General features: G+C 33.6%; 6 protein-coding genes and 5 long non-coding RNA genes across 14 annotated transcripts; 6 read left to right on the top strand and 5 right to left on the bottom strand.

The window, feature by feature from the left end:
* The first annotated feature begins 2,321 nt into the window (after window positions 1–2,321).
* Window positions 2,322–4,016, top strand: LOC135144412 (uncharacterized). The gene is made up of 7 exons (XR_010283125.1): window positions 2,322–2,401; window positions 2,466–2,658; window positions 2,709–2,782; window positions 2,856–2,988; window positions 3,050–3,118; window positions 3,194–3,244; window positions 3,875–4,016. It is a non-coding gene; the product is annotated as an uncharacterized LOC135144412 (long non-coding RNA).
* Window positions 4,017–17,715: 13,699 nt separating this feature from the next.
* On the top strand, window positions 17,716–18,634 carry LOC135144438 (uncharacterized). The gene is made up of 6 exons (XR_010283134.1): window positions 17,716–17,889; window positions 17,958–18,011; window positions 18,073–18,154; window positions 18,208–18,317; window positions 18,457–18,520; window positions 18,578–18,634. It is a non-coding gene; the product is annotated as an uncharacterized LOC135144438 (long non-coding RNA).
* Window positions 18,635–19,000: 366 nt separating this feature from the next.
* LOC135144375 (ATP-dependent RNA helicase DDX42-like) lies at window positions 19,001–24,368 on the bottom strand. Its single transcript, XM_064076420.1, has 23 exons — window positions 24,281–24,368; window positions 24,065–24,157; window positions 23,911–24,005; window positions 23,428–23,580; window positions 23,261–23,373; window positions 23,102–23,172; window positions 23,004–23,042; window positions 22,839–22,930; window positions 22,686–22,779; window positions 22,539–22,606; window positions 22,363–22,481; window positions 22,266–22,300; window positions 22,120–22,217; window positions 21,657–21,750; window positions 21,521–21,601; window positions 21,368–21,469; window positions 21,209–21,310; window positions 21,077–21,154; window positions 20,972–21,018; window positions 20,871–20,916; window positions 20,689–20,813; window positions 20,389–20,641; window positions 19,001–19,054 (listed from the first exon to the last, which is right to left on the bottom strand). Exons 1-22 carry the CDS (start codon window positions 24,366–24,368, stop codon window positions 20,459–20,461), a joined length of 2,016 nt encoding a protein of 671 aa, XP_063932490.1. The 3' UTR covers window positions 19,001–19,054; window positions 20,389–20,458.
* A 1,449-nt stretch (window positions 24,369–25,817) lies between these two features.
* On the top strand, window positions 25,818–26,486 carry LOC135144364 (large ribosomal subunit protein uL14-like). Of its 2 annotated transcripts, none has more exons than XM_064076409.1 (4): window positions 25,818–25,901; window positions 25,957–26,125; window positions 26,199–26,272; window positions 26,356–26,486. In XM_064076409.1, the coding sequence occupies exons 1-4, from the start codon at window positions 25,859–25,861 to the stop codon at window positions 26,454–26,456; spliced, it is 387 nt and encodes a 128-aa protein (XP_063932479.1). In that variant the 5' UTR covers window positions 25,818–25,858; the 3' UTR covers window positions 26,457–26,486. The 2 variants fall into 2 exon arrangements, with proteins under 2 accessions (XP_063932479.1, XP_063932480.1); XM_064076410.1 differs by having other exon boundaries at window positions 26,199–26,286.
* Window positions 26,487–26,940: 454 nt separating this feature from the next.
* Window positions 26,941–29,188, bottom strand: LOC135144428 (CAAX prenyl protease 1 homolog). The gene is made up of 13 exons (XM_064076471.1): window positions 29,133–29,188; window positions 28,955–29,050; window positions 28,831–28,897; window positions 28,686–28,772; window positions 28,469–28,581; window positions 28,313–28,416; window positions 28,106–28,258; window positions 27,899–28,051; window positions 27,608–27,663; window positions 27,470–27,551; window positions 27,233–27,411; window positions 27,091–27,173; window positions 26,941–27,031 (listed from the first exon to the last, which is right to left on the bottom strand). Exons 3-13 carry the CDS (start codon window positions 28,831–28,833, stop codon window positions 26,953–26,955), a joined length of 1,092 nt encoding a protein of 363 aa, XP_063932541.1. The 5' UTR covers window positions 28,834–28,897; window positions 28,955–29,050; window positions 29,133–29,188; the 3' UTR covers window positions 26,941–26,952.
* Window positions 29,189–36,656: 7,468 nt separating this feature from the next.
* Window positions 36,657–37,392, top strand: LOC135144361 (uncharacterized). Its single transcript, XR_010283112.1, has 4 exons — window positions 36,657–36,736; window positions 36,837–36,945; window positions 37,116–37,268; window positions 37,324–37,392. It is a non-coding gene; the product is annotated as an uncharacterized LOC135144361 (long non-coding RNA).
* A 7,610-nt stretch (window positions 37,393–45,002) lies between these two features.
* LOC135144410 (uncharacterized) lies at window positions 45,003–48,739 on the bottom strand. Of its 3 annotated transcripts, XM_064076453.1 has the most exons (17): window positions 48,683–48,739; window positions 48,460–48,594; window positions 48,290–48,403; window positions 48,110–48,240; window positions 47,750–47,852; window positions 47,605–47,689; window positions 47,271–47,553; window positions 47,114–47,216; window positions 46,858–46,935; window positions 46,700–46,790; window positions 46,547–46,633; window positions 46,331–46,493; window positions 46,108–46,270; window positions 45,784–45,915; window positions 45,659–45,715; window positions 45,202–45,592; window positions 45,003–45,070 (listed from the first exon to the last, which is right to left on the bottom strand). In XM_064076453.1, the coding sequence occupies exons 1-12, from the start codon at window positions 48,689–48,691 to the stop codon at window positions 46,360–46,362; spliced, it is 1,353 nt and encodes a 450-aa protein (XP_063932523.1). In that variant the 5' UTR covers window positions 48,692–48,739; the 3' UTR covers window positions 45,003–45,070; window positions 45,202–45,592; window positions 45,659–45,715; window positions 45,784–45,915; window positions 46,108–46,270; window positions 46,331–46,359. The 3 variants fall into 3 exon arrangements, with proteins under 3 accessions (XP_063932523.1, XP_063932521.1, XP_063932522.1); XM_064076451.1 differs by having other exon boundaries at window positions 46,547–46,790; XM_064076452.1 differs by having other exon boundaries at window positions 46,547–46,790; window positions 46,876–46,935.
* A 1,868-nt stretch (window positions 48,740–50,607) lies between these two features.
* On the top strand, window positions 50,608–52,580 carry LOC135144374 (uncharacterized). The gene is made up of 16 exons (XM_064076419.1): window positions 50,608–50,655; window positions 50,705–50,817; window positions 50,882–51,002; window positions 51,087–51,153; window positions 51,203–51,263; window positions 51,322–51,390; window positions 51,452–51,515; window positions 51,572–51,599; window positions 51,753–51,801; window positions 51,861–51,910; window positions 51,961–52,007; window positions 52,074–52,143; window positions 52,200–52,237; window positions 52,291–52,333; window positions 52,403–52,443; window positions 52,511–52,580. The coding sequence occupies exons 1-16, from the start codon at window positions 50,608–50,610 to the stop codon at window positions 52,550–52,552; spliced, it is 951 nt and encodes a 316-aa protein (XP_063932489.1). The 3' UTR covers window positions 52,553–52,580.
* Window positions 52,581–52,627: 47 nt separating this feature from the next.
* On the bottom strand, window positions 52,628–59,338 carry LOC135144373 (cleavage and polyadenylation specificity factor subunit 1-like). Its single transcript, XM_064076417.1, has 43 exons — window positions 59,281–59,338; window positions 59,071–59,220; window positions 58,873–59,009; window positions 58,734–58,814; window positions 58,539–58,675; window positions 58,225–58,472; window positions 58,064–58,162; window positions 57,947–58,009; window positions 57,742–57,883; window positions 57,587–57,674; window positions 57,417–57,536; window positions 57,246–57,356; window positions 57,119–57,193; window positions 56,942–57,067; window positions 56,778–56,879; window positions 56,581–56,725; window positions 56,368–56,525; window positions 56,252–56,313; window positions 56,151–56,193; window positions 55,999–56,091; window positions 55,889–55,945; window positions 55,757–55,833; window positions 55,579–55,702; window positions 55,360–55,514; window positions 55,201–55,297; window positions 55,077–55,153; window positions 54,903–55,023; window positions 54,734–54,850; window positions 54,585–54,678; window positions 54,450–54,528; window positions 54,331–54,395; window positions 54,195–54,271; window positions 54,046–54,139; window positions 53,896–53,991; window positions 53,729–53,835; window positions 53,578–53,676; window positions 53,476–53,524; window positions 53,326–53,409; window positions 53,200–53,268; window positions 53,064–53,134; window positions 52,896–53,004; window positions 52,784–52,842; window positions 52,628–52,734 (listed from the first exon to the last, which is right to left on the bottom strand). The coding sequence occupies exons 1-43, from the start codon at window positions 59,336–59,338 to the stop codon at window positions 52,666–52,668; spliced, it is 4,284 nt and encodes a 1,427-aa protein (XP_063932487.1). The 3' UTR covers window positions 52,628–52,665.
* Window positions 59,339–63,082: 3,744 nt separating this feature from the next.
* LOC135144389 (uncharacterized) lies at window positions 63,083–63,713 on the top strand. Its single transcript, XR_010283119.1, has 4 exons — window positions 63,083–63,119; window positions 63,281–63,409; window positions 63,479–63,574; window positions 63,647–63,713. It is a non-coding gene; the product is annotated as an uncharacterized LOC135144389 (long non-coding RNA).
* Window positions 63,714–65,491: 1,778 nt separating this feature from the next.
* LOC135144366 (uncharacterized) lies at window positions 65,492–65,873 on the bottom strand. Its single transcript, XR_010283115.1, has 3 exons — window positions 65,740–65,873; window positions 65,595–65,662; window positions 65,492–65,527 (listed from the first exon to the last, which is right to left on the bottom strand). It is a non-coding gene; the product is annotated as an uncharacterized LOC135144366 (long non-coding RNA).
* Window positions 65,874–68,408: the final 2,535 nt, after the last annotated feature.

Raw genomic sequence — 68,408 nt, 5'->3', positions numbered from 1 at the left:
AGATACGGACTTGGAAAATCTGCAATTATGTTCAAACGAAAAAGCGGAAGAAATTAGATTGTTAAATGAAAAATTGCAACAGCGAGATGAAGACTTTCACAATCTGGCCATCTCTAGACAGTCAATAAAAAGTCAACTTCGTGATAAAGAAATTGAAGTAAATGAAATAAAACAATTAACTGAAAAATTTAGCGGATTAACTTCCAAGGTGAAAAAGGAACAATTAACTGAAAAAGAAAAAGATAATTTAATTAAAAAGGAAATAATTGATTTAGAAAAAGTTAGCTCTACTGTAACATCTGAAGTAGAGATATACTCCTTTGATAATAGTAGTAAAGATTTAGTAATAGATATTTTTAAGGACCAACAGTCGTCTTACGAGGTTACTACTAGTTTATGTAGTATACTAAACGCGCATAAAAATAACTTTTTCTAAATTTTTTTAGAAGCTAATTGATAAAGAAATTACTGTTAATTTTAATCTTGGTTCTGCTGTTGAGCAAAGAGATGATGTTGAGCTACTTGCTAACGAAATTCGAGAGATTAAAAAAATGTGTAAGGTAGCTATAGTTAAATATTTCTTTACCGGTATTGATATATTAATATAAAAATTGCACAGCTATTGGAACAGGAAAATGAAAGGCTAATTCGCGTTAACAAAAAAAATTACCAATTTAAGGCCGAGACTATCTCTACGGAAAAGGGCAAGTTTTTGTGTTATAAAGATGTAATTAATTAATTTATAATACAATTTTTTTTATTTATATGAACTACTTAATAAAAAAGATGAAAGTGTACTTGAAGGGATTTGCAAGGATGCTGTGCAATTTAATACTAGTACTTTAGAGAGTTTGAAACAGAAACCAACAGGAGCGAACTACCAACCTAAGGGAAATCAACTATACTCAAAAAATAATAAGGAAAATAGCGTTTCTTTAAAAAAAAAGAGCAAAGTGGAAAGGAATGGGGCTAACGATAACTCTAAAGAGGATTGCAACTTTTTGAAAGAAGTACAAAGGGAAAACAATAGAGGGAACTATAGAGAGAATCTTCAGCCCTTTTTAAGAAAAGAAAATTTAAATAATACTAATAATAACCACTTTAAAAAAATTGGCTCTAACAGAATTGACGTTTGTAAAATTGATCCGGACTTGGGCACTGTTTCAGAAGATGAAGCATATAGTAAAGGTAGTTATAGTTCTAAGACTGTTTCCTTTGATGGAAAGGATCCTAAAAAAGAAAATAATTTACAAAAAGGTACTTTATACTTGTAAAAGTGTTTTTTATTATGAAAACAAGAAAATTCTGTTTTTATATAAGTGACAGTAATCCGTACGAAAAGTAAAGTTACCCCTCCGAAACCACTGAGCGCTTTTACACAAAAAATTATGGAAGAATAATTTTTTTTTTTTTGTTAACAATAAAAATGGGAACCATATTTACATTTTATATCGTTCCTATTATAAAGGTTGATGTTCTCCTTTTACCCTTCCCCTTCCGGTATAAAGCCCACCTTCAAAATCTTTGTAGATTTATATTTTTGTTGTGAAGCAACGTCATAGTTTAAAACTTTCACTTCTTTAACTTTAGTAAGAGATCCAGAAGGTTTTATTTATAAACTAATAATAGCTTTGTACAAAGAGAACTGCCTTAACTATAAGGTTTTACAATATTGCTGTTAGGGCCCCTCAGAGAGTACTCTCTGAATAAAAATCAATCCATACTATTTTAAAAAAATTATTACTACTCTTACAAATTAAGTTACTCAATTTTTTGGAAACTAGTTTAAAAAGAGAAATTTAATGCTGATTTTATAAAGTCAGTGAACCCAACTCGTTAACAATTTGCCTACTAGTAACTAACAATGTGTTGCGTAGATCTTGAGAACGAAAGCGAAAAAGGAGTACAACGAAAAAGATGACATACAGAGACAGACTGTATTTATAACTTTAAGAACGATACTTCATTTTTCAGTGTTTGTATAGAAAAATAGTAAAATACTTTTTTCTCATTACTGTTATACATTCGCAGCGTTATTAATTTTAAAAACTAAAATTTATTGGTGTAGAACACTAAAGTTGCAGGTTTATAGGTTTTATATCTTGAAGCAAAAATTTTGTTAAAAAATTATTCTGTTCCGTTCGTAAGTTTGCGGGTCTGTTAAATAGATTTCGATTTAGTGTAATAGCCATTTTTCTAAACTTTGTAGTTTAATTTACTTTCTTGCTAAAGAAATCTTAGTAATGTTTAATGTTTACGTTGACAAATTATAGTTCACTTTAGTTTACTTTTGGATCGCTTATATATGAATGAATTCCTAATAAAAGTAAAGCCCCTCAAAGGGAAGTATTTTTTCCCTGGTGAATATTTTAGCAGTAATTTGGAATTATACAATTCTTCTGTAATTTACATATGTTATATACAGCTATTTTTAGCTTTAAAAAAAAAACTTTCCACTTAATTAGAACACTTCGGTTTTCGTAGAATGCGTCACTTGTTTTTTGGAAAGTAAAATGCTTTATAGTACAAAATATATATCAATCGAAAAAAAAAACCTGCGAGGTTGCCACGACGCCTATACTTAAAATAAGCTTGTTAACTTTAAAACTGACTAGAAGCTGCGACTGTTTTTGAAGCTCAGGGACTTTCTTCTTCTCAGTACGCTTTGGAACCAGCAGTAAAAGAGAGAATAATAAAATTATCTTTAGATTTTGAGCATTATGTGAAACAAATGTCTGTAAGCAAGTTGCAAAGTTTTTCTATCTTCCAATCCCCTTTACAGGTAACAAGTCTTTTTTCAAAACTTTATTTAATCTCTCTTATTTTACTGCTCATACCTTTTTTATTACTTTAAGATTTTCTTTAAAGCAGTTTTATTTAAACCGCTCGAGAAGAAAAGTTCAGTTATCAGGATTCCAATTCCTTTACACTGCCCCCCATTTATTCGCACCAACGCATTTACCTTTGTCTGCCAGCTTAAAATTTCAGGTTCAATACAAGTTTGAAATTGAAATTGAAATTTAATAATAATATACTTATTTTAAAAAAGTTTTTATTAGCAACGGACCAAAAATACCTACATATACAACTGTACCTTTACGGATCTATCCGTTGCTCGGTTTCCTACTCTGAAAATTTTTAAATTACAACTTTGTTATAATTTGTATAATAGCTTTAACAGTAAATTTTACAGATCTGTTCGAGGACAATAATCATTTTACTTTGAGAGAATCCTTAAGTTTTGGTAATAAAAAGATTTTATATAGTTCACAACAAGTTTACCACGTTTTATAAGTTATTTTATTTCAATACTTAATTTTTAAGATGGAAAGTAGATACTACTGAAAATTCACCTACTTTCTCTTTTAAATTATTTTAAAGTACGTTAAGAATGATATATAGGAAGTTAGTAGAAGCTATAAGCAGTAGTGTTTTTGCTATGTGCCTTAACTTAAAATTTAAATATAAACGCCTTAAGATTTTTTATCTCAAATTTCACTGGCATCACTTTTCTTTTAATATAAAATTGTAAATTCACTTTAGGCAGTTAGTTTGTAAAACACTCTTACTGAAGATTGATTTAAAAAAAATTTATAAAATCTCTTAAAATTCACTTGCTTTTCCTATAGTCGAGGCAAGGTTTATGTTATATTCATTAAGATTTAAAAGATGAGGGTTTTTCGTTTATGGAGGGCAATACTGCTATAATTCACTGGTAACAAAACAAAAATTAACTGCAACACCCGCTTGATAATGACGTCTCGAAAATTCATACAGTTTACGCAAGGCAGGCAGTTGACATAAGAGTTATACTAGCTTGCCCACTTTTTACTAGTAAATGTATAGTAACAAAATACTGGTATATACTGTTTAGGAAGGGAACACCCCTATTATCCGTACGCCCACGAAATCCTACTAAAGAAATTTTTTAACTTTTCTAATAATCTCGACGCTGGTTTTGAATATGAGCTGCCTTTTTTAAAGGAAAGTCCAGAACAGAGTCATTATTTCCCTTCTCAAAAGCATTCCTTTATTTATTTATATTAAAATAGATCCTAATTTTATTATATAGCCTTGTATAGTTGAAGAAAGATCTGCTAAACAAAATCAGGAAGTGAATGAAGACGACATATACGATGAGTTAACACAGAACGCTTATTTCAGGCTCCCAATATTATAAAAACTTTTCCTTTAGTTCTTTATTTAATATTTCTAAAGAACTAACAAACTGGAAGAACTTGCTACGAATTTGCAAGACAGTTATGATGACCATATCAGCCAATACCGTGAGAATGAAGACTGGTTTTATCCACTTATCTGCTCACATTCTTTTTAACCAATAAAAACGGTTTTCTATGTGATGTATTTTAAAACAGGATTCTAAGTGGCTTTTTAAGGGTAAGCGACCTTGAAAAGTATGGTTAGCGAACTATACTTTACTATAGTTATTAAATAATATTTATCCCATTTTCTATACTGTAGTAAAAGATCAACTGCTCTCTTACATTTCTCGCATCGCTTCTTTGCACGCTCTTTGCCATAAAAAGAGTATTTATTTAGGAGTAAATGCTGATATATCGTTTTAGTAACGTATTTTTGCTAGACTTATTTAAAATTAAAAGAGAAGGAGAACTTTTATGTTGCATTTTTTTTCCAAAAACTTTTTGGAGGTTTTCCTTTAATTTATTAATTAAGGCATTTTCTTACTTGTCTTGTAAACAAATTTTTTTAAAATTATTAACGCTTTAAAAGTTAAAACCCAATTAAATTTTTTAGTAAAAATTTAAATAAATTAGACTAGGTGAGGATATATACTTTGAAGTGAACTTCTCTGAAGCAGTTATAAAATGCTATCGAGTAAATACTCGTTATAATATTTATACGATTGAGGATTCATAAATAATATATTATCACAAGATCACCATTTATTTATGCTGCCAATCATCAGTCAAGCAAAATTGTAGAAAAGACCGCGTTGATTATGACTGGCTCTGCCAGCGTAAAGTAAAACATATATTAGTTTACTTTTTTAAAAAGTAACTCTAAAAATGGGTTGTTGCCGAGCACCACGAGTTTACAGTGAATACTTTGAAGACACATGTGCTGTTAAGAGTGCCATTGACTCATCCTCCCACCTTTAATCACGTGTTTGGTTTCTTTTAGATGAAAATTATTTATTGAATGTTACGTACTTTTGTTATATAGTAGAGCAAAAGTGGTGGATTTCCGCCGAGTTTTTATGCGATGCCAAAGGTCGAACAAACCCGGTGGTTAGTAGCGGTGTCTTAACTGCGAACAAATGTTTTGAGCTTCCAAATCCTGGGGAAATTCTCGCAGTGGAAAAGGAAGTAGTTGACGAGCTTATAAAAGGTTACATAGTTTATTTATGCTCAGTGTGGTCCATATTAGAAATATATTTCGTTTTTTTCAATACAAAAAAAGATATACAGTATCAAGCACCAGCTCGCTACGAAGTATCGGTGCTACAGTGGAAAAGACCTATAATAGTTGTTTCACCGAATCCCGCCTCCATCGAAAGGAAACCTGTCGAGTCTATTAAACTGACGATACCTTTGTAGAAATATCAAAGGGAGTATAAGTTTCTCGTCATGTAAACATAATAAATGTAATAACAAAGTAGAGTAGCTTTCTCTTTTGTAATTGGGGTTAAATATAAATAACACTTAATATTAAAACAAAACCACCACCAAAATATAATATTATAACAAAATATATACATAAGAACTTAAAATTTTTAAACTATTAATTTTCATAGTATACTAGCTTATACTAGAAATTCCCATTTTAATTTATGGAGAAATATCTTCATAATAATTTCTTTATACACATTAACATGTATTTAAAAACGGTATACAACTTTTGATAAAACAACTAATCAAAAAAAAATAAACTATGACTAATATACCGAAAATATTTTTATCATGCGCATGAACTTTAACAATATATCAGTAATGGATAATCTTAAATATCTGATGAAGGATTTAAAGTAATATTAAAAAAAATACAAATTTAGTTAAAATTACTTTAGCAAAAGTTTATAAATAAACTAATAGAATAGTGAAAAAAGTCAATTATAGCCGATTTTACTCTTTTTTCTTAGTGTTATTCGTTTCCTCTATACTTTTGCTCTTAAAGTTTAGCGTTTAACTCGCGAAGAATTGGTTCTTTTATATTTTATATATATAGTAAAGAGTTTTTAATCAGTAGCGTAAACAGCAAGCATACGACTGTGAAGCTTTACTGGCGTTGGCGATTTGGTTCAATTTTAAAAAAAAATTGCTGCTTTAAGGAGACCTCAAATACGAAAGCTAACTTATAAATTGAAAGAGAGTGTCGCTATAGACTGCGCTTGCTCTTATTGCAAGCTTAATTCACTGTAAAAATTTGTCTTTAGCTCGTTAATCATAAGATTTTCTCTACTGCCTAGTAAGAACAACTTCTTAACTGCTTACTTAAGACAAACACAAAAGACTAATAATCAGTACTTACACTTTCCCCACTTCTATACTTATTTTTGGGTTGTAATCATACAAGAAAAACGTATTATATTACTATTAAAATTATTTAATATTTTTAAAATTACGAAACTAAACTACCTATAACAGCTTATCTTTCAGGAGCCAATATTCTGTACACTAACTATATAGAGCGTGACTAAACAGGTAAAGGTATTAGCCTCCGGAGTACAAATTTCAAACACTTGATCTTTATATTATTAGAAGTTTATAATATACCTATATAAAAATTATAATTAATTTTATTAATATAATTTTTTTCCTGCAAAACCTTGAAGTTAATCTACATTTTTTAAATGCCGGCTATACTTCACTCACGCGATTTAATGCTGTACTACAGGGTGGTTAGTATAACTTAACGAGACGCCTATGAAGATAGCAAGCGCCACAATTCTACTCTTTGGAAGTAGGAAACTTAGGAGAGCTAGGCAAAGATGCTTATTATAAAAAAGGTAACAGAAGCCTATTTTTAAATGGTAAGCCTTATATATCTGTTTGAGTATTTAAAGCACTAAAATGATTGTGCCTGCAACTATAATTAGTTTGACCAAAGAAATAAAAGCTTGGTGATGCAAGCTAAACCATAGATTATAATAAACGAGGATTTCGGTATGATGGTCAGCTTTTGGCAAGAAGTCAGAGTTTTAAGGCACTGCAAGATCCCCTCTGCTTTTTCCTGGCCCTCGTAAGAGAGGACTCCGACACTCGTTATTAGTTTAGGTTCAACTAGTTGACCCTAAAAATAATGCCTCAATCTTTTTGGTCAATTAATTTACTTCCACTTTAAAGAAGTTTAACCCTTCAAGGTAAGTGCTGTTTAGAAGACTAAAATATTTAAGTAATAATTGCATCCATAATGAACGTAAGTGCACCCGTCTATAAGCCGTGTGCCCGATTAATACGTAATTTGAAGTGTTGAGATTTTCGGGAACTCTAACGAGAAATAGCTTTTTACCCTTTTCACGGATAAAATGTCAAGGATTATCTTTAGTAACCAAACTATTAACCTAGAAACTCCATAAACTTAACTTATCTGCCTTTACGAAGTAACCCATACCCTAACATTTTTCAGAGTTTTTAAACGTGTACCTTTTTTTCAAATAAATGAAGCCCATAATATAAGGGCCAACCTTTGTCGAGATTACTAAAAATTTAACTATTAGGATTTTGCGCTCTTCTATTCTAAAGTGAGCTCAGACCATAGTCTCTTTATCTTAAGTAAGGTTTTCTACGGCATTGCCCTGGTTAAATCTTGACTAATCAAAGTGTCTGAAATAGCTAATATAATAAGCTAGGATAAACACCCCTAACGTTGTGGAAATACTGCGATGGAAGTTTTATAGTTTAGTTCATTAAATGTTGGAGGAAAAGATATCAAACTAGTTCAATTCTAGTTAACATTAGTAATACTCTTGGTACTTCCTTTACGAAAAAGGAAGATAACTTAGAGACGCATCAAGATCTCACCAATAAACTAATCCTCCATGCACTTTAATTAGAACTAGATTACTACAAGACGGTAGGATAGTCTAGATTCGAAGGATGGTTATAAAATTTATAAACAAACCTTGTTAAAGCCGGCAAAGAGACAGAGAACGTAAAACTTCCTATCTAAAGGCTAAAGTCTACTTTGATAGAACTAAACTAACTAACTAACTAACTAGCGCCCAGAAATGCAACTTTAACATTCGTAAAATCACTGGAATCATCACAAATCCCTTGTTATAAATATGATTACCTTGCGAAATAAAAAATGCCATTCTTATTTTACTGACTGTCAGTACTGTTTTTATCAGGAAAAGTGGTATCTTGCATAAAACTGCTGAAACCCTCTTATAAGAGGGAGAAACTTTGTTTTCTTCTCTAGAGGTTCGCGCCTGTGCCGGCGCTATGAGCCTCATCTCTTAAGCGCTCCTATTTTAACCCCAATGCTCGTTTGCGCCAGGGCGTCCTTTGCTGGCCTATGACCCCAGCGACTAAGTCCTGTTTGGGGTACTTTCTTATCCAACCAGGCGACTGCGGCCTGTTGGGCTTTTAGTGGTAGCCTCAAACACGACCGTTAGCTTCAATTTTAAGGTCGGGGCACCAGCATTGTACACTCTTCATGGAAGTAAGGATTCCTGTTCCGTCCCCAGGTTCATCTTTCGTACAAGCGCACTAAAAAGGCCGTGCTCATATATAATATTCATGTCCGACTTGAACGTTAGTCCTCGCGGGCCCCCGATGGTTTCGATCTAGGGATCTCAAAAGGTTGCCGCCCATTGGTGGAATTCAACGTAAATATAACAATATCTATCTCGGGTCATGTCACCCCTACCGTTTGAAGAGACTTACTTTGATTTATAGCTAACGCAGCTTAAACAGATCACTGTAATGATTACAAAACCTTAAGACCGTGATTATGGTACCTTTTGGAGTTCAGCTCTGTTGTGGGGGTTGCGTGGTACTACGGGAAGCTCAAGGGCCTTGACTGGTCGTGTCGAAAGATACGCTTATAAAACCGGCAAAAAGTTCAAGTCGGATAAAGTCCTTTGGCAGGTGCAATCCCCCTGTAACACGATGCAAAACCCGAATGGTTAATAACATACCTTGGACTAGCTCCTTTGTGTTCATTAAAGAAACATGTTTGAACCTATTGTTGACTTTATTGCTTTGAAACCAAAAGGCTAAATAACCCTGCGAAAGTAAAATCGCCACGTTGAGGACCCGAATTACTTTTCGAAGCAGTTTTAAATCTAATATGCCTAGAAAGATCTATAGAACTCTTGCAGTTAATGAATGAATTCTGGGCAGTATATAGCTTAGATATGCTGTGCACTAAATCTATTAGAGTTAGTAAGGTTCTCCGAACACCATGGAAGCAAGAGCTGCATAATGAGTAATGTGATCTAAAACTTAGTTCTGTTTCCGGAACCACTGTAAAATCAAAGAATTAGCATAAAGATTAGCTAAGCGCACTTGACTATACAATGCTAGTAACATGTACCCATTCGGATGGCCTTTGGCCGTTCGGATCTGAGTATATGCGTCTAAAAGTTATTAGGTACAAGTACTATGTATATACTCGGGCTATATATAGTACTAGTACCTAATACCTATCCACCTAGCTAGTATCCAGCTCCGAATGGTCAGAGACCACCCGAATGAATACTAGTACAAAGCACTGTTACAACCATACACTTAACCAGAAGATTGAATGCTTCATATATCTTTAGTTGTACCAATGATCCCGAAACAGGACGGAAGTCTTAGGTTACATCACTTATCATGTGAACTTTCAGTCATGGCTTTCTTTCGCAATTACTTACTCTAACAGCAGTAGGATTCAATATAACTTAAGGAAGTTTCGCAAAGGTTTCAGCAAAGCGTCCCAGGCTCATCCTAGGCATATTACAAGGAACTTCTTCGGAAGGCAATACTAGTACTCAAAGCTAAGTATCGGTATGTTCACAATACTTTAAAGTCATCTTAGATTAATCTGTTTAGGATGAAGCCTCGTTAGTGAACAATGTGTACTAACATGATGTTTCAACCTAAGATACAGGGAATGTAACACCTGCAACTGGACTTTACCCAACTTGGAATTTTTCCCAGTTTTAAGAGCAGATCTTTTGGCCCTTACGTCTCTAGCATAATTTTTATTAATTTAGTTAGGTAGCTATTGCAACTTTAGAACTCTCCGGAGTATTGCAGACCTCTCAATTCAGAGGCTCTGATAAGAAATTTATTATAATTACGCAGCATTGAATTTAAGTGTCTAAACTGTATTAAAGTAGAAAAAGATTTAAATCAGTATACAGTGACTTCAAAGTAGCCTCCTTTGCAGAGTAGAGGGTAATACGCCCATTTCAAGTTAAGTTTATTTGTATACAGCATTCCACCTCTGGATGGGAACCCATTAAATAACCTAGATCGAAACCAGCGGAAACTCGTTGGGACTAACTCCTAAGTTGGGTCCTAATTTTACATATAGGTCTAGTCTTATTCGTGCGCTGCACGACATTAACCTGGAGGCAAAAAGCAACCGTCACTTTCATGCAGAATTACAGTATTATCGTGAAGGTTCACAAATTTCAAGTCAACAATCGTAAGCGCCAACCTGCGCGGTTAACATTAAAACTATTTCTTTAAAGGATCGCCATCACGTACCTCGCCGCGGTCGCAGCGGGGCAGCTGCTGGCAACGAGAAAAGAGAACGGCTCTCTTACCTAATACGGGGTTTTTGTAACCCTCAATTACCAAAAAATGACCATAAAAAGTGCTTTTACCCATAAAAATAAAGTAGACAAGGTTCAAACAAGCGCCTAACAGATAAAAGCACTTAAATATAAAATTAAAATAATAAAAGATAAAATATAACTCTATTAGAAGTAGGCATAAATTTAGACATATTCTCTACAAAGAAAAAGCTTCCTCAGTGAACTAAAATAAGGTTAGAGATCACTGTCTAGATCTATCAACCAATTGTTAATGCTCCCTAGATTACTACACGATGAGAGAGGCTAAGAAGTTAAGTACTTGATTACTAAAAATGAGAGTCTAGATTATAACTTTGGTGAAAATTTAGCAAACAAAGATTACTTCCTAGTTCAAAAAATCATGACTAGTTTCTACAGGTTTGTATGTTTCACTGATTTATTAACCCTAACACAGGGAACTAAAAGCCAATACAGAGGTATTAAAAATGTTATAAATATCGCTTACTAATTATAAGGTTTGTTAAAACTTAGAACTTAGGTGCACTAGCTTATAAAGAGATAGGAAGCTTCACTTAGAGGCCTTAGCTACTAAGTCAATTAGTCACCCAAGGGAGTAGAAAAGGTTAGAATTTAGATGCTTGTACCCTAGACAGCTATGCTTAAGAATAGAATCGAATCACTGACGTTACTGTGAAGGTATACAGTTTTACCACTTAACTACTTAAGGAATTTGCTAATTAAGTTCTACTTAGGTAGACTAAGCTAGTTATTTCTCGTTTCTAGAGCTGTAGTTAATTAGTTTATTCTACCAAGTATAACTCTATTAGCAAATTGCTTAAGTAGTTAAGCGGTAAAACTCTCCTTCACAGTAACGTCAGTGATTCGATTCCATTTTTAAGCATAGCTGCCTAAAGGACAGGAACTTGGCCCTACATTGGTCGGCAAGCTGTAATGGACCATTTCTCGGTTTATACTCTGGAGAATAATTGATCAAACCTTGCATCTAAGTATTGGATAATTCTAACCTGTGTTACTCCTTTGGTGGCTAATTTACTTTGTAGCTAAGGTTATAAGACTATGAGTAATGATTAGCTTAAGTTGATACATGATGAATTAGCATTAGAAAAAGCCACCGAAGCTTAAAGTAATAATTTTTAATACATTATACTTTATTATGAAAATAAATAAATAACCAAGGTTATCTTCCATAGTCTACGAAGGTTAACTGGATTAAGATAAATTTAAGGCTGCTTATAAATCATTTTGTTATCAACTGATTGTAGCATTTTTAGAAGTGCTTTATTATTATTATAAGTTAATTGTGGCCAATTGCTTAATTATTCTCTATAGGAAGACTTGTTAATTTTAAAGTAAAGGAAAAATAAGTAAAAATAAGTAAAAGTTAAGCGCTAGTTCCCCACTCCCTGAACCCTTTACAACTAGGTTTAGAACGCATAACTGGTCTAATTAACGTAACTCGACTAACTTGGTTTATTTAACCTAATTAAATAAGCACCTATAACCGTTCTGAAACCTTAAAAATAAACGGACTAAGTAGTTAAAAGAGATTTGAGTAATAAAGTTATTATTTAATAGCAATTAGTTGAGTCATTTGAAAACCATGAGTATCGGTTATAAGTCTCAAATAACTTTAATAACCTAAAAATAATAACGAAGTTAGCCAAGGTGACTTGCTCAACGAGGGGGTTACATTCTGTTTAAAAGGGAAAGAAGCAAGAAATTAAATAAATTTACTCATTCCTTCACTAGCTAAACTAAAATCCTTAAATAATCTTAGTAGACTTTTATCTACACAAACACTGTTTTAATGAAGCTAAATTAAATAGAAATAACCTAATTCTAGTCTGTCTTGTAATGTAACTTAATCTTGGAAGGTACCATATCACTTCAACCTTCTAATTTTATGTAAGATAACATAACATAACATTTAAACTTATACTTTTTTTGGAAGGTGGCATACTCCTAATATAATTTTACGAAATCTTCTTTTTCTTTACTTTTACTGGGTAATGATACTATTTATCCTCTTCAAAAAAAGGAGTCATTTTGCATAATTAACAACTTTAAAACCTTGTACAAGAGATAAGAGGCTCCTTCTCTTGTCTCATTGTTTGCGCATGTCCTGTGCATTCATTTATTTAAACATCTTTGTATCTCACTTCTAGAGCGGGATGTGTGCAGGAAATTTAAACTTAGCTGTGATCACAGCTGGTAAAACCTTGGTTTGGTTATAGTTTACGTGGCTTGGTCACTGCGTAGGTCGGCTACTTAGTGGGTTGACTTTGTCGAGCGGTTTGTCTTAGCTTTGACCGTTGGATCTAACCTTTTGATTCTTCGCTAAGTTTAGTACACTCTTGACTAAAGTAACGATTGCTTTCTCCCGCCGGGTTAACCTTTTAAAGCGGTCAAAAAACCCTATATATAAAATTCGCGTTCAGCCTTTACGTTAATCTCGGCGGCAGCCAGACGGTTCGATCTAGGGCAGACAATGGGTTGCCATCCGTTGGTGGAATGCAACGTGAATACAAAAGCAACTCTATCGGGTCTTACTCTCTACTTTCCAAAGAGGGTCTACATTGATGTTACAGTAAAATTAAACCAATAAAACTCGAACACAATTATGATACTAACAGTTAATTAACTGTGCAACTCACTGGAACGCGATTATGGTAACTTCCTGATTGAAGCTCTGTATTGAGAGTCACATTGTACTGCGGAGAGCCTCAAAGTTGCAAGAAGTAGCTAAAAATTATGCTAGTGACGCACGTATCAAAAGATATACTCTTAAAACTGGAGAAAATTAAAAGCTGAATAATGCCCTGTGGCAGTTAAAATCTTCTGTTTATCTTAAGTTGAAGCATTACGGTTATCATTGTGTTCGTTAACTAGATGTGATCCCTCAAAATTTATATCTAAGGTTTTATAGCGGAAACATAATAATAAAATACCAATAGCATCGACTATTTCCCTTCGGTGACCGCTTCTCGGTGAGTGCTACCATTGCTTTTCTAAGCGTCCTTTATGATTTTTCCCTAGAAAGAGCTGGCGCAATCAAACTTGATACTATAAACACGTTGATAAAACCAGCTAAGTTCTATAGAAAGCTATCGTCATCCAAGTAAGTAGTTGCAGACGGACGTCATGGTGAGAAGATCTATAGAATGAGTGATATAACCTAAAACTCACATTCCGTGCCCGAACTATTAGTGCAATTTAATACATGCAGCATTAGAAATCCATAGCTAAATGTACAGTTGCATTGTTGCTGCCTATTCATACTCATTCGGATGGTCTTTGGCTGTTTGGGTCTGGGTTGGGCTAGATGGAGAGTTGTTAGGCCTACCATCTTCAATGTAGAGCGAATCAAAAAAAAGCAGTTTTTTCTTAAAACATTTTTAAGCAATATAAGGAATATAGGCTCAGAAGTGAGTTTATGACTGTAAGTATTAGTAATCTTAGATTTATAAAGTATTTTCCTTTACATGGAGTACTGTCGCATGATATAAAAGCGCAGGGCTGTTGGCAATGCTGATCGGGTTCTAGCTTTCTAGGCAGGATGGCACGGTCATGATATCACAACTATTTGACCCCTTTAAGAAAAATAATACTGATCAAGTGCCAAATGTTCTTGGGGCTGGTCATAGTGGGTCAGTGAAAAAAAAAGTTGTCAAGGGGCACTTGCCTGTGTCCATTTTCTATTCTTTTTTTCAATATTTTCCATACTGGTCTCTTTGTTATTTTAGTCTTATTTTTTATTATTTACTTTTATTTATTCTTGATTTATCTTAATATTCATTATCCCTTTCTTTTTAAGACCTTCATGGGGCTATGATCTAGCTTGCGCCCCAAACTTTATTTTTCTGGTCGGATTTATTTGTTTTTAGCACGCAAACAGATGTTTAAGGCTTCCTATTCAGTACAAGGAGCTGGTTCTATATCTTTATAATAAAGTGCGTTCTCTTACTTCTTCTTCAGGTTTCCTTTTCTTCTACTGTTTTCAGTTTTTGTGCTCTATATCTCTTTAAAATTCTTAATCATTTATTCTATTCCCGATTGTGCGCGGCTTTATATTAGTTGTGTCTTAGCTCCATCTTGTTCTAAGAACTTAGTTGTGTCTTTAATTTGATTGTTTACTTTTAATTTGGTACTATATTATATACCTTTTGCTCTCAGAAGCTGCTTACTACCTTCGGAAAAATCTTAAGGCCTTAGGTTCGTAACACAAGACGTGATAACAATTACCAACGGACGCAATGTAAGCAACGGTGGAACGTAATTAAAAAAAATTAACAAAAACTGAGTTTTAAAAAAAAACTTTACACAAAGGAAACAAAATTATATTAGACTACCATCCAATTTTATAACTCTGATCGATCAAGCACCAAATAAATTTTTGCCTGTATATAATCCGCTCTGAAAGATTATTTTTAAATGTTTATGCCTTAAATAAAAAGAGCTTAACCCGTAACTGGTGAGTTAAGCTGTCTATAAGCTAACTGGCGACCCAATTTATAAAAAAAAATTTTTTTTAAACAAAAATAAAGGAACGTTTTTATATCTAATTTTTGTATAGGAACTCTTATGAATGCATATATAAGCATTAAAATACAAGATATGCTTATAAATGTAAATTAATGTTATAGGATGTACGAAACTGACATATGCGTTTATTTCAATAATAGAACAAACAAGCATAAGGAGCTAACGCTGTGTAAGTTATAACGACTGGAAAAAGGATCCTGACTATAAAACAAGATAGTATATTTTAATAACTATTTGGCAAAAATCTATTGAGTATAATCCACACAACGACTAACAGTGCAGCTGCTAGGTCGGTGTGCTACATTTAACGCGAATAAACCTTGTCTTTCTATCTTGGCCTCTTGGACATACCCCATATACATTGTCATTCCAGAGTTATGAGCGACGGGCTGGTAATAAACTTTTCGAGGATTTTGTGGGATGATCAGTGGTATTCACGAGGTAGGTGACTGTTCCAAGCAGCCTTCTGAGCAGATGAAGCTCTACAAGTTGTTTAGCAAAACTTTTGATACATTCAGTTCTCTTCTGCCCAGGACTTTCAAGAAAACTATAAAATAATACCTAAGCCTCCACGATGCAAATGTTTATAAGAGTAAAGAAAATAGCTTGAGGCCATCGGTTGGTTCGATGACCAATAGAACAAATGGTGTTTTTGCAGTTAAAGCTTCCACGCTTCCAATGGTGTTTCATTGTAAAACTGGATAATTTCTGGCTATCGAGGTGCACTGACGAAATTAGCAGTCAAAATTATTCTTTGGCACAAAAGACACTAAATTAAGGTCTTTAGTAAAACAGAAATGGGCGGACATTTCTTCTCTTCTTTTTGCAGGAAGAAATTCAAGAGGTACTTCTCTTTCTTCCTTTTCAAAGTCCTAACAATGTCATTTATTTCTTCTATAGTTCCAGTGCAAGAGGGATGAATGAGAACCAGTTATCAGCAGTAATGTTTCGGTTGGTTCCATGAGTGGAAGCCTAACGTAAACTGACTGTGCCTGTTTTCCCCATTTTTTAATTTTCATAAAAGGTAAGTCAGAATATATATAGGCGTTCGAGTAGAGGTGGGTTTTCGCAACGTTCAATACCATCATTTTTACACCGTACTTTCGAGGTTTACTTGGCATATACGTACGGAATACATGGCCCTCTAAATTCAACAATCATTTCCGTCTACGCAAGCGTATTTAATAAAGTAGCATGGTTGATAATTTTTACAACGGCCTCTAATACCCAAGAAAATTGCAGCAGTTGTAGCAGTTTTTATTTTTCTTTGCTTTATCAGAGGCATTATTAAAGCGAACGCATGCTAGAAAGACTAGTATCCATTTTAAAGAGATGACGCAACGAAGATACTCGCGACTGGTGCCATCTGTAGCAACTTGCTTTAAGATCATTATGATACAATTTAAGAGCTGAAGAATATCTCAAATTCTTCAGGAACTCTCAAAATCCTATGAGTTTTACATCTCTGTAACCGAATCTAACTTCTAAGGAAAGCCGCAGTCTAACTTGCGTCACCTTTTCGTTTATCCGTTGAATGTTTTTTTCAATATTTCATCTGAATAATAGCCCTCGGCAGAAAGCTGAGTACACATCCTTTCTGCTTTGCTGGACCAATAATGCCTCGGAGGTGTGTAGTTATGTTACACATCCTTGTTCGGACGTTAGACTATGGAGGTTCTGCAGACCGTACGAAATTGTTCTTTTCATAATATGCTTTGGAATTTTCCTTCTGCTTTTTTTCTGTAGTTGGCTTTTTGGGAATCACGGTCATGATCACTAACGAAGCCTGGGTCCTCTATGCCTCCTTCGTCACCACTAAATGTCTAACTCATTAAAAAAATTTGTTGCCTATCCCTCAAAACCGGAATCATCGGATTCACAAACGTCCTGAAACGGGGAGGTCATAACACAAATTGAGGAAATAAGAGCAACGTAGATAGAGAAGCGGGGTAGGATCTGCAGGGGTATAGTTCAAATTAAAATATTATTTCGCAGTGTGCGCTTACTACACCGGTAGAGAGCGAACTCATTGAAAGGTACAAAGACTGTTAATGACCCTACTACCTATAATCATGTAACAACACTTCTTAATTCAGCCTGGTTTGACAACCACCAATTACTGGTTAATTTAGTATAGGGGTAAAAAGTAAATTTAAATTCAATTTTGTAAACGTGCCCGGAATATGGTTGCGGTCTTAGATTAACGCAAAACTTAAAAACAAATATTTTTAGATTTCTGTAAAAATAACCAGAATAAAATCGCTATTTTCTTTGTCTTTTATTCTTTAAGTTAAGGGGCGTCCTTTCATCGGTAAAGACGCAAAACTTAGGGAAACTTTAATTTATTGTTTCAGTTAGAATTTTGAATAAAAGCCATTATCAACCCTGCTTTCACCTTATTAGCCAGATAGAGGACGATGGGACTTTTTTTCTCTTTTTATTATTGATTTTTTGTACAAATATTTGCCATGTCAGTATATTCATATCCATTTTTCAATTTTTAAAAAAAGGTTGTGCACTTACAATTAAAAGCACAGTTGGAAAATGTTACAGAAATTGTTTTTCCTCCGGATTATAGATACCATTTAAAAGTTTTTTAACAATAAATATTATAATTTTTTAAATATTTTTATAACGTATTTCTATTCGGCACTCAAAGGTTCGCTGCCGTTGTGGGGAAATATATAATAAGTGGATTTATGTCTGTGCTACGGTATCATGCTGTTCTAGTTATTATAAACTTAGTAAACTACATTTTTGAAATTTATTATAAGGAATTTTGCGAGATTCCCGAAAGTAGGGGGGCTGCTAATCTAGTGATGAAGTGCAAATTTTGTTCCTCAAATAACTCGATTAGTAATTTTCACTTTGCCTAGTATTATGCAGAATTTTTATAATAAACAATACAGGTGTTGTGCAAGGTTCTATTCGTGCCTATCTTTATGAAGATTCTGAGTCATGGAAAACCATTATTTCCTTTAATACTAGAGGGTGGACCCCTCAAGATTTTGAGTATAGAGTAATTTTTATTATACTTGGCTTCCACTTAATTATAATATAAAACAACTTCAACGGGCTTCAAATTATAGAAAACTTTTGCTTTATATAAAATTTCGCTTTTCTTAATTAGATTATTAATGTTATTCTTTTTACCCAAGTCTGGATTTTCCTGTAGAGCCCTCAGCTCTGCCACGACTTTTGATGAAGTTGAACTCACTGAAGGTACAGATTTTAAGTTCCGATCCTTTCTTAATATTACTTTAGAATTTATAAATAAAGGAGATTTTACCGAGTATGACGAGGCGGGAAAAGCACCACTTTCTATATTAAATGTTCAGTTTAAACTTGTCTGAAATATTTTTTTATAAAAAAAAAAAAATTAAAGTTTAATATTAAAAATTTTTTATGGTAAATATTCTTTACGCTGACTCGACCAATTTAACCCGCGTATTTACTGCTTTATTGAAAATTTTTATTAACGTTAAATATAGCTCGTGGACCGAAATTATTCATTATTGTCTTTCGTAAAACGTAGTCCCCAATAATTTTAAAAATATAATTGGAGAAAAATCTTGCGAGTTTTTTAAGATTTCTGTGATTAAAATACTCTAAATTAATTTTAATCCAAAGTGATCGTACCGTCGATCACCCAAACTAATCTTGAAATGAACTCCAGAGTACTTCCTGCCTTAGTTGTCGTACTTATTGTAACTTCATTCGCACAGAATTTCCAAATGACTCAAGGGGTAATTATGTCTAAAATCCATAAAAAGAATTGGAATATTCAGAGTTAAAAGAATTTTTTTTTAACAAAAGTTAGATGACTATACACAAATTTGTTTTATAAAGTATAGATAAAGTTAGAAAAGGCGTAAATCAGAAGATCTGCGAGCTATGACCACAATAAAAATGTGTTAACAATTGTAATTCTACTGATTTCAAAAAAAGTTTTGATTGGAAGAATCATGGTTTTACTTCCACGGTTTAGTGTAACTTAACAAAACATTATATAAGTACTATGGGTAGGCCAACAGCGATTACATTAGGTGTACATACAGTTATATATTACTCTTCATAAAAAGTTTAAAAAATATGTACATGCAAAAACCTAATGTTACAAAATCGAGAATTTTTTTTAAGTTTATTATTTATAGGGCTCTCATTATTAAAGAGAGGTCTCTTTAAAGTGCTCCATTTCTGGCTTTTCTCCTTTTAAGCAGGTCAGTTCTCTATTTTTAAAGTCCTAAATATCAAGAGGCCTCAGTAAAGCCATGGCTGGAAGTTTGTTTTCCGTTTAGAGCCATTACACAGGACTTTGATATAGGCAGAGTAGCGAGAAGTAAAACCTACTAAATTAGTTTTTTTTTACTACAATTTAAAAATCTGCTTGGGCTATAAAAACTATTATTAGAAAAGAAGACGCTCTCTTTCCCAGTTTGACTATATTTTGTTCTCCAAGTTATTTTATCTGCCTAACGGTGTTACGAACTATTTCTAACGACGTTCCCTTGGCTAGTTTCACTTTGTTAAAAAAAGTGAGCGAAGTAGGAGCGGTATTAAACAAAAAATAGAGCTAAAAAAAGAAGTTTAACCAAGTTATAATATAATCTACCCATAAAGTAAGCCTACCATGCAGTGCTCTCGCTTAAACGGAAGATATGAAAAATTATATTTCAGAAATGAAAAAGAACTACCACTAACTACACTGGCTAAGCCCTGAAACTTTTATTTATGTAGAATTCACTAACTTTTAACCAAAAATGATTTGCGCTCCACAGAATGTTAACTTCAGAAAGGAAAGTCTTTTTTGTTTTCTTCTTCGTTGTTTGAAAAAAAAATTAAAAATAGCTCGATATCCCTATTAATGCCTAAGTATTGCGTTCCTGGATTTTTAGTTAAAAACAATATATTTCCAATCTATAATTACTTTTATATACTTCTAATATATAAATATGTATGAATGTCCAAATAAATATTAAGTTAAACTAAGTATTTCTTTTATCACAATCCTTATAATTTGGATCTTAAATGCTGTGCACATATTTTTAAACAAAAACAATAGTGAAATTTTATTTATATACAAAAATTACCTCCAACGTTGTACGACAAAAAAAGTGAACGGTCTACACATTATTTTGCTGGGCATGACCCTTTAATTCACTAGTGAAATCTTCGCCTTTTGTAAGCAGAGTCTAGTTGTCTCTCTCCTTTTACTTTCCCATTTTCCTCTTCCTTCTTCGCTTTGCGTTGCCTCTCTTTCTCTTCGCACCTGGAAATCACTTCAGTGTCGATGTTGGTAAGGTGCGATCCCGAAACAAAAGTAGACTTGAACTGGGCCATTACCTAATAAAAAATAGTAGAAATAATAATATTAATATAAAAAAATATACTTGAGAGCGGGATGTCCCAAAGGAAACAAAATCTGCTTTTTTCTTCTTTTGTTTTTTGAGGACAACCTGATCCGTGTCCTTCATTCCTATCCCCAAATGGCTTCGGGCCCCGAATCTCCCTACGCCTGAAGAGACAATATAAAAACCTTCTTATAAAATTTAAATTTATGCAAAGGCATGACCTGACTTGTTTTTTCCATGCGACCGCGACTTCAAAAATCGAGGATTCTAGAAAACACAAATTCCACTTAAAAAATTATAACTAAGTCCAAAATAAAACGACTTTCTTTGCAAGTTCCAACAATTCGGTAGGTACAATCTGGTTTGCTCCTAAATCAGTGCGGGTAAGTAAAAACTACAACGTATTTAAAAAAAAGTGTAAAAAAGCCTTCAAGATTCCTAACTAAGTGCCCGGCAAACACTTCATCCTTAGGAGTTAGCAAAGTATGGGCGGTCCCCTTGGAGCCTAATGCACAAGTTTTATGACAAAATCTAAATCAAGAGATGCCGCAATGGTCACCTGCCCGGCCTGTCCGACCAATCCGGTGGGTGTGTGTGTCGATATCTCGAGCAACATCGTAGTTAACCACAATTTTAATAAGCGGAATGTCCAAGCCACGTGCTAAACGCAGTTTTTAATTAAGCAGAATAGACCAATGTGAGCTGCGTATGGTCTCACCCGCCACGTCTGTGGCCACTAGCAGAGGTATTTTGTTTTTTTTAAACTCGTTAAGTACTAAATTTCTATTAACTTGGTCCATATCTCCGTGAAGACAGCAAACTATTGAAATTTACAATAAGTAACTTGGAAGATGAAATAGTAAAAAGAAACCTTCATAACCGGAACTTTTTAAATTATTAGTAAGCTCTTCACAGTGGACTTTTTTATTAACAAAAATTAACACGCTTCCCTCTATAAGTTGTAATAAACGCACAATCCAAAAAAAAAAAAGAAATAAAAAATAGACCAGAAAGGAACGAGACGATGTTCTCTGTTAACCACGTCCACTTCAGCGCTGGCTCTTGAAATATATGGACATGCTGCGTAACATCTTCATTGGCCTTATGTATTATACACAATATATTATTTCTTACACCACAACCTTTTCTTACTATCAAGTTGTTCTTTTTATTTTATAATAATACTTAGTAAAATGAAATATATTAATATTAATACAATTACTTTCATACTTTGCAGTAAAAAATAAACCGTTTAAAATGTTATATCACGTTATAAAAATGCTTTTTCACAATATGTATTTCATTACTGTTACTATAAAAAATATTATGGTAATTCTTTTACTATATAATATCATATATTTATTACATATAATGTTACTAATTTATATAATAATACCTTTATGACTTTAATTATTTTTAAATTTTTAAATGTTACTATTTTAATTTTATAATTACTATTATTATTATTACCTCTCCAACGTCACCAATAACTATTCTTACTGGATCCGTCAAACACTCACGAGCCAGTTTCTCTACTTTTCCCTTAAAAGTTGCGCTAAAAAGCATGGCTTCCATATAATAAGCAAAAATATTATCATTAATAATAAAAAGGCTACTTTGCCTATCGGGACGCGTGTTTTGCACAATGGATCTATAAAATTAACCAAATAACGATATAATTTGCCGAGATTTATACAATGAGGGCGAAATTACTTAACTTGCGGCTCAAAGCCGAGATCAAACATCCGATCCGCCTCATCTAGAACCAAAAAGGTAACTCTAAAAAAACTAAAATTTTGCTTCAATGTTTTTGCGTGGTCAATTAAGCGTCCCTTCAGTAATAATAATACCAATTATAATAACGAATAAAAATCTATATAATAGGATACAGGAGTTGCTACTACAATTTCGGCACCGTCTTTCAGTGATTTAGTTTGCTCGTATTTGCTATCCCCACCTACGTAAAAATGCTATTAAATTCAACAGCATTTACTTGCCAAAATAAACTAACTTATGTTATTTAATTAAAACCATACCATAAACCGCTACAACACGAAATCCATAACACGAGGAAAAACGTTTAGCTTCAACAAAGATTTGTTGTGCGAGTTCTCTAGTTGGCGCACAAATCTTTCAGTAAATAATTTTTTTATAATTTTTAATATTTTCAGTCTAAAAGAGTATCCCACCAAACCAATAGGGCCTTCTTCCATAGGTAATTCAGGCTGATCATTAATGTGGACTAACATGGGCCATAAAAAAGAACATGTTTTTCCAGAGCCTTATTAAAATTTTATAATTACTAATAAATATATAAAAAATTTACAATTAAAAAAGTATAAGCAGCAAGATACCTGTTTTAGCAATGCCAATAACATCGCGGCCTGACAATGCTAAAGTTATTTATAATAAATGATTTATATATTACAAATAAATATAAATTGTATAAAACCGGCTGGTATGGCTTGTGCCTGTATAGCAGTAGGCTCAGTAAATCCCATCTTGATGATCTGTCGCATTAATCTATATACATAAATTATCAAAAACTTAATTAATTTATTTCTAACTTAAAACTTATTAGCTATATATATAGAATATTAAAATAATAAACCTATCGTCAAATCCAAAATGAGCAAAACTGCAAACGGGTCGAGGGGGGTCCAATCCAGAAACTCGCATTGACATTTTAGATCTAAACTGCTTTACTTCCTCGTTAGAAAGAGCCTAAAAACTAAATTTAACAAATCTACAACGTTTAATAAATAATTTCTGGGTGACCTTTATGGTCTCGTGCTCACAATAAAAATTTTTATTAAAATCCATATAGCTGATACTTTCATGATCCAGGGGAGGTAAAGGAAGTATTTCCCTGGTCACCACAATCGGATTGTCATCGCTGTCGTACTCAATCTCTGCTTCCATATCTTTAAGCTAACACAGAAAGTCAAATAGTAATTATATATGCCAATAAACATAAATATGGATATAAAGAAGAGTAAGAAAATAAAATTTAAATTATAAAATTCTTTAGTTATTAAAGGAACAATCACAATAATTAAAAAAAATTGTTTTATTAAGTTTATCACTTTCTATATTTTATAAGAAACTTTTAATATAAGCTATTTTTTAAAAAAAAATTCAAATTAAAATCTTTAAAAGTAAAACGAGTTTAATAAAATTATAAATAATTACAAACAACGAAAAAAATATAAATAATAATCCCCACAGTTTACTTTACAAAAAATTCCTAATAATTATTACCATAGAAACTTCTTCTACTTTTTTCTGCTGTAAAAATTTATACAATTCCTCGTGTTGATCTTCGGATTCATAATCCTCCCTTACAATCTTTGGCCCTTTCAATGTATTAGAATAATCAGACAAGGCTATTATAATAAAAAGTAAAGGTATATACCTTCCCTATTTTTTTGAGTTTCAACTTGTTTTTCTATACCGGCCATAAAAGCATCTAAGGCATCTTCAGAATCAGAATCATTACATGGTTTTTCTAAAATAAAATTAATAAACACTTTAATTAAAAAAAATCATTAAAAAGGTAACCAGTATTAAAATACATACACAAACTAACATTTAAAAAGCGAAAAAGCAGCTCAATATTACTAATTATTACCAGCTTCTGAAGCTGAATCGGAATCGGCTAAGGGATTAAAAACAGGAGTTTTTTCACGGCTTTTTAAACCAAAGCCAGTAAAACTCATAGAAAAGAGGATATAAGAAAAGCAAAAGTTTTTTTTTTAAACGTATTCAACCACAAGCCCTATTACAAAACCTGCTATCGTACGACCTGTGAGAAGGGGAGGAGAGAGGCGAGAGGGGTTTTGTTTTGCTTGTTCATTATGTTGAGTTTTTGTATTTGACAGTTTGGGTTATTCGTACTCTAATATTTAATGCTGGAAATTTATAAAGCATAATAAGTTTATTTTAAAAGTTCCAGTAATACTTTTTCTTTTATCTTCTGTACATAAGCTGCGCTTATCAACAGTAGCTTGTAGCTTCTAGTTAAAACCGGATTTAACAAAAAGCACCTAACTACAACTTTTAGTAGTACATATGATAATATCCTCTGGTTTCATGGCAAACTTGGTTATTTACGCATACCTGTAACAGAAGTAAAGTGACTCAAGAAGGGAAACTGTGTGAGAAAGTAAAATTAAAATCTAGTTACATTTGTCAATCTTAACGGTTTGAAAGAGCCTTCTTATGTTCGCAAGTGGAAGCTCTTCTTTAAGTAAAAAACCAAACTAATTTTATTATAATGCAAGGTAGCAAAATTGCATAGGAAGAATTTTTAAACTAAAAACTAAAAAGTCAGTACTCAAATTTTATTTTAGTTTAAGCAATACCTTTGTTAGTGTTTAATATATAGCATTTTCCTCTTGAACACGGTGATTGCTTCTCTTATAAAATTTAAAAAAAAAAAATTATTTAAAAACTAAGCAACCATAATCGGTGATTTGAGAAACTATATTAAAAATTTAGTGAACTGAAGCAAACCCTACAAAGGTAAGCTAACTGTATTACTTTTATTATACCTTACAACTTCACATAATGGTGGCTTATAAGATTTATATATATGGTTAACGTGCTTCTAAGTATTTTTGAATTTTTAAAATTTCAGAAATTAAAAATAGAAGTAATAGTTTTAAAACACAACGTCAACACATTGTGATGAACTTTTTGCATTACTCGCCTTTTAGACATTCACTTTTGAGTTTTGTTATGCGGAGGATTCACCGAAAAGAATATTATTTTAATTGAAACTTGGAGACAGTTTTTGGTGAACTAAGTTTATAAAGGTCTAAATATTTCCCTGCTATATACCCCTCTAAATTTTTTTTATTGTAATATATTTAGTTGGAAAAAACTTTTTTATTCCCCCCTTTTTATATATACTTCCTTGTGTACCTTTCTTTATAGCGGTCACGGCCTGCCTAAAAGTTCAAAACGATGAACTTTACATGCAGTGGGTCCTTATATACCGGTGAATAATAATCAGTTAGGCTTATGAGTTATTAATTTTTTTTATAATTTTTTTACAAAGTATCTATAAAGAGTTAAAATAATTTATATGTGTATATATTAATTCCATGTATAGCTAAACACGAGCCTCATTTCAACCCCCCTAAAGACTTTACAGCTAACGCTAAGCAACTCCGAATTTATTTGATAGTAGTTAAGCGCTCCGGCGATGTTGTATTTGAGAAGTCTGGTAAATGTAGCAGACAACTCAGGTTTTTTGTTACTGGTCACGAACGTTAACTAGATTGCTAATCCATTTCTTTCAAGGTGCTAAAATAGCGATGGTTATTAAAATTTTGGGTAAAAAAGCAGGCTCTCCTGGACATATTGGTGATCGTTGCGTGGTTGTGTGTAAAGAAGTACGAAAGAATATCGCTACAGGAAAGCAAAAAGTCGGTAAATCGGATATTAGACACGCCATTATCACAAGGACTAGGTTAACCGTTTTTTTAAAACCTTCAAAGAATAAAAATTATATAATTTACTTCCTTTATATCTCCTTTCGTTAGAAAAGGCGCTTCTTGTTTTGATGGAAGGCATATAAAATTTGGAGAAAATGCCGTCGTTCTTATAGATAAAAAAGGTTTCCACTTTAAAGTAGGACTTCTACTATATTAAACTCCTTTAAATTTTATTAAACTCCTTTAAATTTTTTATGTCCAATAGGAGCACCCATAGGCACAAGATTGCAGAAGCAAGGGATTATTGCCGAACTATTACAACGAAAAAATTTTCTCAAATTACAAGCATTAGCGCCTTTAATATAGAATTTCTTCCTTTTAAGAAAAAATTAATTTATACTACTTTTGAAGATAGCACCTCCTATAAAATTCAATTTTTTTCTTTAGTGTTAATAAATTTAAAACTATTTTTTATCGATAAACTTTTTATTTTAAGCTTTATTATTGGGATTATATAAATTTATCACTTTCTAGTAACAATTTTAAGTTTTTCGGAGCAATATTTACAAAAGTTTTTCTTTAATATATATTTAGCGACAAGAAATTTCCCACATTTATACTTCACTCTTTTACGAAATTGTTAGCAATAAAACAGTCTAAATTTATTTTCTTATTATGAATAATTAAATTTTATTTTATAATAGTTTTTGTATCTATAGCGCAAGCATACTCTTTAGATCTTAATTCTGACCGCAAGTAAACTTTATTTAAGCAAAAGTAAACTTAATTAAAATAAATTTCTGTAAATAATTATATATAAAATTTATTAATCAATAAAAATTTAAAAAATGTTTAATCAAAGCTAATCAATCTTTTCTTTATCGTTTAAAGCATTCAAGCGCTCTACAAGGGGAGGATGAGAATAATAAAATGCAGAATACCTGAAAGTAATGTAAAATTTAATTAATAAGTAAAAAGTAAAAAGAATTCTTAGAAGAACCAAGAATCGGGATTCAGATCCCCCAAATTTCCAAGACTAATTTTTATAAGTGCCGATCTTAATTTTTCCCCGTAACCAATTTTCTAAATAAATAATCGCGAATTAAAAAAAATCCCACGCCGCAAATAGATCCCAAAACAACTTTTGAAAAAGCATCCGCCTCAAACTCGTGTTTGCGGGAAAGTTTGATAGATGCGTACTTTAAAAGGGTGTTGAACGGTGCAAAAACGTATGTGAGGATGAACAAAAGGCCGATCAATAAAGGATTGCTGCTGGTAAAACCAAAATCGTTGTAAATTTTTTGATCGTGCATGAGAGTTCCTTTAGAAGGAAATTAAAATTCTCTTAATGAAAAATTTAATATAAAATTTTTTCAAACCAAAAAATAAAAAAGAAATGAAGATGTTCAACTGACTGAGAACAAAAAATTTAAGACTGTGAGATAGTTTCCAGTGACCCAACTATAGCAAAAAAGCAGATTATTAATTAAATTTTGTTAAAAAAATGATCAGCGGGCCTCGTGGGAAAGTATAGCCACAATTTCCTCCTCATTGAACTCCTCTCGCTTTTTTTCTGTTTTAATAAATATATTTTTATAAATACTATTTATTAAAAAAATATAATAAATTTCTAATAAAAAAAATAATTTATAAAAATTGCTATTGAAAATAATTTATAAACAAATAAAAATATATAAAAAATTAAAGAAATAGAATTTTTATATAATATAAAAAAGTTTTATAATAAATTTAGTTTAAAAGGATCGCGATTAAAAATAATCGCTACCGCTGATAGAAATTAAAAAAACCTTCTTTCTCATCCTTTTTCTTTGCAGGAAGTAACGTGTCGAAGAGCACGATCCTCTTGTTTTTCCAAAATCCATAAATATAGGCATTACTGTGCGATGAGCGGTTGGATGCATCGACAACAAAAATCTTAGTGAGTGGAAAATGCAAAGAATCTTTCAAAAAAAATTAGAAATTCCTTTATAAAAAATGCGGACAATAAAAAAAACCAGCGAGAGATTCAATACGGCGCTTTAGCTGGCCATCTTCCAGTGGGGTGTACTTATCGAAGATCGGAGCGATGTAGATGGGATACACCGTGAGAGCAAGCAGGCTAAAGGCAAGCACAAAAACCCAAGCGTACAAGTAAAAATGCGGGCCGCCTTGATAAAATTAATTACAAATTGAGAAAAACAGAATTATAAAAAGGCACACACCCCATTTTATAACTTTCAATAAAGGCGCTGTAAAGATGGTAGTAACAAATAATTGAAGAAAAAAGGATTTAATTTGATCTTTGATGTAAAATTTTAAAGTTTGTCTAAAAATAAAATAACAAAAAAGGATTTAAACAATAGTAAAAAGTATAGAACCTGTTAAATCCGTGGCGGGCTTCAATAACGAAAGTGTGGTAAACGTCCCAAGGAATTTCAATAACTAACTGGTAGCTTGATAGAACGTACAAAAATATAACGGACTGCAAAATCTGGTAAAGATACATTTTTGAATTAAAAATTGATGTATTTTAACGGGAGTCATGTAGAATTAAATATAACTAAAAATTTTACAGACTTGGAAAACTTTTATAACCTCGTAAGTAGAATCAAAGGAAAATCTGAATAAGAGATGTCCAGCGTAGTCCCAAAAAAAAGGGAAAAACCCGAAAAAAAGGGAGATCTGCAAAGTAAAATTATTAAATTCGAAGAGCATTTACAGGAAAACTAAAAAAAAATGCCATATTCTCGAGGAAATGAAAAGAAGAATAAAATAATCGAAACCAGCTTTTATCTTTGCCGTAGCATCTTATATGCAAATATAATGAATTTACTAATAAAAAATAGAAAAATAAGATTAAATACCTTGCCCTCCTGAAGGTGTTCACATCTACGACATTTTTTAAAGATGAAGGAATGGTTTCTACGTTGTAGGAAACGTGTTGACGAAGTTTCAAGTATCTATAACAGTAACAATTAAACACCTTATGAGTCATGATAAGCATATACAAAGTTAATAACTAAAAATTTGTCTAAAACTTACAGCTCCCAAAGAAAAAGAGCGTTGAGGAATATGACGCTCCCATAGAAATAGCCAAACATTCCCTTTAATAAAATAATATGTACAAAGAAATTATTAATAACAATTAAGCTCCTATAAGTGACGAACGTTATAAAAACATGTACCCAGGAGAGAAAAATATCGGTTTGCTCACGTTATCGCATTGGTGTGACTGATATAATTTTCAGGACTCAAGTATACTTTGACCCCGCCGCCTCTAACTACTGTTGCTATTGTTACTGATATAGAACTCAGGTTTAGGGTTTATTTTTATTACTAGTGGCAATTTTAAAAAGAACTCAGGTTACAAAAGGAGAGGCGTCAATATTCAACTGGGTTTTTGCGGGTACTGAACGGCATTCTATATATTAGGTAGGCTATATTTTTTTGTTCTCAAAATTATAATTAAAATATTTATGGTTAATCGTATAATAAAATTTTAAATTAAATACACCTGAAGACCGAGGAAGTCGAACTAGCGGACTTTTTACATCTAGTTCTCCATTGTAGCCTAGATGTCGCGCAAACTGGTGCCTGCTTCCCCTTTTGTTCTTCAGATTATTTATATCTATTTTGAGAACACACTCAATATTAGACTATTGTATATTAGTTCCTCTCCTTAAAACTCGGTATCTATCATATCTTAATGTAGGATTTTACTTATTAGCGTTTAATTACCATTTGTTAAGTTATCAAGCTCTCCCTTACCTTAATATATTAACAATTAACTTAGAAGTTCTAGAAAAAATCGTGTATAAAACAAAATATCAAAAAAAATTGAGGTATTGAAATATTTAGTTAATAATGTCGTTCGTCATTAATTACAAATTTTCTATCGTTTTGTAGAAAAGCAACTACTTACATATAAGTCGTTTGTCAGAAAAAATAAAATTTTTTCATAATAAAAACAACTTTATACAGTTAATTTTACAACAAATGACATACCCAGGTGGACTCGGACATTCTTGAATTCGCCTTCCCCCATGGTGGTTTTTAGCGGTTGGCGGGAGTCCGCGCCCGGTATTGTCCGCTTTTTCAGTCATGACAGTGCAAGACCCCTTTTTGGGTGGGCATTCATGCCAGTTTAGATCAGATTAAGCAGTATATTAGATCCTCGTATAGGGCCTGACTGTGGTATGTCAGTTAATAAAAATGAAGAAATAACTTCTATAAAGTTAAATTAATGTGATTAAAATAAATAACTTTATAAAACAAAAAAGTAAGAATATAAATAAATAATATAAAAAAAAATACTTCTTTACCGATCTTTGCAGTAAAAATGTTAACAGATTACATTTGCCGTCATATGCACTAATTTAAAAATTTGGTAAAGGCTTTATTGCCATTAATACAGGAATTATAATATATTCTTTTTCTCCGCTTCTTGATATACTTACATTCAGCGCTCGCCTTAATAAAAATATAACAATGCTTTTGTTCTTGAACATTTATTATTATTATTAAAAGACACAATTTACTAAAGAGAAAATGTGCTGTAAAATTATCTAGTTAACTTTGGTAGGCTAGGTGAAATATAAACCTCTTTAAAGTGCGTTCATCAATAAATCATATTAAACCATGCAATTAGCCTTGTAGGAAGAAGGCTGCGCGCCAACAGAAAAATAAAAAAAAAATGGTTTTACAAGTTTTGTGAAGTATATCACTAATAACTTCGCTCTAGCCAACATTAGAGAGATAATATTATTTAGAATAACTTTATTAAGATTTATTGTTAAAGTCAGGACAACTTTATTCAAGTTAGTTATTAGTTGAAGCTGACTAGATTTTTTAGAGTACTGCTTAACAATGGGATATGGATCGTCTAAAGTAGAAGGTACTTACTTAATTACTATAGCTTGGAAGCAAATATTAGCGGTGGTTTTATGAAAAGTAATCTTAAATTTGTAATAATGAGCTAACTAGAGTGTCTTTTTCTTTTAAGGAATAGCCTAAAATTTTCGATTTTATGCTTTTATTAAAAAACTTTAAAAAAAAGTGTGTATTTATTTACTGTTTTGACGTACTACAGTCGTTATATCTGCTGTTGAGGAAAAGATCCCAGTTCATGTTTTAACGCAAATTACCATTTTAGGAAATTTATTGATTATTCCATTGCTCAGTGGTTAGTATATAATGAAGGTTCAAGAAAAGTAAACCGGCAATCGTGTTAATTTTTTAGTGCTTTTTTTGTTTAAGTCACCGCTGCACATCTCTCTCTATATATACATTTGTTTACAATTAATTCTAAAAGACTTAAAGGTTTAGATACCGGTCAGTAATGGTTTAAATACCCGAACATCTGGTATAACTTAAACTACTAAAACAAAATTCCCTCATTACGGAGAAAGTTGAGGGAGATAGCCTTCTTTACAAAAGAAAGTCTCTCGGGTAATCCCTCAAAACATAAAGACAAAAGCGATGTCTTGGTGATTTAAGCGTTTACCCCCCCCCTCTGCTCCAAAAAAATTTATAAAGATAATTCAATATCCGGTTTCTGTAAACATTCTAAGGATGTTTTAAATCTTTGAAGTCTGTTTATGCAAAGTCGAAATAGTAAGACTATGAAAGAGATGTGTAACAAATAACTGATAATAGCTTTATATATAAGGAGTTTATTTCAAAATTCAAATGACTTCTTTTGCGAATGAGAGGGTATAAAGCAGAAAGCAGAAGGTTATATTCTTAATTTTTTTTAACTAGATAATATGAGGCTTCCTGTTAAATCTAGAGTCAATAATAGCGCCAAGGTATTTTACTAAATGCACCAAAGTAGAGATACTAACGAGAAAGCTAGAGCTCTAATTTTCCCTTTTTTTTCTTTTTCTTGAGATAGTCATCGAGTGGTATCTGGTAGGGTTTATCGTAATTTTCCACTTTGCAAACCATTTTTCAAATGTATAAAGAAAGTCTGCACGTAATTAATAGCTAACGCAGTGGATTTCGAACTACAATATATGGCAGTGTCGTCAGTTTATAGAGCTAGGGAAACTTTGTTGGTAGGGGGGTATATCGCATGTATTTAGAGAGGATATTAAAAGTGATAGTAGAGAGCTCTGAGGAACTCCAGTTTTAAGGGTCCTGGGGACGGACAATACTTCTCCTATTCGTATGATAAATGATCTATTGCTAAGAGCACATGCACAAGGTATTCTGGCTACAACTTGTATATAATTAATTTAAGTCCTTCATGCCAGACTCTACCAAAAGCTTCTTCAATTTCTAATACCGTAACTATTGATTTCTTGTAATTAAAGGCTTTGTATATGATTTTTAAAATTTTCTGTGTGGAGTGACCTTCCCGAAAGCCAAATTGGTGTGTGTGTGCAAGGTGGGGGGGGGGGGCAAGATTTGTAGTATATGCAAATTTTTTAATCTGGAGAGTATTGTGAACTCAGCAATTTTGCCAATACAGGAAAGTAAATTAATTGGTCTATAATCTTTAGCATAGTTGCTAGTATGGTTACTTTTTGGTATAAATAACTTCCGATTGTTTCCATCTTGTAGGAAAGTAACCCTGATAAAAAAAAGTGTGTATTATAAAGAAAGAGTTATTAAACTTTACACGTGCGACAGATAAGCCCAATCACTAGTTACTACAAATCACATGTTAAAAAGGAGAAAAACCCTGCTGATCTCTCCCTACAGCATACCAAATAATGCCAGTAGATTTTTACTTTATAAGTTTATATGCTTGATAAATCTGTGAAATTTGTGTTTAAAATGTACAAGGTTTATTATATAACGTAAACGTGGTTAAATATATTATCCCATTTCGCGAAGAGCGGCGTAGTGTAATTTTTTATCTCGTCACGGGATGTTTTATGACCTGGGCCTTGGTTTTTTTCGCTTGAGCTAATTATATATATATTTTTTGTATACCGAATGCAGATTCTAAAATATACAATATATTGTCACGTTTAATTCACTAAATATATTACTGTTAACCTTAGTACTCAAGCTAAATGCTTTTTGGCTAACTCACCGGATGCTTGGCTATAGTCTACAAACTAGCCAAATAAAGTAATTGCGAAAAACAAAAAACTTTGAAAAGACGAGACAATATGAACACTTTACTTGAAATGACATTTTATGCATCGTTAAGGGCGAAAAATTAGTCTAAAACTACAAACTTGATTTGTCCGTATACCTGCCCTAGATACTGAAGAGAGTCCTTATATAGATAACTGCTATCCGTTTTAAATGCCAGTGAAAACCTATAATACGTTAGACTATTTTGTGACGAACATAAAGTTGTTAAAAATAAAAAGTGTGGAGTACTTCCACGTATAAAGGACAATAAAGAAGACACTACAACAGAATGGGTGCTGCAAGGAATTTTTATTTTTAAAGAATCGCTTACTTTTCTGAATATATGATGATATTGAAAATTGAGGGATTTACTATAATTTAACGTACAAAGGAAAGCTGATAATATTAATTTGAGGTATATAAAGAAGTAAATTCTTCCTACAAGATAGTGAGAAGTTTCAAATGAATTAATTATAACGGCTTACTAACTAAATTTTATTTAGAGGTGGGGAGGTTGATTAAACTCTTTCTTAGTGGTGCAAAGATCTGCACATGGCTTGTCTAGGGAGCCTAAGGCTTCTCTGAACAATGCCTTAAAATAAGTTTATATATGTCGTTTTTAAAAAGTTTTTAAACGATCGTTTTAATACGAGTGTACATCTGGAATAGTCATACTCAGATTAAGGGGTATATATAATAATAATTTAGCTTAAAAATACTTGTAGGTAATAAAGGACTCGTAAATTTCTAGTCAACCTAAATACAGTTACATAACCCGCCCACATAGGGTTTTGAAGGGTTGTTAAGGAAACCCCGACAGCTTTGACGTTAGCTTTTAGTTAAAATTAATTAAGTAGGACCATTTTACCTTAAAGAAGAACGCCCATTAAGGTATATCGACAAGAGTTTTGGTGAATTTCAAAAGTGACTTACTTTTGCACTATTAATTATACCGGTATCGATGGCTTCAATATTTATAATCCGAAAACGAAGCGAATAGTGGAAACCGGAAGTCTAACGTTGTTATTAACGATAATAATAGCGTGCAAAATGAAAACAGCTATGAAGTAGTCTGGTAAGACCAACTTATACGTGTCCGAAATAGCACCAATTAGAAACTGATAAATTAAGTCAACTTAGGTTCCTCATAACGCCCCTAATAAGAGAAGGATAGAAAAGACGGTTGTCTGGCTTGGTGACAGTAATAAATATTGTAGCTGACAAGCTCTTTTTGTAATGTCTCTTTTGAAATGGTTAAGGACGAACTTTTGGCTATGGAGAAATACTAAAAGCGCAAATAGTTTCACCCCAAGTGGGAAGCCCCAACTTTGGGGCTTTCATACCATTACGAGGTAATTATTAAGAAAAACGCCTTAACAGCAAAAATTTAGCTGCCTTTTATGTCTTTACGGAGTTTATTTTTAATAAAAACGTATTTATCGCAAAGTATTGATTATTACCGAATTTTTTTAATTTTTGTCAATTATGTAAGTCGAATGGCAATATCGATAATAAAATCAAATAACGGAGATATTGAGGTCTGATAACCTTATAAACAATTTCGGGTGGGGCTGATATGAGCAATGCAACACTACTTTCGTTTATATACAGTATAACTGCAAGCCCTGCAGGGTCTCGACAAAAATTTTAGAATACTACTTTATTTGTAGTTAAAAAGCAGTGAACTTCTTGACTAGTAAAGATTGTTCTTTTTTTTTAATAGTTAGACATGTTGAGCTTATCTTGTACTAAAGTGCACCATAAAGCTTTAAGGCTACAACGACCTCCTTTTCCCCTATTAATAAGAATTAAAGTAGTTTAAGGCTAACAAGTTGACCTACAAACCTAATAACGTGATATGTTTTAATGTTAGAATCTATAACTTGAAACCAGTCATTTGGCAAAAATTGTTGTAGCTTTGTAGATATTCAACCTTTAAATTGCAGCTAATATCATTGTTAAAATTTAACATTTTGCTAACGATATTCAGTATGAATAAGTTTGTGATCAACGGAAAAAGATAGTTTTTAACCTCGAAGGAATGACTGTACTTTAACCAAATAAACCTCATTTGCACTAATAAAGTCGCTGCTGAATTTTATCAATGCATCTTGACGCTTATGGCATACTTCTTTTTCAGAGGCAATGCAGGGAATGGTTTAGAGGATTTAAAAGTGGTGCTCTTGACACGAGCGATAAAGACATTCCAGGTCAGCAAAGAAGGTTTAAATGATACAGAACTTCAGGCGGGTTAAGATTCATGGCAAAAGCAAAACTGGCTTGCAAAATCGTTTAATGTTACCAAAGCGGCCACATCCAAAAGTTTAAAAGCTTTGGAAAGGTAACCAAGGAAACAAAATTGTAACCACATGAACTAGAAGAGGTATTGAAAGAAAGAAACCACCTTCAAAATTCTGCGTGTCCGGCAAAAAAATTAAGAACTTTTACATCGGATTGTGACTGGCTAAGAAGACCAGTATCTATTTTGATAACCCTAAACTTCCGGAAAACTATTTGTAATGCAAGACAACCATCGAAAACCACGCCAAAACGCAATGTAGATGGGAAGAAAGCCATGCTCTGCATGGTAGGACTGAAAATACCCCGCTGGGGAGTACTACAACCCAATGCGGCCTATTTTTTCTATTATTATAAAGATTTTTCTCAACCTATTAAAAAAGAGAAAAAATTAGCTCTTAGTAAACCACAACTGAAAATTAAACCATCAGGTTGTTTTTTAGAAAGGGAGCCGAGGTTAATGAATTTAGCAAAGTAAAAAACAGGTCCGGCGGTAGCTTCTGTCAAAAGTACATAAGCAGCTATAAATTATGTTCCAGTAGAAGAAAACAAACTTCACCATCTGACCTTGAAGTTGACTTACTTGTTTTAGGAGTAAAGAGTATATAAAAAGCTATATGAAAGGAAGGTGCCAATTTTCCTTAACGGCACCCACCCTTCTGCCTTCTGCAAAAAAAATTTTAACGTTGTGACTGAAACCAAAAAATATAAACTAACCTACAAACAAGAGTCTATAATAATTTATTATATAGAAGTAAAGTATATTTAACTCTAAGCAGAAAGTATATACTAATATGGTCTTCTTTGTGGGTGTGATAGACAAAATTCTTTTTGTTGACCAGCAGCTTAAGGCCTTAACAATGCTGTTTATCTTTAAAAACCGTCTTTTAACGTGCGTGTATGAAAATTCGGATAGAAAGTTGTCGACGTAGCTCAGCCGTTAATTAACTTTACATCTAAACTTAAGGTGGTGTTTTAAAACCTCAAAACCGCAGCAATCTTTTTAGGAAACTTGTCTATAAAGTTTGACAGTCATTGCTTTGGCTAAAGTAGAAAGGGCCACTACTTGGAAGCTTCTGCCTCTTAGTCCAGTTTGACGCACGATATCAGGGAAATTTTGTAGTTAGACCAGTTAAGGGGTCCTTAATCGTCTCTTGGGTACTAGCCAACCTACCTTTGTCTAAAGGCTCGCATATTTCAAGTTTTTCTTGAGAAGGCAGCTTGCCTCCGTCAAAATTAGATGAGCTTGGCATGAAGATGTGCTATTCTTATTTTCACTTAGTTTAGCTCATAACTGATAGTATCAGAAAGTCAGACTTTTAATTTTTTGTTTTTTTTTTTAAATATATTTTTAAACAGTTTAGAAGAACAATTTAAATTGCTCACTAATTTTGAAGTTTTGGAATTTTTAAAAAGCTTTGAAGAAAAACCTGGCCGTAACAATAATTTTAATACTCTTAAATTTGAGGTGACTTACTTACCTCAAAATTTAGTATATCTTAAATAAAACTTCTGTCCTTGTTTTACTAATTTTAAGCTTTACTATACTACTGTAAAGGAATTTTTTATGGGCACAAATAATTTTGTTTTCCTTGACTTTTATGATTTTAAACTTTTCTTTTCTTTTTCTTTTTCCAGATTATCAAATACTTAGAAGAGAATGGGACGCAGCAGATAACTTCCTTGACTGTTACTGATGCTTGCAATTTTTTTAAACAATTTCAGTTGACTAAGGGTGAACAACTTCAGATTTTAAACAACCGACCGAAGAGTTTGGTCGAGTTGTTTACCGTAATAATTGTTGAGCATTGTTTGCCCTTTTGTTGAGCGCTTTTAATTTTTGCAGATAGTCGAGAGGTTGGGGGAAAGACCTTATTTACAGAAAGAAGAGGACTTGGAAAATTTTTTGCAGGGTATACTTGAAAAATTATCATAATTTCAGTGAAGTTTTAAAAAGAAAAACTTTATTTACTATTAAATACATTTGAACTTCTTTTTTTTGTTTTAAACTTTTTGTACATGCTTTTGATAAGGATTTTTTAGCTTTTACTCTAACATATTACGGGCTCACTAATAAAAACATACCTCTAGAGTTTTTATTGCTACTTGTTCATCTTTGCTGATTCAACAACAATTAGATTTTTAAAAAATGAAGGTTTATACAGAAAAGATCAGTATCAAGAATTGAATTTATTATTACAATAATGTACTCTCAGCATTTTATGTAGCCGTCTGTTTAAAAGTTGCATAGATTAAGAGGCCTATGAGATCAGCTTTTCTGTGGGCAAATTGTAATGCCCTGGTCTTTTTTCATTACATTTATAAGTCCATCCGGCCCAAATTCTTTTAACTTTGCTAAGCTCTATTTTTTATTTGTAAGATCCGCTAGAGAAAGTAAATAAATTTATACCTATACTAGCTGCAAATTCACTATTTGCGTTGTTAATTACCAGTGATTCCTTGTACTTGCTATTATCTAAAAAGCTAAATTTCTCATCTTGCACGCAACCGGTGAAATATGTTGCATCCGTTTCATTGCTCAAGTCGGGAATAAAAGGCGCTGCCTGTTTTTGCTATAATTCATTTTGCCTTTACTATTTTACTTTAGAGATTACTTGGTCCTGTAAAAAGTCCCACTCAAATCCCTTAAACCAACAATGTTTTTTTATTGCATCAATACAATCAATTCTCTTTTCTTTTTCAGTTATTAGCCTATATAAAAGACGAGGAAGACAAAAAAGTAACAAAAAAAGGCTGCAAAGAAGCCACTTTGTAATCAAATCCCACGCCTCATCCGACATGTTAAATTCAGCATCTTCGCCAGTATAATGGGGCCGCTCGAGTACTTCTCTCCAGTGATAACTGTTTTTTATTTTAATTAAGATTAACTAAAATTTCTTTGATTTTTCTTCCTTTACTTACACATTAACCCAAATTTCATCTATTGTGGGCGCCCCGAAAGGCGGAAAAGCCGTAAGGAATTCGTAAAATATACAACCTATCGACCAATAATCCACCAGTTTGTCATATCCCTGTTGTTCATCGCAAATGGTATTGTACAGGTAAAAAAAAAATTAGTGTTTTGCTAAAAAGTTTTATGAAATTTTAAAGTTTAATAATACTTAAGAAAAAAGTTTAAATGTTATTAAAAATGTTTCTGCAACAATGAAAATTTTCAGTTTAAACACTACATGCACACATCTGGAGAATATATAGAAACGGCTGAAAGCTCTCTTAAAAGAGATTTGAAAAACCGGTAGCAGTTTTTGAAAATACTAAGTCATGCAAAACATTTGCTTTTTAGTAATAAAAACTAGTGCTTGCAGCCCTTTTCTGCTATTTTACTACAGCCCCTACGCGTGTTTTTTCCTTTCTTAGATTAAGGAGAGCAGGACAAGAACTTAATAAAAAAAAAAAAAAAGGCATTTATATATGGATAGGGGCTATGTAACTGTCTGGGTAAGCATCTCCGGCGCCATATAATCAGGAGATCCCACAAGAGAGAAGGCCTAGTATTTTTTTCTTTTGTTGTAACTAAGGTAGAGACTCAACTGATAAAACACCCCCTTACAGTAGTTCTTTCATCTCTTAAAAGTGTTTCATAGTATATCCTTTTTTCTGCTGTAGCATATTTTCTAACAGATCCTTGCTTAGCTTTCACTAACTATGAAAATTTGTTAAGCAAACTGTGTTCGGTTTGAATGTCACTATAGGCCAGCTAAACCTGTACAAGTTCGATATAAAAGAGTTGTACAATAGCCCTAAACTTTTGTTAAACTCTCGCTAACTTTAAAAATATAATGCAAGTCATTTTAGCTAGGCCCCACTGCTAATCCCAAAGATTGAGAGGATAGAATAAAAAACCCTTTCTAGCATTTTTTCTCGAAATTCTGGGCATAGCACTCCTTTGGCCAATCCGAAATCTGTTAGTTTTAGGTGTCCGGAGGAACTAATCAGAAAGTTTTCCGGTTTCAAGTCTCTGGCAAGGAGAAAAGCGTTAACTTTATAATATATAACTTTTAGCGTTTTTTTTTAATAAGTCCAACAAAAGCGAAGCTTTTACCTATGATTAACTACGATATGGTTTATTGAGTTTCTGATGTTAAAAAACTATAATAAACTTAGTTTCATTCTATATAATATACTTGAAATTTTTTGTATAACATATTACTATACTCTTCTGTAAAGCTGAGATAATTTTTTGCACTTTTAGATAGGAGGATATGATAGTTAAGCTCCTGCATACCAAATAAGTAAAGTTTAACTTTAGCTAATTCAAGTGAGGAATTTATTCTTACAACTATCATAGGGCTCATGGGGTGGGCACTACATGCTTGTGACCCTTCCAATGTGCGACTAATCTAAACAATACTAACTTGTACTAATAAAAAATTTATTAGTTCTGAGTTATTTCATAACAAAAGTTACTTAGAAGTTGTATAACCATTTTAAAATTAATAAGCTTTCGACCTAAACAACGTAAGTTTCTTTAAACCATTAATCTTATAGTGCACTAACATTAACCACAGCTCTGCTGGGTACTATTCAATAAACAATAATTAAGCTGATGTACCCTTTCCGCTACACAGTGGGTTAAGCTTTTAACGAAAGGCTAAAATAAAAATTAAACCTGTGAATGAATCCTAACTCGTGCAAAGCATCAATCGCGCACGTCATTTCCGCAAGGTAAAATCTTGCATGTTTTTCATGCAGCACGCCACTGTTACTAAGCAATGTTCTCATATCTCCTCCGGGGACATATTCCTTGGGTTCAGTGATATAATTTATAAGTAAACATTTTTTTTATAACCGAAGGCTATAAAAACCATAGCGAGGTACACATGGGAACTATCCTGAAAAGAACATAACAGCTTAACCAGCCAAGGAGAATTTGCTGCAGATAACACATTTCTTTCGTTAAATATATGATGAATTTCATTTTGGGCAAGAAGAGCTTTTTTTCTCATTCTTTTCAATGCTACAATCTCGTTGGTATCCTTATTTCTGCTTAAGAACACGTCCCCGTAACCACCTTTTCCTATCTGTTTTAAATATAAGCCCACAGAAACGCGGTCTTTAATAAAACAACTAGAACAGAAACCTGAATAATAATTTCAAAGTCTTCAATTTTTTGCTTGGCACGTCTTCTTCTTAAGTAAGCGCTTTCTTTTTTACGGAATTTTTCCCATTCTTTGCTCTTATCTTCTTCATTCATCTTAACAAGAAGAAGTGTTATTAAAAATATTTACAAACAAGCAATTGAGTTTCCTATATTCTTCTATACTTTAACCTTTGCAACTTTTTCATCATATTCTTGTTTGCGTTTCCTTCGTTCCACTATGTATGTTAAGAGGTCCCAATAATAATCTAAAAAAACTTATTGGGAGTTAGTTCTCGCAAACTTGGTGTAACAGTGGTTTATGGTGGTAGTACACATTTCAGTTGCGACCGCTCTATCTGTTGAAGTCGGTGTTTTTAGCTTTCTTAGGGAAAGATGCTTTTTGGGGTTCTTATTTTCCTTCCTAAACATTTTCTGTTCTTATGCAATATATAAGTGGATGTAATAATTTTGGGTAAGAATTAAATAATTCTTACCAATTCTAAAGCCCTGCACTAGGAGAAAGTGGTTATATAATATAGAGTAAGTGTACAATAATTAACGGTTTTCATAAAGAATTAAATTCACTTAATGACTTCTTTTTCTGAGAAATATTAACTTGTTAATAATTTACTTCTTTTCAATTTGAAATTTTACTAATTGTTGAAATGCATACCTTATTTAATATTTTATTGAACAGTTAGTTTGACATTCTATTCTAAAAACGAGAGGCTGCTTAACACTTCTACACACCAATCAGACAGGTTATAGTGCGACAAAAATTTGGTGATTCAATAAAAAAGCAAAGTATTAGGTATAATCCTATAATAAGTAATGCTAGTACTTAATGATAAAAGTAGGCATATCGCCGTCCGCTTAGCTCAGTACAGTGCATTACATCTTCACATTAAATTAAGCCTGATTTCTAAATTAGTATATAAATTTTAAAAAAAATTAATGAATCTTGTGTTATTATTAATATGTTATCAGTTAAGCGGAAAAGGTTCGTAAAAATTAAACCATGGATTAAAATTCTTAAGTTAAACACAAAGTAAAAGTATATTTGCGCATTTTATGTCTCCTATTTACCACTACCTCCGTAGTGACAAGGTAATTGCACCAACACTTGAAGCCTTCTCATTTTAATATTTTAACATTAATTTCATTGACTATATAATTTACTTATTTAAAGCTCATAAAACCCAATTTACTCAATGTAAATTTTTTTTAATAAATTTAACAAGCAAGATGTTCATATATGAAAGCAAAAGAGTGTCGCAAAACAATATTATATTAAAAGTAGAAAAATTATAATTCGGAAAGAATTATTAGTACTATTTTTATACCTCGTTTTCTATACGTACAAACAAACTAATTTTTATTTAGTCCCCCCTACACGCTAGGGGGAGCGGGGGGTAAACTGGTATATGGCCGTTATCACTGGTGGGCCAAAGAGTTTGAAACTTTTTTATCTCATATGGTTAATATAGATTTGAGGTTTGCTAACTTTGTAAATTATATATAGTTTTTACTTCCATAAAAATTAGTTAAAAGATACTAACTGAGTATTGCGGTCATTTAAGCGCTACACTAACGATAATTTCGCCCTGTTTAGTTTAACTTGAGTTTTACCTATTGTTCATAGATAGGCAGTTAACAATAATAGGGGGTCACCAAAAACTTGTAAACTAAAATTTTTATGAGTTGAACATGATTTCCAAAAGATAGCAAATTTTTTAAAACAGTTTAAAGGCGGTTCTTTTTAGATTGGTCGATTATAGGGTGGAAGGGAACAAAAAAATTAGTGTAAATAGGCCCTCAGAATTTCGTTAAGTTAAAATGAGTAATAAGGTTTTCACGTTTGCCTCTAAAACAGCTTTCAATGTATTTTAACAAAGCAGTTGTTAAGTTAATTTTTTTATTTTGAGAACTCCGATAGTGCTCAATGCCCCAACAATTTCTTTTAACAAAAAAGATTGTGATTTTTTTTTATAAAATTGGAGGGATACTGTCCCCACTCATATAATTATTAGCATTACTCAACTTTTATAAGTGAATATTAAAAATTAGTAAGTTATATAATCACTTTTATTTTGCAGAGTTTAGTTTTAGTAGATGGGGTTTATAAATTTAGTTATTTGTTCTATTAAAAAATACATACTTAAGCACATATTAAGTCCATAACCGAATGTAACATGGGGGCGTTAAAGAACTTCTGAAACTAAGGTATAGTTGTAACTTGAATTAAAAAATTTACTTCATGCCACTCTGTTTTCTTTAGAATACTATATAAACTTGCAACAATACAGCTTCAATAATTCCAGACTTGTAATGGAAACAATAATCCAAAACGATTTGCTTTGCGACATTTTTAAAGAGTTAACCAGTAATAATACGTCTTACAAGTTATCTGAACCGTATTCCCCGGTCTTGACCTCTCAAAAATTTTCTGGTAATAAAATAACTAATTTCATCCTAGCACAATGTCTTGATGATTTATTGTCCTGTTTAAGCGTATATCTTTGCGCAATGTTCTAAGTATGGTTTCAGCAAAACTGTCAAATATACAGGTTTTCTTTCGTTAATCAAAGTATAAACTCGATACAAAATTTTGCAGCACTTCATCTATTTGAAACTTCCTTGACTCAGAAAATTAGTGAAACTCTACTTATCAATCGCTCCGAGTTGTTAGTTTACTTGTCTTTTTATTAAGCTTTTATCAATTTAATAAAAGTAGTGACTTAAAAAAGCAACAGAAAGAACTTCACCTCCAGATTAATAGTTGCATATTTATAAGTGCAAAGGTAGGCTCTAAAGCTACACTAACCAACACGCAGTATGCACTTATAAAAATCTGTTTTTGCAGTTTCTTCAACCCAAAAATAAAAATTTATTCAAGCTTTGTCAGTTGTTTGATTCCCTTGAATTAAAAAAGGTTAGCTTTGCCCTCCTTTATTTTTCTAACGCTAATTATGTCACAGTAAAGTTTTAAAGATCTTTAGACTAACCAATGCTTTCCTAAGAAAGGTATTTATATTATTTTTTTACTTTTATAATCTAACTATATTTTGTAGCTATTCTGTAGGAGATAGAGGCAGAAAAACTAATTTGTTAAAGTAAGGCGTATATGGAAGAGTAAAACTCTAACAATTCTTTATTTAGATTACAGATTTCTTAAAAAGATAGAGGTTATGTAAGTTAAAAAAAACTTCCTCCCAATTCTAACCCATCCATTCCAGCGCTTTTCTAGTTAATAAACTTTTTTAACACTTCCGAAAAGTGGTCACCTTAATAAGCTGAGACCAATAGCATCTAACTTTTTCGTTCTGCCTAGTTTTATTGATCCTATAGAACTTGGTAACCACTAAAGGCGCAACTGGTGGAAGGCGGTAAAGTTAGCTCGAACTGATTAGTTTTAAATTTAACAAGGGAAATCTCAACCACTAAAAAATATAAAAATCAGCGTTTAATTTATTTTAAAGCTTAGGCAAGAGAAGTAACCGAGTTTTATTGTCTTTAGTGTGAGTGCGCTATCCTCAAATACGTGAACTTTTCGATTCCGTTTTGGACAATTGGCACCTACGTCGATCTTACGTTTCTTCAAGCCATGTAAAAATACACCCTTAGTACAGCTTGTGTATAAGCCCGCTTAAAAAAGGAACAATGGAGACATAACAAAAAATTTTTTTAATAAACTTACCAGGGAGCATTCAAATTGGTCGAGCCAGCGAGATCTTTTTTTAAAAGTAACAGAATTAATAACCGAGCAGACTTTCAATTTTGATTTTAGCACAAAGTAATATATATAAACCCTTTTACCGGTCAACCAACGGAAATCCTTATCCCAGTTGTACCATTTATAAGCCAAAAAACAGAAAATAGAAAAAGAATGTGGATAGAGGCCATCGCAGTAGTGGGTTGCTCGTCGTATATATGTTTTCGGGAAAGAGAAGCAACGGATCTCTTTTTAGAAATCGGTAAAAATTAAAAACTTGTTACAAATCTTTAGGGAATTCTTGCACTGAAATTAACTTTTTTATGCATAAAACTTAACAGTCAGCTTGCGCTCTCAAATACCTTTAGAAGATGCAATTAACAGGAGTATAGAAATTATAAACCTTCTGGAAAGTTCTGGGCTTAGAATAAATAATTACAGTTAAACTATAATCCATCCGTTTTCTTGTGATTAAACCAGTTTTTAAAATAAAAAAGTAATAACTAAATAATTAAGAAGTGTTGTATATAACTGCAATTCATTAAAAACTGGTATCACTTTATGTATTAAGTTCTTAGGTTAATAAATAAGTGTTTGCAATGTTAGGAGAGCTTTTATAGATAATTAATAATATAGCACAAAATTTTATAAGCCTCAGGAACTTTTAAGTATGGTTTAAAGTGCGGGGGCTCCAAGAATAAAAATGCAAAATATCAAGAGACGGCCCGGTCTTCAAACCTTTAAACTTTTCTAGGTCTCTAGAACATAGCAAGGGGTAACCTTTAAAAGTTAGAGGCGAATAAGGATATAATAACTGTATTGCTGCGCATTTTTTATTATTGTTTTATTAATATGGATACAGAGTTATAATAATAAAAACTTTATTAAAGAAAATTTAAAATCCGCATTACGAATAGAAGGCTAACGTAGGACTTGCAACTGACCTCGCCATACCACTCCATACTATTAAAGCATTCGAGGGTTTTTATAACCACATATTATTTAGCTCGCATGTTTCTTCCACTTTATCGAGTATATCTTCAATAATTAACTTAGCAAGAGCTTCCACCGCGGCATCATTGACGGCTTTATAACATATAGGGACTGAGTCGGAAACTTGACAGTTGTCTCTATAGGTATAATCAAAAAGCTGAGGGATATAATAACAAGGCTCTAGCTTGTTAATGAAGGAGAAAGATTGCGCTTGCGATATATTATGCGAGTTTTTAAAATATTCCTCATGGGCTTCTTTATTCAAAAGGAATTTCCGCAATAATACGGGTTCGTAGGTAAACTGAGGTCCTAGAAATATCATTGAAAAACAGCGGAAAATGAATGTGATAATCGCAAAGGTGAAATGACAGTTACCAAAGTTGAGTTTGACACGTGCACCCATATATAAAGATATGGATGGGTAATATACTCCTTTTACAAATCAACAGTTGAAATGGAAGACTTTAACAAAATTAAAGCAAAACAAGCATTAACTATACCGGAATTGAGGTTTTCAAAAGCAATTCCTTGACAAACCCCGTTTTTAAAAAATAGTAGTTTACTCCCAAAGATTGGCTTTAGAGTAGAAAGAGCTTCTCGGGATCCATCAGGCACTTCTTCATACGTAAAACCTGTAAAAACAGATATAATAAAGCTTTATACTATTAATATAAAGGCAAACAAGGTAAAACAAAATTTTCAAGGAAATTATAATTGATTATAAGTCTGCTAATAGTAAAAAAATTTTAGTAATAAAATCGGTAATAATCACAATATACTTGACGAAGCTACACTCACTTTAATAAAAAATAGTTTTATTTGACCTTTATAATCTATAAGTTTAGGCTTTTTCCTGTGCGAAGGAGGTGCTCGATACTCACTCCGTGCATTTCGTTCCGTCCTTAAAAAGTTTTCTTTTATTTTTTTTAAGTCTTTCTTACTTAGCGTCTTTGTGAGCTCTTTAGAAAAGTAACAATGTTCAGTTACCTACAAATACATATTCAATTATTATTTTTTTCTTTGTAACAACGTAAAAGAGTTTCTCACCGCCTGTACAGCTCGAGTTGGGATGTGAATTAAACAGCCAATAACGTCCCCAGGAGCGTAGCCCATGCCATACGGGTGCCTATGCTTTTGTGGAATTTTGTACCGCTCACATCCCTATAAGAGTAACTGAATTCATCGTATCCTACAGGGGCCTGAACATTCGCTATCAATAAAATTGTATACAATGGAGCCACATATTATAAGAAGTGTCGCTACCATACTCCTGGGCCCATCCTATTCTTACGTGTCCAGCGCCACTCTCGCTTTTTTCAAAGAGAACTTCATAGTACCATGTTCCCTCACCTTCGCACACATACCATAATTTAAAACCACCACCGTTAAAGCAATCCAGCGGAACCACACACTTACCCACCGCATGGGTCGCCCGAGCTAAACAATAACCCTTGTGACCTTCTATGGTCAAGTAGTCAGACTGAATTTTCAGTTGAGGGGCACAGTCCTGATATTAAATAACATATAAATATATATAACTTCGTTGCAGTTTAAGAAAATATTAATGAAAAAACTTTAATAGATAGCAGCACATTGAGTTCGTCATACTGAGCTCGTCGAAAACAATCCACTTCCCTTGCAAAAGGATCTGGCTGCACTCACATAAAGTATTGAGATCAAATAATATTAGACTTCGTGAGTATAAAAAAACTAAAGTTTAAAATCCTTATAAAATTTAAAACTATTATACAAGAGTGGAGTAAAGAGCATAAAAAGTATAATATAAATCCTAAACGCTTTCATAATTATTTTTAACGTAGAGTTCATTACTTCCACATCGATGTATCTGTAGCCGTTGCGGTTGTAGACGTGCTCCTGATCGACGCGCGGCCTCCTTGCTGTTGTGCTGCAGGCGTAAGGAGCGCGAGCACAGCTGAAAGAAATGTAAAAAAAAATTCAAAAATATAAAAAAAGGCGCAGTTGCTACCCCACTGCTGTCTCTTCATTAAACTCTTCTTTAACCGAAACCGAATTGTTAACCCAAAGGCCACGAAGAGGAGACCCGTTGGAGCTTGCTTTTCCTCTGCAGCTTTTTTCTTGATTGGCAAGAATCTGCTTCTTTCCGTGGCGAATAATAGTCTTTTCTTTTTTTGCTCGCACGGGTTCTTCGGTAGTTTTTCCTGGCCGACATGAGGAGTTTTCTATGTTTCTACAGGAAAGTTCAGTTGAAAAAGGAACGTTGAAAAATTCTACAAGATCCGCTTTTGAAACTGAAAAAAAAGGAGTTAAAAAAAAATACAAATATATATTTAAAGTTCTACAATAGTCGGCTGTTATATTAACCGCATTAGGCTTCCAATCAAGGGGATTACCAACAAAGTAATAAAATTTTTTCCCTTCGTACAACTATAAAAGTAAGTTGCTTTTAAACAAAAGAAATAACAATAATTAAATTATAAACAGAACTCTATAAGGAAAAAGTTTATTATGTATGCTGAAAGCAGTGCATATAGAGGCAATTAAGTTGGCGTCGTTTCGAACGCGCCCATGACAAAGACGCTCCCAGTTTCTGTTTAAAACTATATTTAAGTATAACACGGGCTTAACTTTAAGTAAATATAATCAAAGAACTAATAAGAACGCGGCTTAGTTGAAATAAAGGTGATATATATATATATATAAATTATAGTTTAAAATTTCTGAGTACATATAATTTAATAACGTAATATACAAAACTTATTTGCAGCTGAAATGATCAAAGAAAATTTGGAAACTAGAAATTTTTATAGCCTTCAAAGTAGTGACAAAATACAATAATAAGCATACCTTGCAATAAAATGGCATTGATCCTTTATTACAAAGCCTTTCACTGAAGTAGTATCAGGAAACTGTTCACGCAGTTCAAGAAAAAGATTGTGAAAAGTGGTAAGCATAATGCAACGCCAAGAGGCTTTAGTCTGGTAAAAACCACTTATTTATTAATACAGAATATCAATATCATCATACGCGCGTCAAGATCTCTGTGTAATTATGAGTACTGCAGTTTAAGCAGTAAAATTTATAGTTTAAAGTAAACGGGAGCATATCCGCTAGTTCTATGGAGAGACATTCCTTATGAAACTACTTGCTAAAGTAAAATAGAATGTAAAACTATTAAAACTATAAATAATTTAAACCCAATTATTGCAAGTTTCACAATATAAGGATAGTTTAAACAAGGTTCGAGGCTTGCCACAGTAGCAATACTTTTCTTCTTCATTTTGTGTGTGGTAATCATTCCATTTTAATGAGGCGGGGTCATAACTTAAACTCTTTAAGACCAGAAATAAAGTAAGAATTCCATGAAAATAACGAAATGGAGATGAGATGAAAAAGCAAACTTAAGAGAATAGTAGAGACCGACTCCATATGGCTGTATATTAAATCACTACAGTAAGAAATTTTAGTGTAACAAGGCTCGGGCGCACTAGTTCTCAAATAAGCCTGACATTAATCGTTGAGGGCCAAATTTAATTATTTATTTACTTAAAAATGACTTCTTCTGATGCTCAATCGAGATAATAACTTCGAAAACTCGAACTTTCTCAGCGAGAAATAATAATCGCGAATCTTTTTCGTCATTCATAGTTTGCATACCCAAATTCTCCTAGATGATAGCGCAGTACGTGGTAACCTCCGTGTTCACCCACTCAATCTTAGTACTAACCAGGCCCTGTAACTTTGAAATCTCGGATCGGACGGGGTGAAATGTTTTTCGCTCGTGCGCTCTACCCGAGATTAGATAAGAATAATAAAGGGTATTTACAACCAGCGATAGTGTGTTCCAATAGTTATTATGGACTTTTTTACTCTGTTTGACAAGATCCCAGCCAGACTTCTCGACTACCTGCGCTCCGCCAGAAGATGCCTGCTTCATGCTTTCGCTTCTTTTTTGCACTAGTATACTACACTTAGACTTATAAGGGCTCTTGCACTTAAGGTATATTCCCTCTGCTTGCAGAAAATTTAAGGTGCTAATGGCACCAGTCTGGCTCATCAAAATTATGATACATACCGGTCCAGCTTCTTGACATAGGGTTCAGAGCGGAATAAATACGTTAAAAAAAGACATCTCTCTAATGGGTAGAGCCTCTGACCTGAATTAATATAATAATGTATGAATAACGTTTAAAAAGGATTGATAGCCCAGGAGTTATTATCGGTTGAGGCTTTGTACTACAACAAACTGAATCATTTAAAACTTGCTTTTAATTTAACAAGTGCTGAGCTCTTAGAAACTATCATTAAAAAAATTTTATTATATGCGTAAGGTACTGCAACTATTTTGAAGTTCCTGGTAAGAGTATGAAAGAATAAACTATAATATAAATGTAGTTTCATAAAAAGGATAAATTTAATCAATAAAAATTATGTCGGATATAAAGTAGAAATTTGAGAACAGTATCAAAGCTGCAGGGGCTTCTATCTATACATAGTAAACTATTATAAACTGGTGCCACCGACCAGCCTAGTCGCCTTAAAATAACATATTAGATAAAAATTCTGGGTAGATCCCAAAGCTTTACGCTGTCGGAATTAATTAAAATAAAAATGAAGGATCCTTAATTTTGGTTGCGCCATCTGTCATGACTGAAAGGTTTTTTAGGCCCTATAGATCTTTAAATTAATATGTCTCGGAGCTCCCCAAACGCCTGGTCTCGGTCACTAGCCAAATTTATATATCCAAATTTGTTAGCTTTCCCACCTAACCCTAAAAAATAATCCCTTTTTTGGAAGGCGCAAGAATACATTTTTTAAGGTATTTGAAAGTAACTTCTATCAAGGGAGACATTAGCTCTAGTATAGGAGGTTAAAGGATACGAGCTAATAGTCTGCAGGACAGTTATAATAAAAACACTTCAACATACAATTTTAATTTATAATTTTAGAAAAAATTAGTTAATTATAAATTAGATCTTTGGATGAAAAGGCGTTACTGACAATAAAATTTACAGGTCCCAACCTTAATGGAGCATATAGTTAAACATTTAAGTCTTAATCCAAGTCTTAAGGGTTGAACAAGTAACCCGATATATTCTGATATCGCAAATATTTTTTGTGAACTTATATAAAATTATAATTGCTAAGGAAAACTTTAAGTTTTTTGCTCTCTTTATATTGGAACAGTGTCCCTATCTATGAACAACACAATTAAAGTATGACTTATCTGCTAGTGGACCGTTGCGAGTGATGAGCTGTTCCTGTACGAGTTGGTCGGAGGAACTTTAATAATATAGACTTGCGCATATTATTTGTAAGTTACTTTACTTCTACAGTTCTATGCAATGACCGAGAGCGAAGACTCCTCGGCTAGGTGTCTCTCTATTATAGAGGTTAATAAATAAAACCATTAGATGACGTTAAATAGTTAATGAAACCTAGGACTTGTCAAAAGATTCGATGCGGTTGAAAAATATATCTAAAACTTATTTGAAGAAACTATCGAACTCAAGCTCCCCAGAGGAAAATATAAAATTGCTTCATAATGAATTAAAGTGGATTATTATAATTAATCACTTTCTGTTACTTTTCTTTTATATTTTTTAAACTTGTGATTAGATCTTCGATAGATAGCACTAGCCAGGCTTTTATAGAAATATTAGAGTGCTTTGGCAGCCTTTTATCCGAAAAAGAAAAAAAAGTTGAAATATTTGAGCGCAACTCTATGAATCTTATAAATGTTAGTATAAAGATACATCCATTTAAATATAACTCTAAAACGGGAGTAAATAATTAATAGCTTAAATAACTTGTTTGCCGATAGAATATAAAGGCCAGACAGATCTACCTAAAAGAAGTACCTCTGAGTAAATATTTAACTTCTCGTGAAGGTAATTTTAAAACTGCTAAATAATACCCAAAAAATAAATTCTTTAAAAGATTTAGGACATGCTCAACCCGCAACCAAGGAAGTTCGAGTTGAAAATTTGTCTAACTTGGAGTAAACCATCCACCTTATATAATAATTTTGTATTTACATTTCTCTTTGAATCTAATAGTTTTTCTCCCATTGATATAAAAGTTTTGAATAATATAAACCTTGAAAATTTCGATAAAACGCCAACCAAGTAATAAACAGAATTATGCGATACTTATACAAAGGTTGGTACGTCATTCTTCAATATGTAGTAAAAGACTTATAGTAGCAAACACACGCAAAACGCACGTTCCACTGGACTCCCTCAACTTCCGGGTTTTATAATTTTATAAATTTTTGATTCCTGTAATAAATTACTTTTCCGAGAAAAGGAAGAAAGAAAAGACGATAACAAAGAAGGTAAAACTGTACAGTAGTTGACGTTACGAAGCATACTTATTAATAAGTGGCAAACCTAAATAATGCACTACTTCATTTTAATTAGTGCACTTATCACATACTTGACTTAAAATTTAGCTCTTATTTTTTTTATCATAAATTACTTTATATAAGATGCAACTATTAACAAATGCCAATCTCGCTCGAAAACCGGCGACACAAAGTATTTCAATATAAACACTTTAATAAAACAAACACGCAGAATTTTAAAAAAATGTCTAGAAAAGGAGAAGCAGATCGAGACGACAACGAGATAGGCAGCTCAGCACGAGGTTGCCAGTATTATGAACTTAACTACATTACCAAATTTGTTTCTATGTAGCGCCCAGTGTTACTCCTTCCCCTTCGCTAGGAAGTATAGACATCCCGGTGAGCTTCAAGCCAATTCCGCTTTGATTTAATTTTTTTTGTTAAGTTTGCTTGCTGTACTTGCAGCCTCCCGACTTGGAAGCGATCAGCAGCTTCACGCTGGAAAGACTATCAATTGCCTCTGCCCCAAGCGAAGGTTGAGGTCACCATGTGACACACCATTGGCTATAAACGGTAAGGGCACTACCTTAGGCGAGCCGCCAGACGACGATGCCTTCGGGGAGCTACCGGTAGTGTACTGCATAGAAATAATGATGTGTACAAACTACCACGTGAACGATAGGCGCCTGAACTGGACTTCGAGGATCTTGTAGCGCTGACTGAAAGTAAGTTTCCATGTTAGGACACTTCACGTGTTATTGCATGTGAAAATGTATACTTTTTTTAACGCAAAGGTCTTAATTACCCGCACGCAATATTTAATGGGCCCGAGCCGGTATACTATGGCCCGACGTGGGCGTGCTGCTCATTGGATAAACTTATTTAACTTTTGGTCCAATCAGGACCTCAATGACCTTCCGCGCCCTGAAACAGATGACGACTGAAATATGTATAAATAAAACTAAAATCCACTTTCGTCTGCTGTTATTGTATAAGCCCCCGCGATGAAGGCAGTGCAGGCTTTATTATAAAAATGAATATAGTGAGTGTGGCTGCACTAAAACACTGCGACGGAGCGCTTAATTTCCTGGAGATCCTGAAGAATGCTGGCTTCGGTGCTTCCAATCTGCGACAAATAGTTGTGCACCGCTAGAAATTGCAAAGTACTGGTTGACCTGCGCAGCCAGGACTCGGCGTTCGGTAATGGGCAGCGATATGAAGCGATACAGGAGCCCTTTATCGCATCTTTAATAGAGAGAGACACTCAAGAATAAAAAGCGACCCAACCAGCATCGAGAATATTCTTGGAGGGCTGCGTTACGCGGCTGCCAAAGTTGGGCTGAACCATCCTATAAGCACGAGGATTTAACCCCGCCACGTGTTGAAGCTGAGTGGTCTAAAAAATATTATGGCCAGTCATGGCCAATCATGATCCCCTCTACCGGGCAGATGCACCATTTTGGACTGCAGCATTGCAAGTCTCCTGAACTGCTTCTCGTCGAGTGGCAGAAAAAAGCCGATTTCGCCTGCATTTGTACACGTACGCAAGTTTAAAAAAAGTACACTAAGCCTGCAGTAGCAAATGGAGCACCCGAGGACGTCCCGAAGATATTAAAGTGTCTGACTCTAGAAAACGTTTCGCCAGGAAGACTCTGAGATGCTTATCGCAAGAGAGTGACTAGCACACCGGCAGCCGCTTGCACGCAAACAGGCTAACCCACGCGAAGAAACGTGTTCACACAAGAACCAATCCTGAAGTCTGCCCGCTTCGTCAGCCGGGTACCGCCAAGGCTGGCGAGGTCTATAGTAACGGAGAGGGCGCAAGGGATAATCAATGCCCCCAAGGGTTAGCGCTAGTAAGTCGGACCTTCAGGGGCGAAGCACAAGACGTAAATGTTTCCGTCCAAGTCAGCGACCTATAAAAAAGGGGCTCATAGCTAGTACTTCAATGGGACGAGCAGTGGGCCACCATAAAGGCTAGCGTGAAGTCGTCCACCACAAAAGAAACGGCGCACGCATCGGCCAAGTCATAGTCCCGCGAGACAAGCGACATGGTCTTTTGGCTTTCCTGATAAAAAAAATGAATCGTAAATGCAATGAAACGAAGACCAAAATTTTACTTGATAACGTAACAGGCTAATGCCGGAACGGATGTCCGCGCTCAAAACAAACTCCTTCACGCTCTCCAGTCGATGGATGTAGATGTCCGAGTCTATAAAGGCCTTTCCTGCAAGACATAAAAAATAATATATATAAAAAGTATAAGTAAACAGAAATGTAAAGGGACCAATGAGCTCTCCGTTCACAAAAGCCCAAGCGAATATCTTCTGACCAATTGCTGATAAGAGATGACCAGACACGGCCGACAACGACGTGACTGGCCCTTAACAAAATAGTTCAGCCAGCAGCCTTCGAGCAGCATCATAATAATAATAACCTCTTTGTTCTTTGGAGTATACGAGTTTCAGCTTACGGGTTGTGTGCGGCCGGCCGGGCTCCGGTACGACTTCCACGATATCAAAGAGATGAACCTGAGAGCCTTCCAATCAAAATACAGAGTGAGCGAGAAAGTGTACTGGGAGGCACCTTGCCCTTGCAAGTGACGTCCTCGCCCTGGGACACGATCGTCGACACGGCAATAAATGATTTTTTCCCCTCAATCACTGGTGGAAATATAAAAAGTGACGCCGTGAAAAAACGCATAGTCAATAATAACAAATACCCTCTTCACTGTTCAGACTCACAACTTTTAAGGCGGAAATGTGCTCAAACTCCTCAAGCGCAAACCTTACGGCCGTGCGCAACATAAGTAAGGAACTCCACTAACCCCCGTAGGCATACCTGTCGATGATTTCCCAAGTGGCGGGGGTTAAAAGGAGGACCTCGAATCGATGTTCGAGCGGGTAAACGAATCTCGCATCTAACATATCCAAAGCTGAACAATAAGTTTTTCCAGCAAAGTTCAGAAAAACAAACCTTCCTGCGCCAACTCCAGCGGCTCGGTGGTATCGTTAACGGCACGAGCTTTATACTTGTTGGGCTGTTCCGAAGATACTGCGACTACAAAAGTCTGTCACAGTTTTTTACGAGCCTCTGCGGATATGTTAAAACAAGAAAGAAAGGACCTTACTGGGTGGATGATACGCCAAAAAGTGCGGTGTGGTTCTCAATATTACTTTCCTCAGCGGCCATCGAGCGTTGAACTGTACATTCGACGGCAGTTGGGCCAGTCGCATGGCATTCTAGTCAAAAAACACGTGCATTGTTAAAGTAAAATATGTGCAACAAACATACTTCGCCAGTAAAGTAAATAAAGCCGTTAGGGCAGCCCGCATTCCTAAAAAAGGTAATGCACTTCATTCCTTTTTCGACGTAAAGCGGGTGGAAATGGAGGCCACTTGAAGAAAACATAATCCTGGAAAAGAAAACTAAGACGGGGCAGCAAACACGTGAATCTGGATAGCCTACCAGTAGGAGACCGGGCCTGTAACCACCACGCCGCTGTATGGGCCAAGGTTATTAAAAACGGTCATGGTGTTCTCTAGCTTGGGCCAATGAGCACAGTCACACACCACTCATCGCCCAATCAAACCTTTACAGCAGCCGTAGCGATTGGTACAGTGCTCTCTGCGGCAGATGGTTTACCGTTGAGCTCACAAATAGCGTATTCTTTTTCTTTGTGCCTTTTTCTTACAACCCCGAAAGAACAAATAAAAAGTCGCGATTATAGTGTACTAACTGATGTACAAACAATGAAGCAAATTCGTCTTCGTAGTTGTCCATTTTTCTTAACGTAACTTCGTGTTCAATGCGCCGAAACCGAAGTGGAAGACAGTCAAACTCGGTGGCAGTTTCAGTAAAAGAATACGAGCGGTAGACAAAAAGGTCCCCCGAATGAGTAATGGCCTGTAGAAAAAAAGGATTCGCTAGAAGCACGAATTTACTTAATATAAAGAAGAGTAGAGCGCACTAGCAGAACAATATCGCCATGAAGACACTCGAAAGAGACTACGAGCAGTTCAGTAATGACGGGTGGATTCGGATCGATCTTCCACCTTCGAAAGCACGAGGCCTCCTCGTGATCGGAAGCTCCCCTAATGTGAAAACCCGATTAGCTATGCGGAAGGCACACATGACACTAAACTTACGTGCCGACAAGAACACGCGGGCCATGCGCCATGCCCCTGACAAGGAAGCATAGAGAGCCTTCGGGCAACAGTCGAATCTGGGAAACCAATAGGTGAGCTTTATGACAGACGGTTCAAAAGTTTTAAGGAAACCTCCAAGTCTCCGTTGAGTCTAACTAGGAACAAGTAGGTTTTCACGGGAGTGGGCTCCTAGGGGACACTGTGTCAAGGCGAAAAGTTCCTTGAAAAAAACAATGAACTACATCGCCTTGCTGGTTTTTTCCTTCAAACTCTTTGCTATCGGGCAATTCCTCGTCAGCAGTGCCGTATAGAAATTCATCATCCGAGTCGTTTTCCTTTAAAACAATAACAGTTAAGGAGACATATAAAACTAATGCCAAATTATTGGGTGAGCCTCTTTTTGATGAAAGCAGGCCCTCTTTACGCCCAATTCGCCGCTGTTAACAAATAATATGAGTGACGAAGATAAGAAGCGTAGAAATAAAAAGGCCGTACTCTTTTGCTCTGCCGAGGTTGCCATTGTCTGTAAAGAGAGCCATGCTTGTCACGGCAGGCGACTTTATTAAAAAAAAAGCTAAAAAAAAAAATCGAATAACTTGAACACGATATACTGAGTGTTCCTCGGAAGGGAGCGGATTTAACATTTTGGTGTTTTCGTTAATCTCAAAAAGAAGAAGATGGGCGTTGTCCAACGCGAGAGCAAGAAAAGTTTCACTATTGCAAGAGCGAGCAATGCCTCCTCCTCCTACGCGCACGGTATTGCACGTCTCTAGTAGAAAAAAAAGAGATGCTCCAGCGCAAACGAAAAGGCGAGAGACGAAAACCTCCATCGTAGATTAGTAGGCCGGTCTTGAAAACCTGCACTACTACAGCGCCATTCAGCATGTTACACACGTGAATGGTGGATTCCTGGGTCACAAAGAAAGTCTTCTCGGCTTCACTAAAGTCGGACTCGGCGGTAGAGATAAGCTACGCGCCAATTAATAAGCTACTAATGAGATGGAGGGCAAAGCTAGTAAACCATCGTGGAGTCTGGTTTCGATAGAAAAAGAAAGTCATGCTGTGCTGAAGATTTTTGAGGGTCGTAAATGGCCCACAGTCGCTCCGCCCACAAGGAAGTGCCCTTCAAAAAATAAAAAAAACGTGGATACGACGGAACGGACAGGAAAGAGACGGAGCACCAACCGCAGAGTAGTTATGGGACATTAAAACAATTGGGCGGACGCCTTCTTGCAAGACGCACAGACAGCCGTTTTTGCCGTAGCCCGAGCACGTGACAAGCTCCAAGGCTAACTTTTCAGGATCTGCAAACTACATCGCAGCATGAGTAAAATAACAACAGTAATAATAATAAATCATCACTTCCTCTGAAAGAAACTCCGGCTCTCCGACATCTAGGCCGACAACCGGGCCGATATTTATTATACTATCGCAAACCTGCCGAGCAGTAGTTAAGAAACGAACAAAAGCTTATACACCAAAAAAAAACTTTGAAGTTATAAGAAATGCGATGGAATAAGTCCTGATCGTCAGTTTCAAAGACAAGCAATTCATCTTCCTGTTCCTCCGCCTCACAAAACTGACCTTTTTCCTCAGAGTCCTGCAGGAAAAATGTGCAATTTTAATTTTTAAAAAAATAATTATAAAAAAATAAAGGAACCGTTTTGTTATTTTGAGCGCCCAACGCAACCAGCTCGTGTACAACACTCTCGTAGGAAATAAGCAGAGAATCTCCCACGCGCGAACCCAAAAATATGTGATTGTGGCCAACCGAGCAGATCTGCAACCCAAACTTTAACCCGTTGGAATAGTTTCTAGGATCGGACATACACAACTGGGAATCACGCTAGAAATAGTCCTCCTCATCTCGAAGCGAGGGACGCTCTTGCCACTGTCACTCGTCATAACCGCCAAAAGTCTATAGAAATTATATAAATTTAGACTAAAAAATAAACTATTTCGAAGAAAATTTCTATAATAAGCACATGTCTCCACTTTTGAGTGAAATCAAAAAAACATCGGCGTTGAGGAACAAGCTAACGCTCTCCTCCAGCGTGGCCACGACGGACGGAAGCGGTTCCAGAGGAAATCGGGTTGACCGTTCCGCTAGGCTGTTCAAGGAGATGCCTCGAGAGAATTTAAAAAAATTATAATCTTTCAGAGTATTTATTTTATGGGTGGAAAAAAAACCATAAGGGGTGATATTCTGATTTAAATACAACAAGGCATTAGCAGTATACACAAGAACGCCTCCTATTATTAATCCAAAACAAATGAAATATGAATGGAAAAAAAAAAAGGCACGACCTCGAGGCTGAGGAACTGCCTGTAAACGAAGACAATCAAAAGGCAAATTGTTGACCCGAAAAGCCAAACTCTTCGCATCTTCACTCTGAACTGCAATTGCTGAGCAGTCAATATAATAGAATAATTAAATCGCTATAAGTAATTGCATAAAAAAAAATTACCAATGACAGAATATGTATCTTCCTTAACAGCCAACCGACCAGCCCACGTTTCTATAGTAATAATCATTGACTTCCAAAAGAAATTTATAGAGTAATTAAAATTGCCTTCTTCTTCGTATAAAATGGCGAGAGTCGGATGAAAATAAGCTTCAAGAAATTCAATGTCTCGAATGTTGTTGATCTTATGAAGTGCACCGTTTACTTCATAGGAAGGATATACAATAAAGGACCGTAAATTACTAATTGTCCTTTATAAAGAAATAAATTATTTTTAAAATTTTTAAAAATATGTATAAGAATTATAAATAAAATACGGAGAAGAATTATTCATTTCGTCCAATCTTGTTAACGGTAAAATAGCTAAGCAGCGGTTATAACAAAGCACTGCAGCACAACGGCTTAAAGAATCTACTTTTACAATGGGCCGAGAATGTCGAGAAACAAGCCCATCCTAGAAAATAAAAACCTAAAAATAAAAATAGTAAAAAGTAACAATAATTTAAAACAACTTTAATTTCGTCATCCTCGAACCAATGCATTGATTTAGTACCAAATGAATAAGTGGACATCTCAAAGTGAATAACAGAAACCTTAACAAATATTTTATTTAATACTTGTAATAGAACTTTAATTTAAAAATCAATAAACTTTATAATCTCCAAAGGCAAGAATTATAGAATCCAAATTTCCGGGATTAGAAGCCTTTGCCAACGATTCAATATTTCCATGTAAGCGCTGAGAGTATACAAGTTCCAGGCGAGCTGCTTCGTTGTGGTTAACCCTAACTGGATAACAATATATTAAAAAAAGTTAATATGTGCATGTACAAAGTGATTTTGGGGTAACCTTTATTATGAGTTGTGACATTATGATGTCTTAGTTTACTTTTACTGCTTTCTCGTTTAGATGAATTTGTTGAAGTAATAAGTCGATAGATCTCAAGAACATCGTTACGGGCAACGCAAATTTCCTTGCTTTCATATGAACAAAAATATCCTTGGGATTTATATAGGTTGTCTAGAATAAAAAATTGCATATTTAATAGTCAATTCTTACCTTCTAGCGCTATTTCAATAACAGAAGATGAAAGATACTGGTGGCAAACTCCAAACATTATACCAACTAAAATAGTAAATTATATAAAGTTGATAAAAGTTCAGATATATCGCCAAGCCGAGTAAATAGTTAGATAATTAGTGTGTAGATGAAGTCAAAACTAAATGTTTTGTCGTTGAACACGTCTCGACTGGACCCCAAGCAGGTTTCAGTGCACGTGTAAGAAGCCCTTAATTTTTTATGTTTTATGTTATTTTAAATTTATAATATAAAGTTGTGGAAAATCCGCAAAGTTTAAACAAATTTTATTATTGGTATGACTAGAAAAAGAAGTACATTATTATTATTATTAACCCTTCTTTAGTGTTGTGGGGCATGGAATATCTCATTTTTGGGGTTCTTGTAATTAGTCAAAATGCTTTAGCTTTAAAGCAATAATTCCTATTTTTCCATAGCACAAGTAGAAAACTTATTCCAAATAATTGAGAAAATTATTTGCAAAATTAACTATCACTGATATCCCACAAAAATAACGGTGTCTCTATTTTCTACACACTAACGAAGGGTTAAGGTAAATGTTAATAGTAGCTTCGTGGTGAACCGATTAAAGAAAGTATATTAGCTCTACTTGAATTCCTTAACATAAGCTAGATTTATTGTTATCTATTGAACATTTCTGGACATCTTGCAGTCTATTTTTTAAGATATGTCTAAGCGCTAATTTTGTTATATAACCAATTATTGATATATTATATTGTAATGACTTTTTCAGGATACCTTATATTTTTGAGTATAACCTGCTTAATCTAAGTAATAAAACCAATGCTAATCCGTATTTTAGATTAGGCGCCGTACATTGTCCCTTTTAGCTGATAATTTAATGAGAAACTTCTCCGGCTGCTACTAGGTCTTCTGACCTTTCGCGAAGAGTATGCCTCCCAACGCCGCCCACTTTAATAAGTCTTTAAGTAAACCGAGACGCTAATTTAAAGGCAGGTTTTTCCTCCTAATTGTGCCGAAAGAACATAGGTTAACTCCTAATTATCTTGTTACCTATACCCAATGGAAAATGAATTAATAACAAAAAGTTTATATTTAAAATGCATATTCGCACTTAATTAACAAATATACTTTAAAAAAATATTCTCTATAATCTACCTTATAATCTACCTTGCAATTTTCAGAATGGCTTTTTGTAAAAATACTTTTTATGTTTAAAATAACGTCTTTGAAGCGCGCACTTTAATGCAATTATTAACAATCTTAGGCCTTGGTTTTTATTAAACAGAGTTGTCTTTATTGTAAAAATAAAGAGAACTTTTTTGACTAATGTCATGGGGGAAGGGAATACAGAATAAGTTGTTGATTTGGCAAAAACGCAGTGAGAGACCGTAAAAAGCCTAGCATAACGGTATAGCAATGTTTAAAAAACGGACAATTCGAGCTGCCCATTTTACGCACATTTCTCTTAAAACTTTGCTGCCTCTCTTCACTCTTACATACCCCTCTCGTGGGAGCATCCCCACGTTGAGCTTTAAAACTCGGATTAAATATGTGCATCTTTTTGTAACTATAATATTTCACTCATTACATTGCACTGACATGACCATAGCTTTCTTTTGCTACTGTTAATATCAGTCTCCGTAAACGGGAAACTTAACCCAAGATTCCACTGAGGCTACGCTATCTACCAGATCAAGGTAAAAGTTCTTCAACCAAAGAGTAGGCAATACTCTAGTATGTTATTAATAGTATAAGTACACAGGCTAACATTTGCGTAGTTCTCCAACATGACAATATAACACAATAACTTAGTATACACAACATATAAGACACAAAGCAATTTATAAAAACATGAAAAAACAAACACAAATAGAAAAACAAAAAAATACTTAAATTATAAAAAACATATTATTTATATAATACATTAAGTATGAAGTACACAACCATAAAACACAAACACAAAAGGAAACAAAACTGAAACACAAAACTACTCCAAATTTCACAAAAAAATCGGTGATGGATCCAATCAGAAACCTGAGAAACAACCAATAAAATACAAGAAAAGAGATTGAATTCAACAAAAAATTAAAGTTGACCTATCTTATTAATTGGATACAAACTAAACAAAGTAAAATTCTACCCGGTTCAATTAATTTATTGTCATATATGGAAGCGTATTTCAACCTTTTGTAAAGGTATAAATAGAGACCGAAACTGATCAAAAAAAATGTATCCTTTATTTTAATATACTTGTTTTATACACTTCTTTACACAAAAAGTTTGATACAATATCACCATGTATGACCAAGACAGACACCCCCAGAAGGGTAGCACGATTTGTTCAGTTAAAGATAGAACTTTTGCGGGTGATACTTTATTCAGCCGGTTTAGACTCTTTAAAATCAGACTTTACGACCTGTGCTGACAGCAACTTTCAATTCTCTTGTTACAAACATCTATGGGCATAGCTTTAAGGCACGGCCACCTTGGTCATATTTCATGGCGAGTGTTCATCATCCCTTTGTGGTAGAGCTTACTTAAATGCTTTAATAAAAATACCATAGAAGGTTCTAACCTGCGCCATATCTATTAATCACTACATTTAGCTAGTAAATCACCTGAGCAATGGTTCATCTCGATTACAAGCATTGAAGAGAGCCTTGTTTAGGGCACTTTAAAGAAGTCCTGTAAGGTAGAACTACTGACCACCACTATAGGCCTGATCTTGTTCGGACAAGTACTATTGTTCAGTCCTAAGAGGATCTAGAATTAAATTCGAAAAGAATGCTCACTGCTCAGACGATAACTCAAAAGATAGGTGGATGCAAGGCTAGTAACATTACGCCAATTGACCTACCCCAGCACGCCAGTAGACAGTGGATTTATTGGTTTGCTACCATACTCTTCAATGGATGATAGAGTAACAAATTCTGCACTGTTGCTTTAGAAGAATTTTTAAACCGTAAGAAGTAAGCTTAGATCGCCGTAGTTTAAGCTATTGAGATCGCACAGACCGATAAAGTAAGTTCGGGCTCCGATAGAGCGGTAAAAAATCCTATCTCTTTAAGGTTTTCTGAAGACCTCAGTTAGTAAAAACTCGTAAAAAAATTAAGGCATTATTAGTCCAGTATAGTATTCTTCATTAGGAAGCGTTAATTACTTAATAGAGACGATTGCCTAGGTACTAATAAAGATGGATATAAAAGATCACCTTGAGGTAAAAACGTTCGATTAGCTAACAATGGATATAAGGAAGTCGATACCTAACTTTCATAATCTTCATAAGTATAGAAGACCAAAACACATGATAACCTTAACCTTTTCAATTTACTTAGCCATAATAATTATAATTTATATTAGTAACACCTTAAAAATATTGCCTTGCCGAAATTTTTTTTAAAATAGTAAGTGTAAATTTTTATTTATAAGTATAAATATTAACTCGGCTTTTATATTAATTCTGCTGGTTCTAATTGTGGCAATATAGCACTAAATATTCCTCTAAATGTCTTTGTTTTAAATTAACTCATTTAGTTTTTTTTACTAAAGAACTATTTTTAAACTTCTATGTGGATGCATAACTTTGAAAAAGGGAAAAGAATTGTTATAATCAATGTTCTTTTCGACTGTTTTTTAAAATCTATTAAAAATCTCGTTTTCAACTGTAGCTTTTCACACCGTCTGGTGATGTTGTCTCCGCAGTTAAAAAGTAAAAGTAAGGACCTTCTCTCCCGCTCACGAGAATGTTTCTATTTGTATTACTGACTGCATGTTTGACCTCGTTTTTAACAATTTCTGGCAAACTCCGTCAAACCTTTTAAACAGTATAAAGAGCTGTAAGTATTGCATGACTATTATAAACTCTTATAATGTTCATTGTTAAATACAAAATAATTGTGCGGTACTTTAATATTAGAAATACTTTACCCATTTTTTTAGCCATAGCTGATTGACGTTGAAAGCAATCTAAATTATAACTTTTTTCTTTATTATTAAGTTCCAAAGAGTACAAGTGATAATGGAAGGTGGCAACGTTGAGGAACCTTGGGACTTAGTAAGACTATCACTTGACGAACGGATTTACGTAAAAATGAAAGGTAATCGCGAACTTACCGGAAAATTGCATGTAATATTTATTTTTTTTTCGCCTTATAATATTGTCTTTCATATTATTATATTTTTCAATATTTATTAGGCTTTTGATTCACATTTAAATATACTAATCAGTCAAGTAGAAGAAACTGTAACTTCCATCGAAATAGATGAGGAAACCTACGAGGAAATCGTTAAGGTTCAAAATAAAATATATTTTTTTCTACACGAGTTATTACTATTAAAGTTACTAATAATTTTCTTTTGTCAGACCGTTAAAAGACAACTTGAAATGCTTTTCGTTAGAGGAGATGGGATAATTCTAATTTCTCCTCCTTCGCGTAATTTGTTATAAATTTTAGAGTTTTTTTATCTTCAGAACTTTCAGCGAGGTCAATAGTTTATCCCTATGATTGGAGATCTCAAACAATATTTGTTAACTTAATCTGTTATAAACTTCACTTGGCTCGACTTATTATTACTTTAGTTTGACATTAACAGATTTTTACCTTTTTTTAAGTAGATATTAATTATGAGGTTTTTTATTAAATTTTCTACAAGGGGGTGGTAAATAAAAGTATTCTAAAACGAATTCTGCCCAACTTAAGTTTTTTTATATATTAGAATTAAGTATTTTTCCGGGTTATAAGTTATTTCAAAATGTTTAAGTGTACGTCAGCGAACTTTTCATTTCAAAGCTGCTGCTTTTTATATAATAAAATAATTTTCTAGCTTTTCATTGGGTGTCCATAATAAATATTTATATAAGGTATATTAAGCAGTTATAAATGTTATTTCGTCCTGGAAATTTCGTTTTAATTTTTAGGTACATTCCTTGAAGGGTTTTTTGTCGGTAGGATAAGTTAATTAGCCGGGGAGAGTTTATGGAAGACCCTGTTTTAAGTTGCGCACGCATCCTATAACTGTTGGCGTGTGCACTTTAGCAGTCATTGACATCTAAGGACTTTGACAACCTCTTAATGCTATCGAAATACAGTATATAGGCTAAGTGCAAAAGCGACAATTTTTGTAAATTTCCCCTTCGTTAAGAATGTTTACATGAAAACTCTAGAAAATTTATGGCCCCAGACAACACCGGGATTGCCCCTCCATCCCACCTGGCGGCGCGTAGAGAGCTTACGATAGTCGGCTTCATCATATTTAATGGTGGTGTTATATGTTTATGAGTTATTCGGCTTATAAAAGATTGCACGATGGTTATTATTGTCACTAGTTAACATATTTTTTGCTTTGGGTAATTAGTTTATTGTTTTACTTGCTTTAACTTTAAGCTTCAGTATTCTCTTAAAAATTATTTAAAAGTTACTTATAAAAATATTGAAAAGCTTTTTATTAGTTTCTCACCGCACAAAACTTTTCAACGAGGTGGATTTAAGCTGCTTCTGTTCAATATCTTTATTTAAAGCTTGTGTTCGATTTTAATTTAAAGTCGCGACTAAGATCGTTTCTACATTCACTACTTAAACAGTAGTGTTTACTAAACTTGTAAAGGAAAAGAAGTTGTAAATACTGACGAGTGGAAATTTTTACAGTACTACAACTTTTTAATAGTGTCTCAAGTAGAACTTAGTAACTAAGAAGTCCTGCAAATCATCTGGCAAACCGTATGAACTTTATTATTTTAAGTGCATCTTGCAGGCTGTGACTGTTACAAAGTTTCCGATAGGCGCATGACAAAATAATAAGCGTCGGCGTAGCGGTTGTATAACGGTATAAGCGAGATGTGCAAACAGTCCGGCCTCTATCAGCAAAGCATTAACTAAGCTCGGCACGGGGTTAGGAGGGAGACCGACCCTCACATCGCATATGAAGTTGTGCGCCTTCAATTCTGTGCATACAGCATAAACGTTTTGACTAAAAAGTAGAGATAAGTGACAGCCTAAAAAGAATTCAAGCAAAGAAATATGTAAGAAAGCTGTGGAAATTAACCTTTTTGAGAGGAATCTTTAGGAGTTGCTAATTTTATTTTATCCTACATAGAAACATAATTAGTGAGAAAATAATCAGATTAGTTACGTGCCTTAAGTATTTTAATTCAGGTAAAAGCTCAAAATAACCAGTAAGTAAAACAATTTTTTCTCTTAACTTTTCCATGGACGTTTCTTTTATAAAATTTAAGTGAAGCTCTTACCTATTATAATATTATAACTAAATGATATGGTGAAAGCAATGCAGAAAGACATTAACACTTTCCGAACCTTTGCGTAGTCGATGACAGAGGGAGTAGAGAGCTGATAAACTAAAGCTCCAGGAGAAGGATGCCAATCTTAATAAGTTGTAAACAAATTGGAAAAGATACAACTAAAAAGTTCCGATAAAATATTGCTAATCCTTTTGCTGTACCTATTTCAAACTCTTTTCATGATGTTTTCTGTGATAAAACGCATACAAAGTCAGGCCCCGAGTTAAGGTATTTATAAGTGCACCAACAAGCAAAGTCCAATTCCCTTAAATTAGAAAATGGAAACAACTTGTCCTTTCTGTTGGGAAAAAGTAAAAAACATATTGACAATAACAACTTTTCTACTATCAACAGCTAACAGTTGAGGGGAAAAGAAAGGTTAAGGCGTACCACTCGTTAAGATAAAGGGGGATATTTCCGACAGTATGAGCGAGGTCGCAACCTATGTAGTGCGATACATGCTGTATTACTTATTTTCAAAGAAAATACGGCTTGGGGCGCTGCTTTTGATATAGCAAAAATGTCGAAAACTTGCCGAAGTAATACTGGACTCCCGGTAGCAGCACCAGCGCCATCTCTGAAGATAAATACCCTTAGTCGTTCAAAGGAACTGTCAGGAAAGCCAACCTCTCTGGCATGAGCGTTTATGACCGCAACTACATCGTCATCGTTAATTTTAATTTATTTGAAAATATCGAAGCCGTGAAGATCAAACCGCGAAATTACAAAAAACTATTGGCGTGTCGAGTTAACCCTTTAACTGGCTAAACTCTGGAGCTTAAAATAGATTTGTTTTTTCCACGAAATCACTTCCAATGTTGAAACCATACTTTAAAGTCCAATATTTGTTTCAAAATTTTATTTTATATATTCCATTCAAAATAAAACAGGAAAACAAATGTTTACTTACCTTTCTAACCAAAAATAAACTTCTTACACCCAGAATAAACCCTTTGCAACACATGCTCAACTTAACGTTCACTATGAAACTAAATTTACCACGTTTTTATGTTCTGTGGCATGCTGCCTAATTCGTTAGAACATGGCACTCAAGTTTACCAGAGATTGTTCAGAGACCGAGTTTGTCGTTTAGGGTCAGTTTCCATAGATCTACTCTTGCAAATTGAACCTAGGCGACAAGTGGTAAACATAGTAACCGGTAATCTAAAAGGGGTTAATAAGTGGCCAATTGTTTAGTGAAAATTTTTTTATTGTTTACAGCCAATACCTGTCATAGGCCCAAAAAATATATATAAAGCCACTAAATATTTTACGATTCCCTAACGTACTTAACTAAGTTTATCCCTTCTAGTTACAGAGAATGATGAGGAAAGGTATTAGTACTAATCCATTTAATGCTTAGTTGAATTAGCTAAGTTTTAATTTCAGTGATTTTAAGTATACTACCTATAACATAAGCAAAGAACATAAAACTATGGGATACATTAATAAATATCTTACCTACAATAAAACTTTAAATAGTCATATGCTTCTATAAAGAGCTGACGAATTCTTACATAATCAGAAGGAAAAGTTTGTTATCAATCAAAATTTTGTTTTTTTTTTTTTTTAATAGGCTGGTAAAGCGAAATCGTGAAAAGATGCTTTACAGTGTGTTCCTGACTATCACCTCGGAAGTTTTAGCTCTTAAATTTATAATATAACTTTCGTAGGCTTTATTGCTTACAATAGCCGCCATATCTTCTCTTCGTGGATCACTACTGAGAACCCAAGGATTTTTGGGGTAAAAAATGACCTAAAATACCCCTAAGCCATTTTTGATTATTTAAAGATTAAGAAAAACTTGTATCTAAGTAATATCGATGTATACAAATTTCTCCATCTTGACTTCTTTCCATTGTAAGCCAGGGAACAGCTGCATAAATGACTGCAGTCCCTGCCTATAACAAAAAGCGTGAAGTATATTAATGAGGTTGGCGACGTAAAGAAGGCGATTAGTAAACCAGAAAACAGGGGAATAAAAAATTCTTCTCTTAAAGATTTGAACGGATCAATATTATCTAAGTAATTGGCAAAGTCTTTTTTTAAAAGATTTACTTCAGTTTCAGTTGCCAACTTGGTATTGATATTAGATAAAAATGAATATATATATTATAAAAATGTCTTCATAATTTATTATGTGATAGGTAAACCATACAGTTCTTATTACTAATAAATTCTGTGTTCTAAACTGTACAAATACCTATTTTAAATTTTTTTCAAGGCTTGGATTTTCATATTTTCTACTTACCTGCCCAAAATGCTACAAAAATAAGGTAGCCACATAACAGCAATGCCAATGGAAAGATGAGATTGCCGATACTTTCATATACCCAGTCGTTATCATCAGCTCTCTCATTTTGTTTGTTTTATAAATAGAATATATGGTCGCATAGCAAAAATACATAGTAATTTTTTTAAAAAAAAAAGATTTTTATGTTAATCACTTAATTTATTATTTATGAACAATATACTGCCATAAAAACCGGAAACTTTTTTTTGCATATCAATGTTATCTAATATATTGTTCGCGCGACTTTAATTATTGTGACCAACTAATGCTGGGGTGGTTAACTGTAAATATTGTTATTTTTTATTATTTGCTAAAAGCGTAGTACAATAATTAATCTTAAATTATATCTAAGACAAGATTTAGGAATTATTTTTTTTCCTACTGAGGTGGTGGGGTAGGTCGAATGGCGTAATGTCCATGGCCTTGCTTCACCTATCTTTTTGAGTAGTTTTCTAAGTAGTAAGCATTCTTTTCGAATTTAATTCTAGATCCTCTTAGGACTGAACAATAGTACTTGTCCGAACAAGATCAGGCCTA

Source organism: Zophobas morio, unplaced genomic scaffold (assembly GCF_036711695.1).
Source record: "Zophobas morio isolate AGI-343-1 ecotype UQ-CSIRO unplaced genomic scaffold, CSIRO_AGI_Zmor_V1 ptg000099l, whole genome shotgun sequence".
Lineage (NCBI taxonomy): Eukaryota > Metazoa > Arthropoda > Insecta > Coleoptera > Tenebrionidae > Zophobas > Zophobas morio.
The sequence above is the reverse complement of the archived record's forward strand: the minus strand, read 5'-3'. Positions and strand labels throughout refer to the sequence as shown.

Bases quoted from the DNA above. Each gene is read 5' to 3' on its own strand.
- LOC135144373 (XM_064076417.1), bottom strand. From the start codon at position 59,338: ATGTTTGGAGTTTGCCACCAGTATCTTTCATCTTCTGTTATTGAAATA. The intron at 58,163-58,224 runs GTAATTTTTTTT...TTGACTGCTCAG, and splicing joins AGATACATATTCTGTCATTG to CAATTGCAGTTCAGAGTGAA. The intron at 53,677-53,728 runs GTAAAATTTTGG...TTTTTTTATCAG, and splicing joins TTAGCCTGTTACGTTATCAA to GAAAGCCAAAAGACCATGTC.
- LOC135144375 (XM_064076420.1), bottom strand. From the start codon at position 24,368: ATGAGTTTTACTGGCTTTGGTTTAAAAAGCCGTGAAAAAACTCCTGTT. The intron at 22,780-22,838 runs GTGGGATACTCT...ATTTACTGAAAG, and splicing joins AAGAAGGCCCTATTGGTTTG to ATTTGTGCGCCAACTAGAGA. The intron at 20,917-20,971 runs GTCGTTTTATTT...TGTGTTTTCTAG, and splicing joins TGTTGGAACTTGCAAAGAAA to AATCCTCGATTTTTGAAGTC.
- LOC135144364 (XM_064076409.1), top strand. From the start codon at position 25,859: ATGTTGTATTTGAGAAGTCTGGTAAATGTAGCAGACAACTCAG. The intron at 26,126-26,198 runs GTTAACCGTTTT...TCCTTTCGTTAG, and splicing joins GCCATTATCACAAGGACTAG to AAAAGGCGCTTCTTGTTTTG. The intron at 26,273-26,355 runs GTTTCCACTTTA...TATGTCCAATAG, and splicing joins CGTTCTTATAGATAAAAAAG to GAGCACCCATAGGCACAAGA.
- LOC135144410 (XM_064076451.1), bottom strand. The intron at 48,404-48,459 runs GTTTAAATTATT...TTTAGCAAGTAG, and splicing joins GTGAAACTTGCAATAATTGG to TTTCATAAGGAATGTCTCTC. The intron at 47,217-47,270 runs GTAGCAACTGCG...CATTTCTTTCAG, and splicing joins AATGAAGAGACAGCAGTGGG to CTGTGCTCGCGCTCCTTACG.
- LOC135144374 (XM_064076419.1), top strand. From the start codon at position 50,608: ATGACCGAGAGCGAAGACTCCTCGGCTAGGTGTCTCTCTATTATAGAG. The intron at 51,802-51,860 runs GTATTTCAATAT...AAAAATGTCTAG, and splicing joins TCGAAAACCGGCGACACAAA to AAAAGGAGAAGCAGATCGAG. The intron at 52,008-52,073 runs GTGAGCTTCAAG...CTGTACTTGCAG, and splicing joins TAGGAAGTATAGACATCCCG to CCTCCCGACTTGGAAGCGAT.
- LOC135144428 (XM_064076471.1), bottom strand. The intron at 27,552-27,607 runs GCCCGCTGATCA...TTTTTGCTATAG, and splicing joins TGGCTATACTTTCCCACGAG to TTGGGTCACTGGAAACTATC. The intron at 27,032-27,090 runs GTTCTTCTAAGA...CATTACTTTCAG, and splicing joins GATCTGAATCCCGATTCTTG to GTATTCTGCATTTTATTATT.